At 40.3% G+C, this 66,431-nt stretch overlaps 4 protein-coding genes across 7 annotated transcripts; all 4 read right to left on the bottom strand.

Annotated features, from left to right (window-relative positions):
- Nucleotides 1–34,072: 34,072 nt before the first annotated feature.
- LOC145975497 (uncharacterized) lies at nucleotides 34,073–37,905 on the bottom strand. The gene is made up of 5 exons (XM_083106006.1): nucleotides 37,224–37,905; nucleotides 36,959–37,158; nucleotides 35,433–35,646; nucleotides 35,142–35,255; nucleotides 34,073–35,044 (listed from the first exon to the last, which is right to left on the bottom strand). Exons 2-5 carry the CDS (start codon nucleotides 37,151–37,153, stop codon nucleotides 34,659–34,661), a joined length of 909 nt encoding a protein of 302 aa, XP_082962132.1. The 5' UTR covers nucleotides 37,154–37,158; nucleotides 37,224–37,905; the 3' UTR covers nucleotides 34,073–34,658.
- A 2,076-nt stretch (nucleotides 37,906–39,981) lies between these two features.
- LOC145975767 (uncharacterized) lies at nucleotides 39,982–45,868 on the bottom strand. Of its 3 annotated transcripts, none has more exons than XM_083106463.1 (3): nucleotides 41,981–45,868; nucleotides 40,287–41,906; nucleotides 39,982–40,195 (listed from the first exon to the last, which is right to left on the bottom strand). In XM_083106463.1, exon 1 carries the CDS (start codon nucleotides 45,260–45,262, stop codon nucleotides 44,060–44,062), a length of 1,203 nt encoding a protein of 400 aa, XP_082962589.1. In that variant the 5' UTR covers nucleotides 45,263–45,868; the 3' UTR covers nucleotides 39,982–40,195; nucleotides 40,287–41,906; nucleotides 41,981–44,059. The 3 variants fall into 3 exon arrangements, with proteins under 3 accessions (XP_082962589.1, XP_082962590.1, XP_082962588.1); XM_083106464.1 differs by having other exon boundaries at nucleotides 40,306–41,906; XM_083106462.1 differs by having other exon boundaries at nucleotides 39,982–41,906.
- Nucleotides 45,869–52,469: 6,601 nt separating this feature from the next.
- On the bottom strand, nucleotides 52,470–53,735 carry LOC145975435 (uncharacterized). 2 transcript variants are annotated; one of them, XM_083105925.1, is made up of 3 exons: nucleotides 53,060–53,735; nucleotides 52,721–52,982; nucleotides 52,470–52,645 (listed from the first exon to the last, which is right to left on the bottom strand). In XM_083105925.1, the coding sequence occupies exons 1-2, from the start codon at nucleotides 53,150–53,152 to the stop codon at nucleotides 52,722–52,724; spliced, it is 354 nt and encodes a 117-aa protein (XP_082962051.1). In that variant the 5' UTR covers nucleotides 53,153–53,735; the 3' UTR covers nucleotides 52,470–52,645; nucleotide 52,721. The 2 variants fall into 2 exon arrangements, with proteins under 2 accessions (XP_082962051.1, XP_082962049.1); XM_083105923.1 differs by having other exon boundaries at nucleotides 52,470–52,982.
- An 8,676-nt stretch (nucleotides 53,736–62,411) lies between these two features.
- On the bottom strand, nucleotides 62,412–66,140 carry LOC145976311 (uncharacterized). Its single transcript, XM_083107376.1, has 3 exons — nucleotides 64,408–66,140; nucleotides 62,484–64,333; nucleotides 62,412–62,437 (listed from the first exon to the last, which is right to left on the bottom strand). The coding sequence occupies exons 1-3, from the start codon at nucleotides 65,484–65,486 to the stop codon at nucleotides 62,412–62,414; spliced, it is 2,955 nt and encodes a 984-aa protein (XP_082963502.1). The 5' UTR covers nucleotides 65,487–66,140.
- Between the last annotated feature and the right edge of the window lie 291 nt (nucleotides 66,141–66,431).

Genomic DNA, 66,431 nt, shown 5'->3' with positions numbered 1-66,431 from the left:
CTCGGAGAAAAGTTGATAAGATTTATTATATGTTATACGGGGTGATCAATATACACTAGTGAAAAATATTTCACAGATAAATTCTTTGAACATTTTTTTCAAATATTAATTTTTAATCGAATCACTTTCTCAATAAAATAAAATAAATATCTAATATAAAGTGTATTATTAGATAATAATATTATATTAAAATTGCATATGTAAGTATATAATTATACAAATTACATTTTAAATGTGTTATAAAATATTAAAATGTTTGCTGGGGAAAATCAACTTGAGGGATTCAAAGGACCTATAGTAAGTGACGGTCCCGAGGCCTTTGGATTCTCCCGGCTACCCCACATCCCGTGCCGCTCCCGGCACAACAGAGGTTAAAGGTCGGTGTTTATTGGCGCAACTTTACTCAATAATTACCGCTTTATTAAACATTATAGAAAAAAATGGTTCGGGACTTATCGATTCGATTTTTAATCAGGAATAACGCTATTTGCTCCCTGGGCGCTTTTTCAGTTACACCCTGTAGATTTGACCGATGCCGATTACGAGCTCGGTTTAACTAGGGTTACCATATGATAGGCATTTGCCGCATTTGCTAGGCATTTTACTCTTTTATCAGGCGGTGCGGCTGGCATTGCACGGTATCAGGCATTTTAAATCTTGCATCAGTTGTACGTCCTGCGTATCGGAATTTTTATCGAACGCGAATGGAACACACGTGCGAGCGAGCGCGGTGTCGCCGCGCTGCCTGCCACCAGCCCCGCCCCCCACCTATAATAAGTCGCGTTCGCGCTTGTTTCAGTTCTTTCCGAAGTCAGTTTCTCAGTATTTCTGCTTCGCAGTCGGTAATCGATAGTTTAATATGAACGATAGAACAATTAAATCGTTGTTGCTTGCGTTTTATTTTAGTGAATATTCAAATTATACTTATATTGACATTGTTATAATATTAAATTTTATAACATGGAAATTAAAAAGAGAAAATTGTGCAAGTTTTTCGAAACAATTTCAAGCAAGTTTCCTTGTCTTGTTGAAGGCCGGAATGAGTCAGAAGCGCATTGTAAGATTTGTGATTCATATTTTAGTTTTGGATCAAGAGGTATTAAAGATGTGGAAAGACACATAGAATCCGAAAAACACTAAAATATGGCTGTAGTATCAGCATCGAATAATAAAATATCGACATTTTTCAAACCTACTGTGACTATAATCACAGAAAAAAAAGCCGCTACAGAAGCAACCCTTGCTTACCACACAGTAAAACACCATCAATCATATACAGGGTTTACCAAAAGTGTGGAAACCCCTTAATATTTCGAAAAATACGCATTTTTAAAAAAAATGTTTCATACAAAAGTTATAGGGTTTTATGTGGCGCATTACACAGCAACATTATTATGACCTCAAATAGTTGTCAAGGTTGTAACGGCTCTACCGTTACTAGAGCCAGGTTTACGAACACACGCTCGCGCCAAGTTGGCGCTGAGCGCCGCCGATTGAGCACCTCGGCCGAGCCGCGGATTAAGAGCCGCCGATTGAGAATCGCGGCCTACCCCACTTCAACACGCATGACCGTGTGGGGGTAGCGCGTGGGGGTATCCAACCGGGTATATAAGGCGGCCGCTCCGGCAGACCGGCACCTATTCCTGTCCCGACTCTCGGGACGCTCGAAGCCACAGGGCGTACTCTGGGCATTCGAAGCCTACCGAGTTCCTATCCTTGCCTCTGGTCTAGAGCACGGTCGTTACCATGCCCGGTCGGTTGTAACCGACGTCCAATGGTATCCCGTCGAGCCACGGAAGACCCGGTCCAGTGTACGGGCGTTCTCGTACTCGGTCGGTTGTAACCGACGTCCGGAACTATTCGGCTCATCTTCAAAGACCGAATAGCCGTTCTCACGGCTCCCGATCGAATAGCCGTTTTCACGGCTCCCGACCGAATAGCCGTTTTCACGGCTCCTGGACGATAGTCGTTTCCACGGCTCCTGGACGACAGCCGTTGCCACGGCTCTTGGACGACAACCGTTTCCACGACTCCCGGACGACAACCGTTGCTACGACTTCTGGGATAACAGCCGTTTTCACGGCTCGAAAGAACAACAGCCGTTTTCACGGCTCCTGGAACGAATAAAGTACAACCTTCGCGGCCTCACTTCTTAGCCGTACTCCTTCCCCATCGGCAACACCTGCGTTCTCCGACCGAACTAGCCGTTTCTTCGGCCCCGCGTCACGCTAGTTCGTACTCGTTAATTGTACTTCGGTGACCTGTTTTAACTCCCCTGGTCTAGAGCCCGGTTGTTACCGGGCCCGGTCGGTTGTAACCGTCCAGTATCCCGGTGTACTACGGGCGTTCTCGTGTACACCACCCGGAGGACGGGTGTTCCCGTCCTCAGCCGACCACGGTTGGCAGACCCTGTTAGACCCGTGTCCGTGCCTCGTTGCACGCGACCACCCTGTAGGTCTTTCGCGCCCGCGTCCGCAATTAGGTTCACGCGACCACCCTGTAAATATCTTCCTCTCACGTCCGCGCCTAGCCTTTACGTAATAATTCTGTAAATATCCCGCGTCACTAGATTAAGGTTTGTGTTCGTAAGTTGCGTCCGATTCACGAACACTCTGTACATACCCCGCGTCACTAGATTAAGGTTTGTGTTCGTAAGTTGCGTCCGATTCACGATCACTCTGTATATACCCTGCGTCACTAGATTAAGGTTTGTGTTCGTAAGTAAGTCGCGTCCGATTCACGATCACTCTGTACACATCCCGCGTCACTAGATTCAAGTTTGTGTTCGTAGATTCGTCGCGCCCGAGCCGCGGCATGCTGTACGCGACCACCCTGCGCACATCTTACGTTCGTTGCGAGAAATTCGTGTCCGTCACGAACTGTACGCGACCAGCATGTAAAGATCTTGCGTCCGCAATCTCTAGTTGTACGCGTCCGCTTAGAAATACACCTGTTTGTGAAACTTAGTTTTAAGGATTACAGAATAAAGGGTTTGTTCTCAATTAACACGTGTAGTTCTGCGAGCCTGAGCCTCCCCTTCTCCCGAGCCCTGACTCCGGCGAGTCGATCCGCGGCATCGGGAAAGGTGCTCCGTTACAAGGTTATGTGAAGGTCACTTCCAACTTTTTAAATGGGACACCCTATATGCTTTTGCATATTCTTGTAGCTTATTTCGAGAGCTTTCCAAAACACTATAATTAAGTTAGTTTTCATTAAGTACTTTCCCAGTTATGAGGCTTGAAATCATTTCTTAATTTTACATAAACCATAAAATATCTAGTAAAATATTCAATTTTCGATTATCTTACCTTAATACTTTTACGTACAAAATAATGAGAGGAATCAACTGGTGTAAAGAAAACACATAGTTGTTTTGAAGAAAAAATATATAATTTGCAATTAACAATTGATTTTAATTGTGACAACATTCTTTGTACTGTAGACGACAAAGAAATATTAATACAATTAAATGATGATATATTTAATAACACGACACACAATAATGTCAATCAATCAACAATCAACCAACAAAATCAAATAAACAATGAAGTTGTCGAAGCAAATAGACAGGAAGCTTTTTCGTGGACTGATGCGAGTACAAAGTTATTTTTATCCTTGTATAAAGAAAACGTAGATCTTGTTACACAAAGAAAAATTAAAACAAAAAGGATTTTGTGGCTAAAAATAACCGAATTAATGAAATTACAAAACTATAATGTTTCTGCTGCACAAATGGAAAACAAATATAAATCATTGGAACGATCTTTTAAAAATGTAAAAACACATAATAAAAAAACAGGAAGGAATAAGATAGCCTGTCCTTACGAGACGTAATAATTCATTTTTATATAACAATGATTAATAATTAATACTAGTAGTAAGACTAAGCCGGTTCTAACGCAGGGGCTCTGAGGGGGGGTGAGGGGCGAGGGGGAACCGCGGCGGGGGGTGACGTCACGCGGGGGCGAGGGGGATCCGCGGCGCGAGCGATGGACGAGGGGGTCCGCGCGGTTAGGGGGGATCCGCGGCGCGAGCGATGGACGAGGGGGTCCGCGCGGGTAGGGGGGATCCGCGGCGCGAGCGATGGACGAGGGGGTCCGCGCGGATAGGGGGGATCCGCGGCGCGAGCGATGGATGAGGGGGTCCGCGCGGGTAGGGGGGATCCGCGGAAAGAAGACGGTGGTGTGAGAAGAATAGCGCTACGTGTGGGAAAAGGATAGCGCTAAGTGTGTGTGAAGAGGACAGTGCGACAAGGATGGCATCAACGTGCGACAAGGATGGCGTCAACGTAGGACGAGGATGATGCATTGTAAGATGCCACATAGGTGGGAGCAGGACGACGCAAAGGTAAGTGAGTGAGTGATAGCGGCGAGCTTGTGAATGAGAGAGAACGATAATAGCGCGAAGAGAACGCATACGAAAGAGAACTATAATATCGCGAGAACAACGTGTGCGAGAGAGAACGATAATAGCTAAGATAACGCGTGCGAGCGAGAACGAAGATATCGCGAGACTTACAACTAACGCGAGACTTATTGTTGGAACGATAGCGCGTACGAAAGAGAGAGAGAGAACGATATCGCTATATTTACAACTAGCGCAAGAGAGACGCAAGGGATGGGAACGCAAGGAGAGGCGCGTAAATAAATACATTTCTTTTCAATACTAAATATAACATTTATTTTAAAATGTGTGCGTGTATTATACAATTTGTGTGTGTGTGTGTGTGTGTGTGTGTGTGTGTGTCTAATAAAATAATAATATAATAATATAAAATATAAAATATAAAATTTAAAAAATATAATAAAAATATATAATATAAAATAAAGAAATATATATAAGGGGAAGGGGGCGATGCGCCGGGCTAAGGGGGAGGCCGCTTCTGGAACAGAAAAAGAGACATTTCATCAGTTTTTAATAATTTATTGTAAGATACTTTCGTGATGTAATATAAATTGAAAGTTACTTACAAATTATGTTTCTTGAAAGAAGAGTTCGTTACGCGTCGCCGAATTTTCGCTCTGAATAGGCAACATATAATAAGGTTCCAGCAACTCCTCTCGTTGCTCTTCTGTACTAGGAGGTTCAGATGGTAAAAAATGTATCTTCCATATTTCCATTCGGTCAGTATTATATACTATGATGGACATATTATCTACATCATATCCTTGCTTCTTGAGGGTACGGAACGTATGACAATATTCCTGGTAACAATCCTTGCAGTCTAGGACAAATCTTATCACCGTTACCTCCGTGCCGCAGTGACAGCACCTAAACGGTGTAAACGGTCCCTCGAAGAACCCGTGGAAATAATTATGTTTTAATGCATAATTTCGATAAAATCCGTACCGACAATCCTTGCAGTAGTGTCGGTTTCGACGTCGGTAGGATTCGGTCCAGAAACATTTTGCAATGTGTATTCTCGGGAGATCAGAGTAAAAGCGAGGATCAGACCTCGGTTTGTATGGTTTAGGAATACACATAATTTTGTTCACTTTTCTTCCTCACACACTCTCCACAACTTTGTGACAAGCACAGAACAACGAAAGAAATAATATTCTAATGTCGCAGACTCCTCTTCATTATATATCTTTTAATATCTTTTGTCTCATTCCAACTATAGCATCACGTCTCATCTACCTCAGCATTTCTCTACATCTTTAGCGGAGCGTGTTGAGAAAAGTATAACTATTCTTATTCATATGGAAGGAAAGAATTAAAATCATAGATGGAATAAAAATAATTATTTATTGCACGCATCGTAAAGAATATCATTTACAGCACATGTTAATAATTCGCAATCGATTATTGATTCGCTGTTAAAGACATCACTATCGCGTATCGTTTTTACAACATCGCATACAGTAGTAATATTGTTACGTCGTAAAACAGTTTCAAATTGTTTAAATTTTTCATTTACGAGATACGTATTCTCGCATAGCCAATTGTGCATATGATCGATACAATTTTCAAAATTAAATAAATGTAATAATGTCGGTGGTTTCATGTACAAAGAATTGTCACATAATGTGAGTTTTACAATTTTCGATTGATACATTTCGATCGATAAATCTCCAATCCTTAATGGGAGAGCAGTCGATTGTAGAAATTGTTCAATGTCTGCTTGCTTCTGCATCAACAAATTCCATGTTGAAAAAGGCAACACTATTTGATTGCCTCGATTATCACCGAGAATCAGTTCCACGTACGACACAGCTCCAACGCTTATTCCAATGTCCAAATACTTGTACGACGTTGGGGTTAGAGCGTATCTTCTTCCAAGTATGCGAGTCGCACGACGAGGCTGAATGCTATAAAAATATATAAATTAGATCAATATTTAAAAAAATTAATAAATAAAATTTTTAAACGATCGAACCTTACGTGTCACATTTTTGCTTCTTACACAGTGGAGTTTCACCGTTTCGAATCGGAACGTAAAAATTCATATCGATTTCTTCAGCGAACCTTTCACACGCGCGATTGATGCAATACTGATCGTATTAGAATTAATATCAATTCAAATAGTATCGCAAATTGCGATGTAGAGGGGATTATTGCTGACACGACATTTTAATTTCCTCTAAAATTTTGTCGCGCCGATGTACGGCTGCGATGACATCATCATCCCCAGAACAAAGATTTAGCTGAATTCGCTAAAATCGAGCGCCGATGTACGGCTGCTCCTGATGCAATCACGTCAGATTTTTCAAATGTACGTGACAAAACGTGAAATTTTCAAGGTTAAGATGCACATCGGAACAAAGATTAACCATCAAGGTTAAAACGCACATCACCCCTAGACAAAGATTTAGCTGAATGTGTTAAAATCGAGCGCCGATGTACGGCTGCTCTTGATGCAATCACGTCAGATTTTTCAAATGTACGTGACAAAACGCGAAATTATCAAGGTTAAATTGCAGACGCTACTCCGGGGAATTTTTTAAGATGAAATCATTCTAGAATGTTCGATGTCAGCTGAATGCGCTAAAATGGAGCGCCGATGTACGGCTGCTCCTGATGCAATCACGTTAGATTTTTCAAATGTACGTGACAAAACGCGAAATTTTCAAGGTTAACATGCACATCGGAACAAAGATTAACCGTCAAGGTTAAAACGCACATCACCCCTAGACAAAGATTTAGCTGAATGCGTTAAAATCAAGCGCCGATGTACGGCTGCTCCCGTTGCAACCACGTTAGATTTTTCAAATGTACGTGACAAAACGTGAAATTATCAAGGTTAAATTGCAGACGCTACTCCAGGGAATTTTTAAGATGAAATCATTCTAGAATGTTCGATGATATGCACGAGACGATATATAAATCATGATCAAGAGGCACACTCCGCCAGTATTTTTGCTAAAGTACATCCGGAACTATCATTGGGAAGCGCATTTCGCAAGTGTGTTACAATATGGAGGAACAAAATTTGCGAGAGCAATCCACATTGATTGATTCGCTGGAAGATTACATTGTGTGGGAACAACGATGCGACCAATACATCGAGTCGTTGGAAGAGCAAAGTCGCATCAAGCGACCGCGATTATCAATCGGAAATCGACAATCGCTGATTGCTCGGATCGCGCGCCTCGAAGGGTTGAAAAATTCGGTACGTGGACGTTTCGTACACGCGGGTGCCGGATGTAGCGCGCGTCAAAATAGACTTGTGGCGCGAGATTGATACGGCGTTCGAGAGTCGCGTATCGACTGGTGCGGTGATAAACTATAATCACATTGAACCTCGCCAATTTCTCGATGACGCCAAAGACATAGTGATAGAACATGTGCAGGACGTTATGAAAAAACACTGTAATGTGAAAGTGAACACTATATTTAACGGTGAATTCGTGGCTGGGGATAAACACGCCAACAAAAGTATCAATACGCGAAACTATGAACTCTTTCACACATCCGATTTACGCCAGTGGTACGAACGGCGTGTTATCGAACCCACCCTAGCGTCTCTGGAAGAGTTTCAGGAACGCGATAGCGGGTGGGCTTTGTCGCGAATACTAAATTTAACTGTAAATATAAATAAGTATAATCCTATGCGTGCGGGGTGTCACATCAAATTACCGCGGGAGATTATGTTGAAAAGAGCGGTGATTAATGTACAATCTAAAGACAATGCGTGTTTCGCGTGGGCAGTGGTCGCCGCCCTATACCCCGCCGAAAGAGACACGAATCGGGAATCATCGTACCCGCATTACACGACAGTGCTGAATCTCCAGAACATTGAGTTTCCAGTGACTGTGAACCAAATAAAAAATTTTGAACTTGCCAATAACATTTCGATCAACGTCTACAACATCGAAGACAAGAACAGCATTGTCCCGATGCGTCTTTCGCAGCAGAAGCAGGACAAGCATATCAACTTGCTTTACATTGAAGACGACAACAGCGTCGGACATTTCGCTTGGATTAAGAATTTTTCCCGGCTCGTGAGCTCACAACTGAGCAAACAGGATCATAAGAAATATATATGCGACCGGTAAGTTTAATTTATATTGAATAATTATAGGTTATATACACTTTGTTATATAAATCTTTAAAAAAATTTTCTTTTACAGATGCCTATTTTAATTCGGACGCCAAGTTGCAGTCGCATACGGTCGACTGCGGAAAGATGAACGATTGCGCTGTCCGATTGCCGAGCGATAAGGACAAGTGGTTATCGTTCAACAACTTTAATCGGAAGGAGCGGCTCCCATTCGTCGTGTACGCCGATCTGGAATGCGTTCTGGCCAAGATGGATGAAGAACAGCGAAATTTGCGTCAACATCACCAAGTATTTAGTATAGCTTATTATGTACATTGTTCATACGACGAATCTTTATCGGCGTACCATTCGCGTCGTAGCGCCGACTGTATAGCATGGTTCGCCGCAGACCTCAAAAATTTAGCGTTACGTGCAAAAAATATTTTAAAAACAAATGTCCCCATGGTAAATTTGACGTCCGAGGAGTGGGAGAAATTCCATAGCGCCACTCAATGTCATATATGCGAAAAACCGTTCGTGCAAGACGATACACGCGTTCGCGATCATTGCCATCTGACCGGGCGGTACAGAGGTCCAGCACACTCAAATTGCAATTTAAATTATAAAGAATCTTTTTGTATTCCCATAGTTTTTCACAATTTATCCGGTTATGATTCACATTTCATTATCGAGGAAATAGCCACATCGTTCGAAGGGAAAATCGAGTTACTTCCGATAACAAAAGAGAAATATATTTCGTTTACAAAAGATGTTTGTATGGATGAAGAATCAAAAAATCATGTAAAATTACGTTTCATCGATTCATTCAAATTTCTCGCATCGAGTCTCGACAAATTGGCATCGTTTTTGGACAAAGATAAACTCAAAATTTTAAAATCAGAATTTCAAAATTTATCAACAGAAAATTTCAATTTGTTAACGCGAAAAGGTGTATTTCCGTACGAATACATCGACTCTGTAGAGAGGTTGCAAGATACGTGTTTACCACCGCGCGAATCGTTTTACAGTTCCTTGACCGGTGACACTGTATCCGAGAGCGATTACGCGCACGCCGAGAACATCTGGACGCGATTCTCCATTCGAACGCTAGGCGAATATAGCGATTTATACCTTAAAATTGATGTCTTGTTATTAGCCGACATTTTCGAAAACTTTCGAGATAAATGTATCGAAAGTTACGGACTCGACCCTGCGTATTACTATACTCTCCCCGGATACACGTTGGACGCCATGTTGAAACATACCAAGATCACGTTCGAGCTGCTTACTGACATCGACATGGTTATGTTCATCGAACGTGGTATACGCGGCGGTCTGAGTCAATGTTCGGGTAGATACGCTCGCGCTAATAACAAGTACATGGAGTCGTACGATCCATCGAAACCATCATCGTACTTGATGTACTTTGATGTAAATAATTTGTACGGATGGGCAATGTGTCAACCGTTGCCTTACGCCAATTTTCAATGGGTCGACGATGTAGCCAATTTTGATGTATCATCCATCACGCTAGATTCGCCTACAGGCTATGTCCTCGAAGTGGACCTCGAGTACCCGCAACATCTTCACAATGCGCACACTGACCTGCCGTTTTGCCCGACACGCGACAAACCACCTGGCAAGCGGGAATTCAAACTGCTTGCAACGCTATACGATAAGAAGCGTTACGTGATACACTATCGCAACCTGCAGCAGTGTACACGTCACGGTCTTCGCGTAACAAAAATACATCGAATTTTACAGTTTTCACAATCTCCGTGGCTTCGAAATTACATAGAATTAAATACACATTTTAGAACATTGGCTAAAAATGATTTCGAAAAAAATTTATACAAATTAATGAACAATGCGGTGTTTGGTAAAACGATGGAAAATGTGCGCAATCGTGTCGATGTTAAATTATTAACAAAGTGGGATGGTCGGTATGGCGCAGAGGCAATGATCGCGAAACCAAATTTCCACAGCAGAAGCTGTTTTTTCAGAAAACTTAATCGCTGTGGAATTGCGCAAACACGAGGTGAAATTCTACAAACCGATTTACGTGGGTATGTGCATACTCGACATATCCAAGACATGTTTGTACGAGTTTCATCACGAGTATATGACGCCAATTTATCGCGACAAATGCCAGGTAATGTACACCGATACGGATAGTCTCATATATCACATTGAGTGCGCGGATGTGTATGAGAATATGAAGCGCGATATCATCAGATTCGACACGAGCGATTATGCGGTGGATAATGCGTACGGTATACCGCTTGTAAGTAAAAAGGTACCGGGCCTGATGAAGGACGAAAACAACGGTACCATAATAACCGAATTCGTCGGGCTCAGAGCAAAGATGTACGCGTTACGAGTGAATGGAAAAAAGGACACGAAGAAAGTTAAAGGTGTCAAGAGTAACGTTGTTGCGAGAACGATAACGTTTGACGACTACACGCGGTGTTTGAAAGAAGAAATTGAAATGACGCGTCAGCAATCGTGTATACGATCTAAACTGCACCAAGTATACACGATCTGCGAGACGAAAATTGCTCTGAGTCCGTACGACGATAAGCGGTATATCGTACCCGAAACCACTGATACGTTACCGTGTGGACATTATAGAATACCATTGTAAATAAATGTATATTTTATTTATTATTAATTGTATATTTTGTACATAACCATGTATATATTTTTATATTTAATACATTTTATATATTCTTATATTATTAAATATTTATATATTAAATTATTATATAGTTTATATGTATATTATTTTAATAAATATTTATAATACACTATTTTTATGTATCCAAGAGTTGTATGATTTATCCATTCCCAACCATTTCACGTATACGTCATCACCCTTTTCCCGCAAAATTTTTTCCACGAGATATACGTCGGGATTAGCGACGCGTTGTAATTCGTATTCGTAGAATCCTCCAGCGACGGGATCTCCACGCGAATCTTCGAGTATGAATGTCGCGGGATTAGTTTTCTGCACCTTGACAATCTTAAAAACTTCGGTCGTCCAATTAGGTGTGAAACCTTTTTCAAAGATGGTCTTGTATTTGCTTACGCGTACCGAATCGCCTACTTTAAATTTTGTCGGAGCCGCAATTTTTACGTTGCTATACACCGTATTTAAAAGTTTTTCAGCGATCGCTGGAGTGACGTCGGCAGGTCTCATACCGATGGTGTGATGTTTTCGCGTATTGTACTCTGCAACGAGTCGAGATAGCTCGTCGATCCATTTGTAATTTCCGTTGAGCGTAAACATTTTCCACATATTGTTTTTCAAAGTACGGTTGAATCGTTCCACGACCGAGGCTTTCATAATGGAATACGTCGAGTAATGATTAATGTTGTGTTTCTTCATGAGTTTCTGCACACTCGCGTTGTAAAATTCTTTTCCTCTGTCGGTTTGAAAATTTTTCGGACACCTTTTATCGTCTCCAATAATCATTGCAATCGTTTCGGACATTTCGTTTCCGCTCTTACTCTTGAGCGGTACGGCCCACGCATACTTGCTCAACACATCGATAACTGAGTATGTATTTATGACCCTTGTTGAGTCGAGAATACGAACGCATGTCGACCACGTCCGCCTGCCACAGATCGTCGTATCCGCGTACAATGACGCGTCTTCGTGGAAAATTTCTTCTCGCCGGAGCATGTAGTTCCTCGACAAGTTGTCGCTTTTCGGAGGTGTTTATCTTCTTTCGCACGTTTGATCGAGGCATAATTAATATTGCGATATTAGTATGTCTCGTTTACTGTGTCGAGTCAGATGTTGCATATCTCAGCACATTCTTTATCTCGTCCATCATTATTCGTAGCGCCTGCACGTGTGTTTCAAGCGTGAAAATTTTTTGCTCAATTTCTCCCTGTCGATCTCTCAAAAGTTTATCCACGTATCGTTTGTTGACGGCGTCAGTATCAGTTTCCGGTTGCGCTACACGTTGAATCTTGCGCGACCTTGCGTCAAAGCCGGTAGTAGTCTGGCAGAGAGCGTTATCGCGAACGTAATTTCTCAATAATCCATTCCATTGATAGTACAAATTATTCGACGTTCCGAGCGATAATCCAAATTTATTAATCGACATTTCGGTACCGAGAACTTTGACCGAATGACATATATCGTTGACGCATAGTTTAATTTATAATAATGCCAGCCTCGCGAAGTTCTTCGATAATTGACAAGATTTCATTGTCGTGAGCATTGTTGCCGGCTCGACGCGAGGCGTCCAGCAATCGCAAACGATCTACCAATTCGTTGGGATCGTTCCAATGCACGTAATCGATCATGTTGTCGCTTAGCGTCATGGTGTGCGGCGCGTCTATACCTCTTCCCACCTTTCTATCGGGGAATAATGGTGCAATTATATATTTGTACTTGTATCCTTTGTTACTTTTAATAGGATTATTAACTTTGTTGTCACGTTTATGCGCATTTGTTGCTTTTAATATACTTTGATATTTATACAAATCGTCTTGAGTGTATTTTTTATGATTGGGAAATTTTCTAAAAATCAAATTGTAGATGCCTTCGGATCCCGTATATTTTATTCCATCGATAATTATATTATCTTCCATGTCCACATCGAAACGTTTATCACCGAGCATCATTCCTTCGCTGGTAAATTTAACACCGTAGACGTAATCCATACTCTTATTTTTATCAACACTCATGATAGCTCCTATATATTTTTGCGCTAGTGGACCAAAATGATCTCGGAACGTTTTCTGACCTTCGGACGTTTCTAATTCATGTCGGACCGATGTTACAAACGAATCGGGCGTGGTCTCATAAATTTCTTCGACGGACGGGGATGGTATTGTTTGACGCGGTTGTACTTTTATCGGAGTAGAAACAGTAGCCATATTAGAAAATTGTTTCCTTCGTTTCGATCGATTCGGTGTCGAATATATCGGCGAATCGTTTATCGGCATATTTATCCGTGCTTGCTTTATTCCTTGCTTCGACTCTTTTATTTTTTCCTCGTGCTTCTCTCCAAACGTTAAACTCAATGGTTCAATTTTCGGCGCATCAGATTCCACAGTATTTTCGATAAGCTGTTTTAAAGGTTCGGTAATTGGCTTAAATTGTCTTTCCAATGCAACGTCTTCCTCCATTTTACCAGTTTTCAAAGCGCGATATTTTTTGCGAATTGATTCGCTCGTTTTTGCAATCTATCTCGCAATCTTTTCGCGATCGCCGTTCATGATGCTCGATCGATGTGTCGATGACGACTGATCGCTTTACGGTATCGCGAAATCGTTAAATCCTCTTCTATATCGTCCATTGATCAACGTTCTGTCTTTATCAATGACTACGAAGCCATATTTGCGTTGCCAACATTTCTGACACAATGCGCGGAAATCGTCGTAAGACATGTCGGTATTTACATGATCGTTGTACACGTGTTTCAAGTTTGTGCCGTCTTGTTTAAATAGAATCAAAAGATTCGCATTGTCGCGTATAAGATGCTTAGGTATCTTGGCGTACGTTTGACAAAGATAGAAACAGTCGACGCTCGAGTGTCGACCCATTGCAAAGTACTCTCTTATCGTATCTTGCTTGTCACATGCCACGTCATCAAAGATAAAGATGGAATTCGGAAGCGCCTCGCTCGGTGGAATGACATCGCTGTTATTAGAGAATGTAAAATAACCAATTTCGTCTATAGATGCTAGTAAATTTTCCAAATATCTATATTTCGGTTGTTGAAGCGATTTCGAGTATACGTACATGTTCTCGAAACGTACACCGTACGGACTTTCTATCAAACTAATCAACACGTTTGTCTTACCGCAGTTTGAAGGGCCACAAACGATACCGCGTATAGTAGTCGGTAGCATGTTTCCATGCTTGCGTACTTTTTTCTCCGATATTAGTCTATCGTCGAAATTTGATACTTTGATTATCCGCGTTTGTCGCACGAACCGCATGTTTTCTCTTTCGAATCAATTTTGCGAATGATCACGTGGGGGAAGACCTATTTATAGAGGTGTCTCAACTCGAAACCATTCAGTATCAAAAATGTTTCTCCTTCTGTCGGATGACAGAGACATTTTCCGGCTTACCGCCGAACAACTGCAGTATATCCCAAAGATTGTTTTACTGCAAAATTTTGGTGATTACGTGGAACGATTGTGGGACAAGCTTCCAGAATATATAAAGGCTGATTCGGAGGTTTGACAATATCGTTCGTGCATGCGACATTACAATCAGCCGTGGATGCGAACACACATCGACGGTCCACCACCGTTAATAAAAGATTGCTACGAATGTCAGCGAGAATCTTACGAGGTAGCGGTCTCTTAAATCGTGCGATAAACGCGCTTCCCATCGAATTACATATTCCCGGTTATCAGTTTTGCGGCCCGGGAACTCGATTAGAGAAACGATTGGCTAGAGGCGATCGAAGCATCAATCCATTGGACGCCGCTTGTCGCGAGCACGACATTGCTTACTCGCGAAGCAACCACCTCGGTCAACGACACGTCGCGGATCGCATACTAGCTGCAAGAGCGCGAGAACGCATTACCGCGAGGGATTCGACTCTTAGCGAAAGAGCAGCCGCTACGACTGTTTGGGCGGCAATGAAGGCAAAGACAAAACTCGGCATAGGGATGAAAAAGCCATCAACGACAAAGAGGAGGAAAAAACGAATACTTCCAGTAGCGAAACGCGGTGGTATTTTACCACTTCTACCGTTGTCGGTTCTTTGGCCGGCGGTGCGGCGGGAATCGCAAAGGCGGTAAACGATAGCAAGGCGGCGCAACATCAGCTGGAAGAGTTGCAGCGTCACAATCGTGCTATGGAAGGTCGCGGACTTTATCTCGCTCCGTACAAGCGTGGACAGGGATTCTCAACAAAGTCTAAGAGAAAAAAAAAACGTCGAAAAAACATTAAAAATGCCTACGGGTGCGACAACTAACGTGCAATTGGAACAATTGGCGAAACATATGCACATACCGTTCTTTAGAGGTGTTTTCATGCGCAATAATTTACCAATAAGCGGTGTACGACGAAACGAGAGCGGTATCAATTTGGATGACGTTGATGGTCCCGGTACTCATTGGGTAGCGTACGCAAAGAGGGGAGATCGTGTCGTATATTTCGACAGTTTTGGAAACCTTCGACCACCCAAGGAACTTGTGCGATATTTCGGACGAGTGAAAATTGAATACAATTATGCATCTTATCAAAGTTACAATCAGAGCATCTGTGGACAGTTGTGTTTAAAATTTCTTCAAACAGTCGACGATCAATTTAAAGCCTGACAATCCATCGTCACGACTCAGTATTCGTTCGACATGTCACTGACACTTACGTTGACTGGCAGAAGCAGCGTTCTCGCTGTAAGCTATTTTCCCGCTATAGATTTGACTGATGCCGATTACGAGCTTGGATTAACGGATTTTGAAACTTATACGATTCCAAACGTAAATTTTTCGAATAATAAATTTTACTTTGGCAACGACGACAAAGAAATTACGATTCCCGAAGGATTGTACGAATTGCACGCTATAAATGACTATCTCAAACGCGCAATTTTGCAAGATGAACACCTTTCCAGAGATGTTGAAAACGATTATGATGAGGAATATCCAATAGCGCTCCGCGCCAATCATAGCACGCTAAAGAGCGAAATCAAATGTGCCTACAGAATAAACTTTACCAAACCCGACAATGTAGGATCCTTGCTTGGATTCTCATCGAATCGTATATTGCAACCTCGCGAGTGGTACGAATCGGACGAACCGGTTAATATTATAAACGTAAATATTATTCGTATAGAATGTAACGTGACTACTGGTGCGTACAGCAATGGCATGCGCGTACACACAATACATGAATTTTCACCGAGCGTACCACCAGGATATAAGATATCGGAAACGCCGGCACAGATCATTTATCTGCCGATCATCGTACGGAGCATTACGGATTTAACGATACGTATTGTGGATCAAAGAGGTCGATTGCTCGATTTTCGAGGAGAGGAAATTACCGTAAAATTGCATATATGGTGGCGACAAACATAGTATGCTCGTGCTGAACGAAACGGAGCACGCGAGAGACAATACTTTTACGAGGGACAATACTATTGCGGTATCGGGTGACAATAATAAGATAGCCGTTGAGAAGAAGCTGAGCGCATTGAATCGTGAATTTTTAAAATCATTGGGATTCATCGTACGAAAAGAATGATTTATATTTTGAATATCGGAGGTGAGCCAATCTTTGACGATCGCATCGTCAAGATTGAGACTCATACGTACAATCCGTACGCCAATACGACGCTTGGATACAGCGATGAGATACGAATACCTATACAACATCAGGATTTGTACACGTTACCGTGCGAAAGCTTTCTTTACATCGAGGGAAGGTTTAATGTGCGTAAAACGAATGACGAAATGAAGGTTGTATTGGGAAACAATTGCGCCGCATTCATGTTTGATGAGCTTCGATACGAACTCGATGGAGTAGAGATTGATCGCAACAGAAATGTTGGAATAACTTCGACGCTCAAAAATTATGTCTCTCTAACGCACCAGAAAAGTATAAACTTGAAGAACGCTGCGTGGGATTTGACGTACAACGGTGACAAAAATTATTTCAACTATTGCGTACCGCTCAACATGTTGCTGGGATTTTGCGAAGATTATAAACGCGTTGTGATTAATGCTCGTCACGAATTAATTTTGATACTTTCGCGCAACGATAATAATTGTCTATTCGGACACCCATCGTCGGAAGCTGAGATTGAATTACTCAAGATACAGTGGCGTATGCCTCATGTAATATTGAACGAGATTAATAAATTGTCGATGTTGCGAATGTTGGAAAGCGGACGATACTTGAACATGAGTTTCAGATCTTGGGATCTATATGAATTTCCTCTGCTGCATAGCACGACTAAGCATTCATGGACCGTGAAAGCCGCCTCCCAGCTAGAGAAACCACGATATGTGATCTTTGCACTGCAAACTGGTAAAAAGAATTCAGTGTCACAAGATGTTACATTATTCGATGACTGCAAATTGACCAACGTTAAACTCTATTTAAACTCGGAATTTTATCCCTATGATGATTTAAATTTAGATTTTGAAAAAAATAGATTCGCCGTCCTATTCAACATGTACTCTCGTTTTCGCAAATCTTATTATGGATGCGATGATAATGCAACGCTATTAACTGTTTCAAAGTTTCTACATTGCGGTCCTCTCGCGGTCATTGATTGCTCGCGACAAAACGAGTCTGTCAAAACTGCTACCGTGGACGTGAGAATAGAGTTTGAATGCAGGGAAAATATACCGGCGAATACTACCGCCTACTGTCTCATCTTGCACGATCGGGTTGTCGAATATAATCCATTGACCAATGTAGTCTGCAAAATTATATAAGTCAGCAAATATCCCCTCCATTGCATATGAAAAAATATAAAAGATTGAGATGTTTGACGATCGACATCAGTCTGCGATCGGATCTTGTCATCAAGGCTGTGCCAACGTTTGTGGATCTACAAGGATTTATCGTTGGGAAAAATTTTGTCGTGAAGGAAGCTGCTGTTCTGAGAAAGGGATCCATACTTTCTCATTACATTTTTACATGTCCCGAACCATGGCACATGCTCATAAAATCTGAGAGATGTCAGGTTTTATGGTTGATGAAAAATCACCATGGATTATCGTGGAATGATGGACACGTTTCATATTGGAAATCGAAACGTTTAATTACGACAGCGGTGATGGGTGCAACGGGGGAGGATGATGATGCGTCACCTCTCGTGTACGTTAAAGGGCATGAAAAACGGCAATGGTTAGCCGATATACTGGACAATGATGCGAGAAACGATGTGATTATCGAAACTTTGAATGCAGACTATGAGGATGTAGCTTCTTTAAATAAGTTAGATGTTAAGAATACTGTACGTTGTGAAAATCATGTAAAAAATTGCGCTTTACAAAATGTATTTAAGATTTATAATTGGTGGTTGAAACATCATGATTCATCGAATCCATATTTATAATAAATTGATGATGCAATATATTTTTATCGTCTTTCTTATTCTCTCCTTTCTTTCCTCATCTCTATCTATGTACGTGTGCAGTATCGTGTTTCCGTACGTGACACAGCTGCCACAGATATTGTATTTCGATACTACATTGTGGTACATGATAAAACATTTAAATATTTGATAATTGAATATAGTTTTACGTTCGATGACCGTTCGACGAGCGTTCATTCCCGTTCGATAGCCGTTCATTTCCGTTCGACGGGCGTTCGTTTCCGTTCGATTACCGTTCAACGGGCGTTCGTTTCCGTTCGACGGGCGTTCAATTACCGTTCAATTCCGTTCGATTACCGTTCAATTCCGTTCGATGACCGTTCATTTCCGTTTGATGACCGTTCAATTCCGTTCGACGAGCGTTCGTTTGCGTTCGATGACCGTTCAATTACCGTTCGACGACTGTTCATTTCCGTTCGATGACCGTTCATTTCCGTTCGATGACCGTTCAATTACCGTTCGACGACCGTTCATTTCCGTTCGATGATCGTTCAATTACCGTTCGACGACCGTTCAACGAGCGTTCGTTTCCGTTCGACGGGCGTTCGTTTCCGTTCGACGGGCGTTCAATTACCGTTCAATTCCGTTCGATAACCGTTCAATTACCGTTCGATGACCGTTCATTTCCGTTCGATGACCGTTCAATTACCGTTCGACGACCGTTCAACGAGCGTTCGTTTCTGTCCGACGGGCGTTCGATGACCGTTCATTTCCGTTCGATGGGCGTTCATTTCCGTTCGATGACCGTTCGATGAGTGTTCGTTTGCGTTCGACAGTCGTTCGTTTCCGTTCGATGATCGTTCGACAGGCGTTCGTTTCCGTTCGACGAGCGTTCGATAGTCGTTCGTTTCCGTTCGATGACCTTTCGAGCAGGGTTGACGCATTATATTATAGCGTTATATTATATCATGCATACTTTTGTCTTACGGCGCGTTTTTGGTAAAGCGATAATGATATGTCCCTATTCTAAAGTTTCGTGTCGAGACCTCGTTGTTTCCTCACAAAGTCGCGATATGATAATATTAATATTATATTATATACCATGCTGAGTTTCATGGGACCGTACTTTTGTCTTACGACGCGTTTTTGATATGGTGATAATGCCACATCTCTACTATAAAACCTCGTGCCGGGACCTCGTTCTCTCATCAGAAAGAGTTTAGAAGTGCGCGAGTAAGAAGTACGTGTTGAATTTAAAAAAAAAAAAATGGATTGCGTTCTTCAGTTTTATAAAAACTGGAAGGCAAAATTGTTGAACATCCTGTTCATCGTCGTGTTAAACATGACTTTCACGTGGAACGTAAGTATCATTTTCATGATAAATTGTTAAAAATTTGTGAAAAAAAAATTGTGTAATAATATTTTTGATATAGTTCCAGGATGAAGTGGTGATTCCGGGATTTGTAAATATTGAGCACCGTCAGTGGGTGCGGGCGGTGCGTCGGCAGGCGCGGGAGGACTTCTCCTATATGTGGGGCGACACCCCGAGAGTCTCCAGGTCGTAGATATTTTCGACCTGCGGCGGCTCTTCGGGGAAGAGCCCTACGAAGAAATAGAAGAAGAGGAAAATTGGATCCAGGAAAAGGTGCAGGAGCAGGAGCAGGAGGAGGAAAGAGGAGTGGAGGAACAGGAATGGATCGATAGATGTAAGTGTTTTTTTTATAAATCTTATTGTAATATATTTCTATTAACACATCATTTTTTTTTCTGTTTCAGGAGCGGCCTGCCTTTAGCCCGGCGCATCGCCCCTTCCCCCTTATATATCTTTTTTTATATTTTATATTTTTTATATATATATTATATATTTTTTATTATATTTTTTAAATTTTATATTTTTATTATATATTTTAAATTTTAAATTTTATATTATTATATTATTATTTTATTAGACACACACACACACACACACACAAATTGTATAATACACACACATTTTAAAATAAATGTTATATTTAGTATTGAAAAGAAATGTATTTATTTACGCGCCTCTCCTTGCGTTCCCATCCCTTGCGTCTCTCTTGCGCTAGTTGTAAGTATAGCGATATCGTTCTCTCTCTCTCTCTTTCGTACGCGCTATCGTTCCAACAATAAGTCTCGCGTTAGTTGTAAGTCTCGCGATATCTTCGTTCTCGCTCGCACGCGTTATCTTAGCTATTATCGTTCTCTCTCGCACACGTTGTTCTCGCGATATTATAGTTCTCTTTCGTATGCGTTCTCTTCGCGCTATTATCGTTCTCTCTCATTCACAAGCTCGCCGCTATCACTCACTTACCTTTGCGTCGTCCTGCTCCCACCTATGTGGCATCTTACAATGCATCATCCTTGTCCTACGTTGACGCCATCCTTGTCGCACGTTGATGCCATCCTTGTCGCACTGTCCTCTTCACACACACTTAGCGCTATCCTTTTCCCACACGTAGCGCTATTCTTCTCACACCACCGTCTTCTTTCCGCGGATCCCCCCTACCCGCGCGGACCCCCTCATCCATCGCTCGCGCCGCGGATCCCCCCTACCCGCGCGGACCCCCTCGTCCATCGCTCGCGCCGCGGTTCCCCCTCGCCCCTCCCCCCCCTCGGAGCCCCTGCGTTAGAACCGGCTTAGTCTTACTACTAATACTAATTAATAACAGTTTTAATTTCATTACAGAGAGTTAACAGAGCTATTAGGCGGAAAACATAGCATTGAACCTTTACTACTGTCAGGAAATAAAGGCATAATTTCAAACAATAATGAGAGAGCATCTACATCTACATCTTTGTAAGTGTTATATTACATTTTAAATAAACAAATAGAATCTTTAAAAGAAAATATTTGTATATAATTGATTATATATATATATGTGTGTGTGTGTGTGTGTGTGTGTGTGTGTGTGTGTGTGTGTGTGTGTGTGTGCATACATATCTGTTTGCAGTATAAATGAAGATAATAATAACATTATTGCATCGCATCAGGCAGCATTTGAGTCTAATGCAAATACGACTCACAATAAATCAACATTGCAACAGGAAACATATGAGTCCACATATGATAGTGAAAATACTTATGACACAAGCGATAAAGAAGTAAGTAGAAAATTATATACAAGAACAAGAAGAATGATAATTTTCCTATCTTATATTTCCTTTCAATAAAAAAATAATGACAATATTTAATTTAGAATATTAAGACATCCAAAATGAAAAGCCGTACTAAGAAAAGTGGCACTACGGCACGAGTTTTAGAAGTGTGTCAACAACATCTTGAGAATGTAACGGATGACATACGCCAAAAAAATAAAAATCAGGATGAGATTCAAAAAACAATATTAGAAGAATATAAAGCAATGAGAAAAATACACGAGGAAGGAATGATAAAGATGCAGGAGCAATCGATCATTGCAAATACATTACGAGAAGAAAAAAACAAATTATTACGGCACTTTTTAGAAATGCAAAAAAAGTGATATGATATATGGCGATAGAACAAAGATATGTGATATAAGTCCAAAGATATTTTAAATAAGTCTATATTTGTTGTTCAGAGGATATATCACTATTTTATTTATTTCTTATTGTTAGTATGATCTAATGTGATAGTACTGTTGGTTCTTATGTGATATTAATGTTTGCTTTTTTTGTGATATTAATGTAAGTTTAGTTATGGTATATATTTAAATGTATTTAGAGTATATTATAGTACAGAATATATATTTTTGTTTTGAGATTCAGATATTATGAAGATTATATCACTAACAATAAGATAATATCAGTAAGGATTTTCAGTTTGTTTTTATTTTTGTTTAAAAATATATTTATTTTGAAGAAATACAAAAATATTTATAATAAAAAAATAAATTATGTCTAATTGTGTAATTTTTCTAGAATAATTATATAAATTAATATATTATGAATAAGATGTTATATACATAACATGTTTTTCAATTGACAGTTATTTGATGACATATCTCATCCCGTTTATGTATACCCGTTTCATATTCTCTTGGTGCTTCGTTGTTTGGTATGCATCTATTTTGTGCATCTATATCTGGTTGTTGGTCGTCTAACGCTGCTTCAAAAAGTTGTAAGTCTTCGATGTTGGCCAGGTTGTGTAAAACACAGCACGCATGTATAACACGTACCATGCGTAGGATATTTCGTAGTTTCAAATGGTACAATTGGCGAAATCTCTGCTTTAAACACCCAAACGTGTTTTCGATTATTACTCTACACAAACTTAGTTTTTGATTAAAAATTCTTTGGTTTCTTGTCAAATGTCCATTATCTCTATACGGAACTATTAGTTGTCGTAGACAAGCGTATGCGCTATCTCCTAACAAGAAATTATCTGGAAAAATATTCATAACATTTAAAATAGATTTTAATATTTAATTTGTAGCTTTTCATTTTATAATATTCTATTTTCAACTAACCTCCACAAAGTTCATGTAAATCATTATACAGGGCGATCCTGAAAAACGATCCGTCTATAAAATGACATATTCCTGACACCATTCTAAGACAATTTTTCCTTTACCAAAATTTGATTTGAAGCGTAGTTTTTGAATTATGAGCAAAAATAGTTAGTAAATCACGCGTCGAGTACAGAAGGCAGGCAGGAGCGGCGCGGCGTGCCGCGAGCGCGGGCGCAGCTGACCGCCCGACGGGTGATTATCACCGCATGAGTCGCTAACTATTTTATCTTATAACATAAAATTATGCTTTAAATAAAATTTTGGTAAAGAAGAAAATGTCTTAGAATTACGTCAGAAATACGTGTTGCTTAAAATAACGTTATTTTAATAATGAAAAGTTGTTCCGGATCGCCGGCCGTCCGACGTTGCAATCAGCTGATTGCTACACGCGATGTGTGTATGGCGGAGTGTGTGCGTAAGAGAGAGAGAGAAAGAGAGAGAAAGAGGGAGAGAGGGAGGGTAGGAGGGACAGACATTCATACACACGCACGCACTTTTTTTCTCGCTCTCTTTCTCTCTTTTACGCAACACTCATACACTCTCTCATTCAGTCTCACTCACACTCTCTCGGTCACTCACTCACTCACTCACCTGCTTACTCACTTGCTCATTCACCTTGTAGCAGCGTAGCGAATCTTCATGCTATGTATTGTTGTATCTGCTGCACGGTTATGATTGCTAGAGATGCGCGACACATTGAAATTTTTTCGATTATTAGTCTCACACTCGATTGACACAATACAGATTACGCGATAACGAGTTTACTGTTTATTCACTCACTATTGATTTATCGATACCAAAAATTACTTTCAAAGAAACGCGAATGCAAACAGCACATGACTCGACGCGAAGCGACGGACCGCGGAGACTGCGCGACCACAAGAGTTATGTTGCCAGAAACGCGACACGCGACATCTAACAAACGACTTGCGCGTGGCGCGTGATTGACGCGAGATAAGACGAACGATCGGCTAAAACCTTCGCATTGCGAATGCGGTAGAAAACATGAAACGTATAATGACATACTTACAAAATTAATTATTTATTATAAATAATAACTATTAATAATTTCAAATTATAATAAATAATTATTATTTTAAAAAGCATGTGTTATACGTTATTACGTTTTCGAAATTATTGCATTCACGATGCGAAGATTTAAGTCAATCGCAAGAATAATGTAATTAAAATTACATTTGGAAAAATTTATTTTTATTCTGCTCACAATGAAATGTTCCAACGTGAAAATGTATTGGTCGCTCTGAAAAGAGCGGATTGACTAAAAAAAATTTTAAAGCAGATGCTCAAAATGCCCGCCATCCATCCTAATGCAAGCTCTCATGCGTTTTAATAAGTTTCTTTCGACGTTTTCCATTATTTCTTCGTCAATATTCCAAATAGCGAATCGTAATCTTGTCTCCAGATCTTCAATATCTTCGGGAAGCGTTTTATAAATTACTTCCTTGCAGTATCCCCATAAGAAAAAATCTAGAGGATTGAGATCCGGAGATCTTGCGGGCCAACGTATCGGGCCGTACCGACCCATCCAGCGTCCGGGAAAATTCTCGTTTAAGTAATTCGTAACGATCCTGGCGTTGTGTGGCCCAGCACCGTCTTGTTGGAAGATAATATCGTTTCTTTCAAATAATGGCACATCTTCTAAGAAATGTGGTAGATTTTCTGTTAATAAATCGACGTAGATTCTTCCAGTTAAAATATCTGGAAGAATAACTGGACCAAGTATTTCAGTGCCCATTATTCCAGCCCATACATTAATCTTCCAACGAGTTTGAAAATTTCGAAATCGCGTGACTCTGGGATTTTCTTCGCTCCAAAAGTGCATATTATGCACATTAAAAATTCCTTCTTGTGTGAATAGCGATTCATCGCTGAATATCACACGAGAGGAATATCTGGGATCTCGATCGACGTTTCGCAGAAAATTTTCGCAAAACGTTCGTCTTGCAGGGTAATCTGCTGGTCGTAAATGCTGCACGCGTGTATAATGAAACGCGTGCAACTTTTCTTCTTTTAATATTCTTTGTACGGTTGTATAGGATAAATCGTGTTCTCGAGCAACTACCCGAATACTTGTTTCGGGATTATCCTCAAAAGTACGTATAACTCTCTCCGTGTTCCGTACATTTCTAACATCGCGATTTCTCCCAGCGTCGTGTTTGTTCGGCAGGACACTGCCAGTATCATACAGTCTTTGAGCTGCTCTAAGTATGACGCGACCCGATGGATGTCTTCGGTTTGGATATAATTCGGCGTATCTTCTTGCAGCAGGGTTTTGCTGCCCGTGACACTCGCCAAGTGCCATCAGCATGTCATAATATTCTTGACTTGTGTACGCTGCCATATCTTCTTCGCGCTTATTGATAATCGCTGATAATCGCAGGCTTATTGATTGCATCATCGATCGTGCGTCTAATTTATACGATCTTCGCTGGGGGTCTATGCCCCTCCTCGCCTCCCGCGACCAATCGCGAATGTAGCGGACGCTAATTAGTGATTGGTCGCGGGAGGCGAGGAGGGGCATAGACCCCCAGCGAAGATCGTATAAATTAGACGCACGATCGATGATGCAATCAATAAGCCTGCGATTATCAAGACGAACGTTTTGCGAAAATTTTCTGCGAAACGTCGATCGAGATCCCAGATATTCCTCTCGTGTGATATTCAGCGATGAATCGCTATTCACACAAGAAGGAATTTTTAATGTGCATAATATGCACTTTTGGAGCGAAGAAAATCCCAGAGTCACGCGATTTCGAAATTTTCAAACTCGTTGGAAGATTAATGTATGGGCTGGAATAATGGGCACTGAAATACTTGGTCCAGTTATTCTTCCAGATATTTTAACTGGAAGAATCTACGTCGATTTATTAACAGAAAATCTACCACATTTCTTAGAAGATGTGCCATTATTTGAAAGAAACGATATTATCTTCCAACAAGACGGTGCTGGGCCACACAACGCCAGGATCGTTACGAATTACTTAAACGAGAATTTTCCCGGACGCTGGATGGGTCGGTACGGCCCGATACGTTGGCCCGCAAGATCTCCGGATCTCAATCCTCTAGATTTTTTCTTATGGGGATACTGCAAGGAAGTAATTTATAAAACGCTTCCCGAAGATATTGAAGATCTGGAGACAAGATTACGATTCGCTATTTGGAATATTGACGAAGAAATAATGGAAAACGTCGAAAGAAACTTATTAAAACGCATGAGAGCTTGCATTAGGATGGATGGCGGGCATTTTGAGCATCTGCTTTAAAATTTTTTTTAGTCAATCCGCTCTTTTCAGAGCGACCAATACATTTTCACGTTGGAACATTTCATTGTGAGCAGAATAAAAATAAATTTTTCCAAATGTAATTTTAATTACATTATTCTTGCGATTGACTTAAATCTTCGCATCGTGAATGCAATAATTTCGAAAACGTAATAACGTATAACACATGCTTTTTAAAATAATAATTATTTATTATAATTTGAAATTATTAATAGTTATTATTTATAATAAATAATTAATTTTGTAAGTATGTCATTATACGTTTCATGTTTTCTACCGCATTCGCAATGCGAAGGTTTTAGCCGATCGTTCGTCTTATCTCGCGTCAATCACGCGCCACGCGCAAGTCGTTTGTTAGATGTCGCGTGTCGCGTTTCTGGCAACATAACTCTTGTGGTCGCGCAGTCTCCGCGGTCCGTCGCTTCGCGTCGAGTCATGTGCTGTTTGCATTCGCGTTTCTTTGAAAGTAATTTTTGGTATCGATAAATCAATAGTGAGTGAATAAACAGTAAACTCGTTATCGCGTAATCTGTATTGTGTCAATCGAGTGTGAGACTAATAATCGAAAAAATTTCAATGTGTCGCGCATCTCTAGCAATCATAACCGTGCAGCAGATACAACAATACATAGCATGAAGATTCGCTACGCTGCTACAAGGTGAATGAGCAAGTGAGTAAGCAGGTGAGTGAGTGAGTGAGTGACCGAGAGAGTGTGAGTGAGACTGAATGAGAGAGTGTATGAGTGTTGCGTAAAAGAGAGAAAGAGAGCGAGAAAAAAAGTGCGTGCGTGTGTATGAATGTCTGTCCCTCCTACCCTCCCTCTCTCCCTCTTTCTCTCTCTTTCTCTCTCTCTCTTACGCACACACTCCGCCATACACACATCGCGTGTAGCAATCAGCTGATTGCAACGTCGGACGGCCGGCGATCCGGAACAACTTTTCATTATTAAAATAACGTTATTTTAAGCAACACGTATTTCTGACGTAATTCTAAGACATTTTCTTCTTTACCAAAATTTTATTTAAAGCATAATTTTATGTTATAAGATAAAATAGTTAGCGACTCATGCGGTGATAATCACCCGTCGGGCGGTCAGCTGCGCCCGCGCTCGCGGCACGCCGCGCCGCTCCTGCCTGCCTTCTGTACTCGACGCGTGATTTACTAACTATTTTTGCTCATAATTCAAAAACTACGCTTCAAATCAAATTTTGGTAAAGGAAAAATTGTCTTAGAATGGTGTCAGGAATATGTCATTTTATAGACGGATCGTTTTTCAGGATCGCCCTGTATACAGGGTGACCCATTTTAACTTAGACAGCCAAATAACTCGAAAAATAAGCAAGATAGAGAAAAATGTTTTAGACAAAAGTTGTATGGTTTCGAGGGGGCCATAAGATGGTATCATTGGTTTGACCTTGAAGAGTCATTTGAAGGTCACGTGAAGGTCACTTCAATTTTTTTAAATGGAACATCCTATATATTTTTGTACATTCTTGTAGCTCATCTCGAGAGCTTTCCAAAACACTATAATTAAGTACATTTTCGTTAAGTACTTTTTGAGTTATGAGGCTTGAAATAATTTCTTAATTTTACATAAACCGTAAAATATCTTGTAAAATATTCATTTTTCGATTACCTTACCTTAATAGTTTTATGTACAAAATAATGAGAGGAATCAATTGGTGTAAAGAAAACACATAGTTGTTTCGAAGAAAAAATATGTAATTTGCAATTAACAATTCCATATTTTTTCTTAAAAACAACTATGTGTTTTCTTTACACCAATTGATTCCTCTCATTATTTTGTACATAAAACTATTAAGGTAAGGTAATCGAAAAATGAATATTTTACAAGATATTTTACGGTTTATGTAAAATTAAGAAATTATTTCAAGCCTCATAACTCAAAAAGTACTTAACGAAAATGTACTTAATTATAGTGTTTTGGAAAGCTCTCGAGATGAGCTACAAGAATGTACAAAAATATATAGGATGTTCCATTTAAAAAAATTGAAGTGACCTTCACGTGACCTTCAAATGACTCTTCAAGGTCAAACCAATGATACCATCTTATGGCCCCCTCGAAACCATACAACTTTTGTCTAAAACATTTTTCTCTATCTTGCTTATTTTTCGAGTTATTTGGCTGCCTAAGTTAAAATGGGTCACCCTGTATAGTAGAATTCTTTAAAACTCTGGCATCGTGGGCAGATCCTGGGTACCCAATAAAGACATCCATAAATTTTAGTTTGTGATTAGTTGTGTTTCTTGTACGTGTATTGAGAAATACTGCTTTCGATTTATATAAGAGTCAGCATCTTCCACTGGTTTATCAATTCTTACATGAGAACCATCTATAGCACCTAAAAAAAAACAATATATAATAAGTAAAACATGTTAAACAAAAAACAAAACATTGAAATATAAATACATTACCAATTACACCAGGAAATCCTTTTTCTTCAAGAAAATAAGTCATGGTTTCTTCTCTTTCCACTTGTGTTGGATATCGTATAATGTTAGGTGCCAATGACATAATAAAGTCCGTCACTCTCGTTATTATATGGTACAACGTACTTATTGCAATACCAAATCGATCAGCTATATCCCGATAAGATCCACTTTCGTGTCCAACGAACCATAAATAACATAAAATATGTTTCTCACCAGTGACTTTCTCTTCTTCCGCATGGTCTGAAAAAATTACATATAATACATACCTTTTTGTAAAACTATTTTTTAAATTAATTTTTTCATAATATTAACTATTAGTTAATTTTATTATCATTTCCTCTTAAAAATATATTCTTACTTTGTATAAAAGTAAATATATCTGATGCATTAAATCGATTTATTAATTCGTATGCTATTTCTCTCGACAATCTAAAATGCATTATAAAATCCTTGTCAATATAATTATGGACAATATTTTCGATATAATTTTGTATTTTTATGTTGGACCCTTCTAACTAATCCAAACAGTGGATGTAACATCTCCAATTCATTATGCTCTGAAAAGTTTATTAATAGGTTAGAATTTGCGCATTTATATTATTAATATATTATATTATACTAATTCAGCATACAATAATATTTCTTACCATCATTTTCTTCAATTAAAATTGGTTCTAATGGTGGAATTGGATTTATATTTTCATCTTCATCGGATGAATCTATCAACTCTATAGGCAAAATGTGGCACGCCATATTTTTGCACTGCTTTACACTAGTTTACACTGTATCGTTTTCTACTCCCGTTTGCACTCTTAGTTCTCGCTTGCACTGGCTCAGTTCTAGTGCAGAACTAGTTCAGTTCAGTGCAGGAATAAAAAACAAACCTAATGCCAACGTTAATTTCGGTGGCATAAATAGACGAGAGGGACAAAACGTTTATTCCTTATTGCAACGAGCATTCGATAGACCAATAATTGGAGTTGGTTGTCCAGCACATATACTCCATAACTGTATTAGACATGGTGCCGATACATTGGAACATCGATACATTGGAACAACATATATTGACATCGAATCAGTTGTCATGATTTACAATTTTTTCGCAGTTTATACAGTACGAACAGAAAAACTAAAATCACTTTGTAAAGTTGCTCAAATCGAGTATCAGCAACTGTTTTATCATAGTATAGTATTAGACATGGTGCCGATACATTGGAACAACATATATTGACATCGAATCAGTTGTCATAATTTACAATTTTTTCGCAGTTTATACAGTACGAACAGGGGTGGTGACGAAGAGCTCGGGAGTGTCGGCGGAAAAGGAAAAGCAAAAGACGGGCAGTAGGATGGAGGGCGGAGAGTTGGTGGAAGAGGTCAGGGAACTGAAGAAGGTGATGGTGGAGTTGGTTCTGGTGCTGAGGAGATTGGTAAGGGGAATAGAGAAGAGAGGGGAGGTCGATAGGGAAAGTGAAGGAGCCGAGGTTAGGACGGAGAGGGAAGGCGCAGGAGAGGAGGGCAAAGAAGAGGTTGAAAGGAGAGAAAAGGAGGATGGGGGTGGAAGAGAAGAAGGTTGGAAGGTGGAGGAGTTAAAGTCAAGGAAGGGGAATGCAATAGTGGGGAGGAAGGAGACGAGAGAGAGGAAGGCGGAAGGAGAAAGGGCGGAGGGCGGAGAGAGGAAGAGCAAGTGGAGTAAGGGGGAGGAAGGCAGAAGAGGAGTAAATGAGGAGGAAGAAAAGGAGAAGGCAGGGGATGGAGAAGGGAAAGAAAGGAAGCGGGGGGAGAAGAAGTGGATGAAGGAGATAGACGGAAAAATGAAGAGACGGGGGGAGGATAGGAAGGCGGAGGAGTTAAAGGTAGGAAAGGGAAATACAACAGAAGGGAGGAAGGGGACAAATAGGAGAGAAGGCTGAAGGGAAAGGGTGGAAGGGGAGGGTGTAGAGAGGAGGAGTTGATATCCGCTGTTTTTCGGACTAATTTTGTTCTGTCTAGTTTGTACAGGCATGTCCGGTGCAGGAAGGAAAAGGAAAGGAGAGGAGAATGGAAAGGAAGGATTAGAGCAGAAGGAAACGGAGACAGGAAAGGAAGAAAGGCAGGATAGGAAAAGCAAAACGCAGGAGAAAAGGAGAGGAGGAAGAGGAAGATGGAAAGCGGTGCTGGCATGAGAGGAAGCATAGATTGGGAGGAGAATGGTCAGAAGAGTGGAAAGGGGGGTGAGGGATGGAAAGAAAGGAAGGGGAGGGTACGCAGGGAGGGTGTGGGAAATTATAATGTAGTGGTCGCACAAGGGCCAGGTCGGGGGAATGTAAATTTTTTGGATTGTGAAAGGTTCGGGAACGCTCCTTGTAAAAGCGCCTTGTAATCCCTGAGGGGCAGCAATAAACAATCAATCAGTACGAACAGAAAAATTAAAATCATTTTGTAAAGTTGCTCAAATCGAGTATCAGCAACTGTTTTATCATAGTAAAACCCGATGGCTGAGTTTATTCCCTGCGATTGAAAGAATTCTTAAGTTATTTCCAGCTTTAAAAGAATATTTTTCCTCAGAAATTGGAATTTCAATAACGATAAAAAATTTTGTCCGAAATCAATTTTCCGAAATTTATCTTTGGCATATCCATTCACTGATGCCTTTATTCCAAACCAAAATTGAACAATTGGAGAAAGAAGATGTAACAATTGTTGAAGTAACTCAAAAATTTTATACTCGACTTTGAGAGCATTAAAATCTCGGCAAGATGAAAATTTTATTTCACTGACAGTCACTAAACTTTTAAATAGCCTCGAAAATAATGATAACAGTACGACTGATTTTAGAACAGAAATCAAAATGGTGTATGCAAGCTGCATCGAGTACTTACAAAAATGGATTAAAGATTTTGAAGATTTTTCTTGTTTTCAATGAATGTCTTTAGAAAAGAACATGAAAAGTTTCTTTAATGTAACTCTATCTTCGGAATATCTTTCAAAAATGGGCGTTGTTATTGATGAAGCTTTTTGACGAATATGAAATTCTCAAGGAGTATTGCAAAAATCTATATGATGACTGCTTCTCTAATAGTTTAACAACTCAATGGTGCAATTTTTTTATAAGTAGGAGCATGATAGGTGATAGTACAGACAGAGAGAAGACTGAGAGGTGTCATGGGCCGGTATTCATAGTCCGTTCTTATATTTAAGTTCGCCTTAAGTACAGTCTTAAGACGCCCTGTAGATTCATAGTCGAAAAATAAGCAAGAACTTGACCAAAATCTTGAGTTTGAACTTATGGAAGACAATCTTATTTCTGAATGTTTCATAAACATATCTTATTTGATATAAGCACAGACTTAAGATAATCTTATAAGTTATGTATTCATAGTCATTCAAGTTCGTCTTATTTTACATATATATTGCCAAATAAGATGATCTTCATCAAGTCGTGTCCGTAGGTGACTTAAGCAAACTGTGGCAAACTTTTATAAAAATAAATAACACAACAGATGGATGATATTATGATAAATATTAATGAAATTGAGGACATTAATTTATTAAATGAAGATGAAGAAGAGGTGCAAATTCGTATGCCTAAACGGTATATCCGCGACCATCAAAATCCTTTCGAATTTTATAATGAATGGGAATTCAAAAGAAGATTTCGTTTTGCAAAGGACTCAGTTATGTTCGGTATTTTACCTTTAATAGAGGAAGGACTTTCAAAAATTAACAATCGCGGTTTGCCAATACCAACAGTTTTTCAATTATTAATTTCTTTACGTTTTTATGCAACAGCAAGTTTTCAAGTAAGTAATAAAATTATATATTTTAATTATAAATTCAATATATAAATATTCAAAATAGTTTGTTTTATATAATGTAAAAATATATAAATAATACAAGAATATATATATAAGTTTATTTTTATAGCTTGTTGTAGGAGATGTAGCACAAATATCCCAACCTACTATCTCAAGGATTATTTTGCGAGTATCTACTTTGTTAGCCAGTTATATTAATACATACATCAAGATACCAGTATCAGCTGCAATACGTTCTGAAAATAAACGCTTATTTAAAGAACTTGGTCGTGGTCCTGGAGCTATAGGACTTCCTGCTATTGATGGAGCAATTGATTGTACACATATACGACTAACACATACCAGATTTCAGGGCATTGATGAAATCTTTAGGAATCGAAAAGGCTATTTTTCGTTGAATGTTCAAGTAAATATTTTTCTTTAAATAATTTTAATTTCATCATATATATGTATAACTAAATCCCCATATACTTTAATATATATCAAATTTTTTTATTAATATAAAATTATTAAAATTCAATTAATATGTATAATTGCAGGCTGTTGTTGGACCACATACAGAATTTTTAGATCTAGTTCCAGAATGGCCAGGAAGTGAACATGATAGCCGTATATTCCAGAATTCACGAATTTATATGCGATACAGACAACGTGAATTAGACGGGATGCTAGTTGGAGATGGTGATTACCCTTCTTTACCATTTTTATTGACACCAATTGGTAATCCCATCAGAGATGAAGAAATAAGGTTTGATACATATATAATTTAAATTTTTAATTCTAGCAATTATAATACTAGTGCAAATATATGTAATTATATTTTTAATTATATTTTTATTACAGTTATAACATGATTCATGGGAGAACACGAAGAATTGTCGAAAGGACTTTCGGAATTTGGAAACGTAGATTTCCTTGTTTATCAAAAGGCCTTCAAACAAAATTAATAACATCAACAACAATTGTTACAGCATGCGCTGTTCTTCATAATCTTGCGTTAACATTCAATGATAATATGGAAATAGAAGAAGAAGAAGCAGCAGGAGAAGCAGAAAATGAAGATGACGAAGTTCCGGTACCTCCACCTCATTACCAAGCTGGAGATGGATTCCTTGTACGAAATGCCATTATTGAACAATTGTTTCGATAATTTTGTTTTTTATGTTTAAATATACAATAATTGATGATACAAAATATATTTATTTATAGCCCTCAACAAAATTGATTTGTAGTAGCTTTTTATATACTAAAGAGGTTAACTAAATGTGCTATTGTTATGTGTTAAATGTGAAATTAAAGAAGAATAAATGCAATTTATTTTATCATTTGAAACATTTATTTTATATCTATTATATTATAAACTTTTTCCATATGTGATTTAGAATACATAAAATTAAATTGTCTCTTTCTCTCTCTTTCATATATACATATAAATTATATATATATATATATATATATATATATATATATATATATATGTATCATTTAACAAAATTAAATATATTTAGAACAAAAAAACTTAAAATATAATAATAACATATAAATCACAAATGAAATGTACATAGAAGTTATACATTATTATCCCTGGCAAAAATGAGACGTTTGTTTGGCGTTTACATGAACGTTTGTGGAAGTTCGTCGAGAGTTTAAAAACGATTAGTAAAGAGTTTGTAGAACAAAAATTGCAACACTGCAGCGTTTAAAAGACGTTTGTACGTTATAGCGTAAACGTAAACGTTTGAAAAGTCTGAGTAAACTCTGTACACGAAGATGTATCAACGTTTACTGAACGTACTCTGAAAAATGTTACCTCAGCATTGCAAAACTTTCATGTAACATTATATAAAGAGTTTGTAGAACAAAAATTGCAACACTGCAGCGTTTGATAAGCATTCAAAACCCAACAGCGTTATGTAAGTGCTCTTACAAAGTTTGAAAAGCATATAAACTCTCAGAAAACCCTCACTCAACGGTTGTTAACGCTTTATAAAGTTTCTTATTTTCGCCAGGGATGCAGAATATTACTAACATTAACAGGATATTATTAACATTAATATGTGGCATTTTTATAGCACTACCATCTATTTCTTTACAGGTGAGTCTATATTTTCTTTATCTGTGAATTGATATTCTGAATTGATAGCTCTGAGTTTTGATTCATTTATTTTTATCTCTAGTTTTTGTACTTCTTCTAAATGTTTTAATTGCATTAAGTTACATACTTTTAAATGCGTTTCTTTCATAATTGCTATATTTTTTTCGTGGTTTAATTTAATATTTATCAATTGTTCTTCTTGTGTCATTAATTGCTTTATCCTTTGAATTCGTAATTCCTCTTCTATATTAGATATTTCCACCAAATCTTTTCTTTTTCGTTTGAAAATATTTAGTTTTTTGTCGTCATTGTTTGATTGTACTTGTGGCGTATCTGTATTGTGTGAAGTCATCAGTTTTTTGTTACAGCCGTCTACAATAATAAATATGTTTGCAAAACATAAGAAAATAGTATTACAATTGTATTTGATAATATTATATAGAAAAATTATAATAAAGATAATAAATACTTTGCGAAGCAGTAGTACTATCATCCTCTATGCATATCGAATGTGTATTTTCAAGATTCGAAAATATTTCTGCACTTTCATCAGGCGATATTTCAAATACATAATCACGTTTATCTGAAATGCATAAAATAATAAAATTAAATTTATATCTAATATATGAAATCTATCTATATCTAATATATATATGTGCTACTGCATTGTAATAGCTAACGTGTGTGTCTGTGTGTGTGTGTTCTATTAAACAGTTCTTTATTTAACAGTTAATTTAGTTATATACATATACATATATACCATTAATTTCTTTGTCTGTCATATTGGATGTGAATAATACCGGTGCGGTCTTCATCAAATTAGGTGCTATAATAGCAATGTCAGGATCGATATCTACCGTTGCCTCTTGTGGTCCTCCACCAGTTGCCATGATCGATTGTCTCTCTTTTGTTAATGCTTCTCTTTGACATTGTTTTAAATTTGTCCACAATTTTTTTAATTGCTGAACAGTTCTCTGTATTACCAAAATGATTATATCAAATACATTTTTTATGGGATATTAAACATAGGATTATAAAATGCATTTTTTATAGGATATTAAACTAGAAATATCAAAAGAAATAGCCAACATAAAAGAAGATTAAGTAGCACCCTGATTTAGAATATATAAATATACAGGGTGAGCCATTTTAATTAACGCACGCAATTATTTCGGAAACAAAGCATTTTAAAGAAAAATGTTTCAGACAAAAGTTTTATAGTTTCGAGGGGGCCATAAGATGGTATCATTGGTTTGACCTTGAAGAGTTATTTGAAGGTCACATGAAGGTCACCTTCAATTTCTTAAATGGAACCTACTATTTGTCATTGCATATTCTTGTAGCTTATCTCGAGAGCTTTCCAAAACACTATAATTAAGTACCTTTTCGTTAAGTACTTTTTGAGTTATGAGGCTTGAAATAATTTCTTAATTTTACATAAACCGTAAAATATCTTGTAAAATATTCATTTTTCGATTATCTTATCTTAATACTTTTATGTACAAAATAATGAGAGGAATCAATTGGTGTAAAGAAAACACATAGTTGTTTTTAAGAAAAAATATGGAATTGTTAATTGCAAATTATATATTTTTTCTTCAAAACAACTATGTATTTTCTTTACACCAGTTGATTCCTCTCATTATTTTGTACGTAAAAGTATTAAGGTAAGATAATCGAAAAATGAATATTTTACAAGATATTTTACAGTTTATGTAAAATTAAGAAATTATTTCAAGCCTCATAACTCAAAAAGTACTTAACGAAAAGGTACTTAATTATAGTGTTTTGGAAAGCTCTCGAGATAAGCTACAAGAATATACAATGACAAATAGTAGGTTCCATTTAAGAAATTGAAGGTGACCTTCATGTGACCTTCAAATAACTCTTCAAGGTCAAACCAATGATACCATCTTATGGCCCCCTCGAAACCATAAAACTTTTGTCTGAAACATTTTTCTCTAAAATGCTTTGTTTCCGAAATAATTGCGTGCGTTAATTAAAATGGCTCACCCTGTATATAATTATATAAATAAAATCAAAAACTATGAATGAAAAGCTATTAATTTATGTATATAATATATTATATAGATGCACATCACTCGCATAGTGGCTGCATATCTACATTATATATTACACGCATAAATCAATAATTTTTCATCTTGTTTATACAAGATTACAGTTATTAAAATTAAATAAACTCGAGCTTATATGTTAAGTATCATCAGCTTAAGGAGAGGTTAATTTATCATTTGTATCACCACTTTTCTCTTTAGCTATACTCACCTCGCAGCAAATTAATGCTGACTGATTATATTCATTGCATATTTCGCTCCATGCAACATCTTTATCTTTTAAAGTAGTGCCATCATTTTTTTTCAATTCAATTACATGTTTATATTTGTCAAGTATCTGTAGAAATACATTTTTTTCCATCGATGTGTAATGTTTGTTCTTATTAGCTTTTTCTTTACACGACATTATTTCTAGAAACAAAATTATATTTTAATTTAAAAAATCTTAAATAAATAATTATCACAAATAAATTTACCTTGAATTCTTCTTCTTTATACTATAGGAATTATATTAAGAATTAATAATAGATTAAGAATATTATTATTAATTTATTAAAAATTACGAAACAAGGCTATGGTTAGTTATAACAGAAGATGGGTAATCATACTGCGCCTTGAATGCAATGTTCCTATTGGAGGAACTGGAAGGAACTAGCAGAAATATTACGGAAATAACCGAGTCGAGATTTAAGTATGCTCTTAAGTATGTCTTCATCAAGTAGATCTCAAATCAAATAAGATTTACTTGAGCGAAAATTTCTTCGTGAAGATTATCTTATTTCACAACTATGAAATCTATCAATCTTAAGACGATCTCGACTGAATAAGACAGACTTGGTCAAGATCATCTTAAATGTTAACTTGAGACTCGACTATGAATACGGGCCATGGCCCGCTTTTAGGTGATCCCTGAAAGCGATGCGCCCTCTGTGGACCTTAAAAACGTGCACCTAAACTGCGAAGCCAAGGTGCACGAATGTTCTCAGAGGGTAACATATAAGGTGCACAATTTCTGGTTCTATTCCGTGCTATGTGCACAAAATGTCGGTAGCACCAGTGCTGTATAGCAAGGTGCTTACGTATATCAAATAAATTTTAATATAAATGAGAAATGACGAATTTGATATCCTCTCTCTCTCTCTCTCTCTCTCTCTCTCTCTCTCTCTCTCTATATATATATATATATATATATATATATATATATATATATATATATATATATATATTTTTTTTTTTTTCTTATATATAAATTTGCAATGAGCAGCGACATATTTTTTATTAAGAACAATCATATGTTTTTTTTACATTAACTGATTCCTCTTATTATTCTATGTATAAAATTATTAAAGTAAAATAATCGAAAAATGAACATTTTATCAGATATATTATAAGTTATATAAAATTATGTCAACTTAAAGAATCAAATATCTCGTTAACCATTCAATTTTTGACTATCCTATCTTTATAACTTTTTACACGGAATATTGCGAGGAATCGATTTATATTAAAAAATTAGGATGGTTCCATTAAAAAATATAATTATCAAACTAATTAAAAATTATCCGATTTACGTCGTGTTTGATATCATTTTAATCGCAAAAATCTCTTTAATTCATTAAAATTACTTTCAAACCGATGAAATTAAAAATAAGTTTCAATTTTTATTTTATAAGATGTTTATATTTTCGTGAATTGCGAATGGATAGAGGAAGCGAAGAAACTGATTGTAAGAGACGTCGGAACTCTTTGATGATAGGTCATCTCGCTCGCTCTCCACTCATGGTCTTACTTTCTCTGTCACACTTGACAATCGTGATAGACAGCTCGGAAAGATTAGAGACCCTGTACTAGAGACTGGCCATTCGAGGATTCGGCGTGATTGGTGCACATAACTTATGCCCAGATAATGGCGGCACCAATAAGAAAAGCTGTTCACCGAGCGCAAACTGACATTTGAAATACGCTTGCACTAAAGTTGTATCGTTAAATTAATGATATATAAATGTATCTTTTAAAAAATGTAAAAATAATTGTAAATGTAATGAGAAATAATATTAGTAGTAAGACAGGGCCGGTTCTAACCCAGGTCCTTTCAGGGGGGGTGAGGCGCGAGGGGAACCGCGGTGCGGTGAGAGTGACGTCACGCGCGGGGAAGAGGGAACCGCGGTGCGGGGCGAGTGACGTCACGCGCGGTGAAGGGGGAACTGCGGTGCGGGGGGGGAGTGACGTCACGCGCGGGAAAGGAGGAACTGCGGTGCGGGGGGAGTGACGTCACGCGCGGGGAAGGGGGAACCACGGTGCGGGGGAGTGACGTCACGCGCGGGGAAGAGGGAACCGCGGTGCGGGGCGAGTGACGTCACGCGTGGGGAAGGAGGAACTGCGGTGCGGGGGGGGTGACGTCACGCGCGGGGAAGGAGGAACTGCGGTGCGGGGGGGTGACGTCACGCGCGGGAAGGGGGGATCCGCGGCGCGAGCGATGAACGAGGGGGTCTGCGAGGAGAAGGGGGATCCGCGGAAAGAAGACGGTGGTGTGAGAAGGATAGCGCTACGTGTGGGAAAAGGACAGCGCTACATGTGGGAAAAGGATAGCGCTAAGTAAGTGTGTGAAGAGGACAGTGCGACAAGGATGACATCAACGTGCGACAAGGATGGCGCAATGTAAGATGGCGTGAGAAGGACGACGCAAAGGTAAGTGAGCGACGAGCATATGAAAGAGAGAAAACGACAATAGCGCGAGAACAACGCGTGCGAGAGAGAACGATATTGCAAGAACAACGCGAGTGAGAGAGAGAACGATAGCGCGTACGAAAGAGAGAACAATATCGCGAGAACAACGCGTGCGAGAGACAACGATAAATTTTTATAACTAGCGCGAGAGAGATAGCGCAAGGGATGGGAGCGCAAGAAGAGTCGCGTAAATAAATACATTTTTTTTTTCAATACTAAATATAAAATTTATTAAAAATCTGTTATACATTTTTGTGTCATAGCGCGAGAGAGATTACTTATTCTAAGCGCGATAGAAAGAGATAGCGCGAAAGAATGACGCATGCCGAAGATAGTGAGACTCATGAGTAACGCGTGTGAGAGAGAACGATATTGCTATACTTATAACTAACGCGCGAAAGAACGCAACGAAGATATCGCGAGACTTAGAACTAACGCGCGAGAGAGAGATAGCGCAAGGGATGGGAACGCAAGGAGAGGCGCGTAAATAATCACATTCTTTTTTAAAATTACAAATATATAATTTATTTAAATGTGTGTGTGTACTATACAATTTGTGTATGTGTGTATGTGTGTATGTGTACTTAAAATTAAGAATAATAATAGTAATATAATAATAATAATAATATAAAATATAAAAGTAATAATAATAAAAATATAAAAATAATTAAAATTTAATATAGGGGGAAGGGGCGATGCGCCGGACTGAGGGATGCCGCCACTAAAACAGAAATACATTTTATTATTTTTAAATTATTTAATAATTTATTTTAAGATACTTTTTGATATATTACAAATTGAAAGATACTTACAATATTATCCATGGCTCACCTTTATATTGAGCAATACGCTCAATTTATAATTTTACGCAGGTTTGGATTCACATATCTGTTTATCCTCTCGTCGACCATTCATATACTCTCGTAAACTCTGAAATTAAACATAACTGTGAATGTTTTAAATTTATTACACATCAGTAGTAAGACAGGGCCGGTTCTAACGCAGGTCCTCCGAGGGGGGGTGAGGTGCGAGGGGGAAACCGCAGCGCGGGGGAGTGACGTCACGCGCGGGGGGAGTGACGTCATGCGGGGGAGTGACGTCACGCGCGGGGGTGGAGTGACGTCACGCGCGGAGAAGGGAGATCCACGGCGCGAGCGATGGACGAGGGGGTCCGCACGGGTAGGGGGGAATCCGCGGCGCGAGCGATGGACGAGAGGGTCCGCGCGGCGAAGGGGGATCCGCGGCGCGAGCGATAGACGAGGGGGTTCGCGCGGGTAGGGGGGGATCCGCGGCGCGAGCGATGGACGAGGGGGTCCGCGCGGGGAAGAAGGATCCGTGGCGCGAGTGATGTACGAGGGGGTCCGCGCGGGTAGGGGGGGATCCGCGGCGCGAGCGATGGACGAGGGGTTCCGCGCGGGGAAGGGGGATCCACGGCGCGACCGATGAACGAGAGGATCCGCGCGGGGAAGGGGGATCCGCGGAAAGAAGACGGTGGTGTGAGAAGGATAGCGCTACGTGTGGGAAAAGTATAGCGCTACGTGTGTGAAGAGGACAGTGCCACAAGGATGCCATCAACGTACGACAAGGATGACGTCAACGTGGGACAAGGACGACGCATTGTAAGATGACGCATAGATGGGAGAAGGACGACGCGAAGGTAAGTGAGTGAGTGAGTGATAGCGACGGGCATATGAAAGAAAGAGAACGATAATATCGCGAGACAACGTGTACGAAAGAGAACGATATTGCAAGAGCAACGTGTGCGAGAGAGAACAATAGCGCGAAGAAAACGCATACGAAAGAGAACTATAATATCGCGAGACTTAGAACGATAATAGCGCGAGACAACGCGTGCGAGACAGAACGATATCGCTATACTTACAACTAGCGCAAGAGAGAGAGAGACGCAATGGATGGGAGCGCAAAGAGAGGCGCGTAAATAAATACATTTTTTTTTCAATACTAAATATAAAATTTATTAAAAATCTGTTATACATTTTTGTGTCATAGCGCGAGAGAGATTATTTATTCTAAGCGCGTATGAAAGAGAGAACGATAATAGCGCGAGAACAACGCGTGCGAGAGAGAACGATATCGCTATACTTATAACTAACGCGCGAGAGAGAACGCAACGAAGATATCGCGAGACTTACAACTAACGCGTGAGAGAGAGATAGCGCAAGGGATGGGAACGCAAGGAGAGGCGCGTAAATAATCACATTCTTTTCACAATTAAAATATAAAATTTATTTAAATGTGTGTGTAAATACATTTATGTGTGTGTGTGTGTGTCTAATAAAATAATATTTAATAATAATAATATAATAATAATATAATAAAAATATAATAATAATATAAAATATAAAAAAAAATATATATATATATATATATATAGGGAGGGGGCGATGCGCCGGGCTAAAGGGAGGCCGCTTCTGGAACAGAAAAAAGATATTGGATTAATACAAGCGTAATCACAGTAAGATTTATAAAAAGAAAAAACACTTACATCTGTCAATCCATTCCTCATTCTCCTGTTCTTTATCTTCCTCCTGCTCCTCCTCTTCTTTTTTAATATTCCAATTTTCTTCTTCTTCTATGTTATCATAGGCTCTTCCCCGAAGAGCCACCGCAGGTCGAAAATATCTTCGACCTGGTGATGGTGACTTTCCGGGGTGTCGCCCCACATATACGAGAAGTCCTCCCGCTCCTGCCGGCGCACCGCCCGCACCCATTGGCGGTGCTCTATGTTGACGATCCCCGGTATCCGGACTTCATCCTGGAACTACATAAAAGTATAATTAATATAAATACACAATTTTTTTTTCACAAATTTTTAACAATTTATCATGAAAATGATACTTACGTTCCACAGGAACGTCATGTTTAACACCACGATACAAAATAGATCTAACAATTTTGTCTTCCAGTCCTTGTATACGCAATTGCCGTCCATTTTTTTTTAATTTAACTTCTCTTACTTAATATACCTAATACTTCTTCAACACTTTACTCGCGCACTGTTCAGAATTTTATGACGAAGCAACGAGGTCTCGGTACGAGATTTTATAGTAGAGATGTGGCATTATCACCATATCAAAAACGCGTCGTAAGACGAAAGTATGCATGTTCCCATGCAACTCAGCGTGGTATATAATATAATATTAATATTATCATATCGCGACTTTGTGAGGAGACAGTCGTCTTGGTACGAAACTTTAGAATAGGGACATATCATTATCGCTTTACCAAAAACGCGTCGTAAGACAAAAGTATGCATGTTCCCATGCAAATTAGCATGATATAATATAACATTATAATATAATGCATCAACCCTGATCGACCCTGATCGACCGTCGAACGGTCATCGAACGGAAACGAACGACCATCGAACGGTCATTGAACGGTAATTGAACGGCTATCGAACGGAAATGAATGGCTATCGAACGGTAATTGAACGGTCATCGAACGGAAATGAATGACCGTCGAACGGAAACGAACGCTCGTCGAACGGAAATGAACGGTCATCGAACGGAAATGAACGGAAACGAACGACTGTCGAACGGCTATCGAACGGTAATTGAACGGTCATCGAACGGAAACGAATGATCGTCGAACGGAAACGAACGGCTATCAAACACCCGTCGAACGAAAACGAACGGTCATCGAACGGAAATGAACGGTCATCGAATGGCAATTGAACGGAAACGAACGCCCGTTGAACGGTCATCGAACGGCTATTGAACGGAAATCAACGGCTATCAAACGTAAAACTATATTCAAATATCAAACAAATATTTAAATGTATTACAATGTATCACCATGTATCGAAATATAATATCTGTGGCAGCTGTGTCACGTACGGAAACACGATACTGCGCACGTACATAGATAGAGATGAGGAAAGAATGGAGAGAATAAGAAAGACGATAAAAGTATATTGCATCATCAATTTATTATAAATATGGATTCGATGAATCATTATCATGATGTTTCAACCACCAATTATAAATCTTAAATACATTTTGTAAAGCGCAATTTTTTACATGATTTTCACAACACACAGTATTCTTAACATCTAACTTATTTAAAGAAGCTACATCCTCATAGTCTGCATCCAAAGTTTCGATAATCACATCGTTTCTCGCATCATTGTCCAGTATATCGGCTAGCCATTGCCGTTTTTCATGCCCTTTAACGTACACGAGAGGTGACGCATCATCATCCTCCCCCGTTGCACCCATCACCGCCGTCGTAATTAAACGTTTCTACTTCCAATATGAAACGTGTCCATCATTCCACGATAATCCATGGTGATTTTTCATCAACCATAAAACCTGACATCTCTCAGATTTTGTGAGCATGTGCCATGGTTCGGGATATGTAAAAATGTAATGAGAAAGTATGGATCCCTTTCTCAGAACAGCAGCTTCCTTCACGACAAAATTTTTCCCAACGATAAATCCTTGTAGATCCACAAACGTTGGCACAGCCATGATGACAAGATCCGATCGCAGACTGATGTCGATCGTCAAACATCTCAATCTTTTATATTTTTTCATATGCAATGGAGGGGATATTTGTTGACTTATGTAATTTTGCGGACTACATTGGTCAATGGATTATATTCGACAACCCGATCGTGCAAGATGAGACAATAGGCGGTAGTATTCGCCGGTATATTTTCCCTGCATTCAAACTCTATTCTCACGTCCACGGTAGCAGTTTTGACAGACTCGTTTTGTCGCGAGCAATCAATGACCGCGAGAGGACCGCAATGTAGAAACTTTGAAATGGTTAATAGCGTTGCGTCATCATCGCATCCGTAAAAAGATTTGCGAAAACGAGAGTACATGTCGAATAGGACGGCGAATCTATTTTTTTCAAAATCTAAATTTAAATAATCGTAGGGATAAAATTCCGAGTTTAAATAGAGTTTAACGTTGGTCAATTTGCAGTCGTCGAATAATGTAACATCTTGTGACACTGAATTCTTTTTACCAGTTTGCAGTGCAAAAATCACGTATCGTGGTTTCTCTAGCTGGGAGGCAGCTTTCACGGTCCACGAATGTTTAGTCGTGCTATGTAGCAAAGGAAATTCGTATAGATCCCAAGATCGGAAACTCATGTTCAAGTATCGTCCGCTTTCCAACATTCGCAACATCGACAATTTATTAATCTCATTCAATATTACATGAGGCATACGCCACTGTATCTTGAGTAATTCAATCTTAGCTTCCGACGATGGATGTCCGAATAGACAATTATTATCGTTGCGCGAACGTATCAAAATCAATTCGTGACGAGCGTTAATTACAACGCGTTTATAATCTTCGCAAAATCCCAGCAACATGTTAAGCGGTACGCAATAGTTGAAATAATTTTTGTCACCGTTGTACGTCAAATCCCACGCAGCGTTCTTCAAGTTTATACTTTTCTGGTGCGTTAGAGAGACATAATTTTTGAGCGTCAAAGTTATTCCAACATTTCTGTTGCGATCAATCTCTACTCCATCGAGTTCGTATCGAAGCTCATCAAACATGAATGCGGCGCAATTGTTTCCCAATACAACCTTCATTTCGTCATTCGCTTTACGCACATTAAACCTTCCCTCGATGTAAAGAAAGCTTTCGCACGGTAACGTGTATAAATCCTGATGTTGTATAGGTATTCGTATCTCATCGCTGTATCCAAGCGTCGTATTGGCGTACGGATTGTACGTGTGAGTCTCAATCTTGACGATGCGATCGTCAAAGACTGGTTCACCTCCGATATTCAAAATATCAATCATTCTTTTCGTACGATGAATCCCAATGATTTTAAAAATTCACGATTCAACGCGCTTAGCTTCTTTTTAACGGCTATGTTATTATTGTCACCCGATACCGCAGTAGTATTGTCCCTCGTAAAAGTATTGTCTCTCGCGTGCTCCGTTTCGTTCAGCACGAGCATACTATGTTTGTCGCCGTCGTATATGCAATCTTACGATAATTTCCTCTCCTCGAAAATCGAGCAATCAACCTCTTTGATCCACAATGCGTATCGTTAAATCCGTAATGCTCCGAACGATGATCGGCAGATAAATGATCTGTGCCGGTGTTTCCGATATCTTATATCCTGGCGGTACGCTCGGTGAAAACTCAATATCAAAGTATATTAAAAGCAACAAATGCGCATAAACGTGACACCAAAGTTAATAATCCTATTAAAAGTAACAAAGGATACAAGTACAAATATAAAATTGCGCCATTATTCCCCGATAGAAAGGTGGGAAGAGGTATAGACGTGCCGCGCACCATGACGCTAAGCGACAACATGATCGATTACGTGCATTGGAACGATCCCAACGAATTGGTAGATCGTTTGCGATTGCTGGACGCCTCGCGTCGAGCCGACAACAATGCTCACGACAATGAAATCTTGTCAATTATCGAAGAACTTCGCGAGGCCGGCATTATTATAAATTAAACTATGCGTCGACGATACGTGTCATTCGGTCAAAGTTCTCGGTACCGAAATGTCGATTAATAAATTTGGATTATCGCTCGGAACGTCGAATAATTTGTACTATCAATGGAATGGATTATTGAGAAATTACGTTCGCGATAACGCTCTCTGCCAGACTACTACCGGCTTTGACGCAAGGTCGCACAAGATTCAACGCGTAGCGCAACCGGAAGCTGATTCTGACGCCGTCAACAAACGATACGTGGATAAACTTTTAAGAGATCGACAGGGAGAAATTGAGCAAAAAATTATTGCGCTCGAAACAAACGTGCAGGCGCTACGAATAATGATGGACGAGATAAAGAATGTGCTGAGATATGCAACATCTGACTTGGCACAGTAAACGAGACATACTAATATCGCAATATTAATTATGCCTCGATCAAACGTGCGAAAGAAGAAAAACACCTCCGAAAAGCGACAACCAGTCGAGGAATTACATGCTCCGGCGAGAAGAAATTTTCCACGAAGACGCGTCATTGTACGCGGATACGACGATCTGTGGCAGGCGGACGTGGTCGACATGCGTTCATACTCGCGACTCAACAAGGGTCATAAATACATACTCACAGTTATCGATGTGTTGAGCAAGTACGCGTTGGCCGTACCGCTCAAGAGTAAGAGCGGAAACGAAATGTCCGAAACGATCGCAAAGATTATTAGAGATGATAAAAGGTGTCCGAAAAATTTTCAAACCGACAGAGGAAAAGAATTTTACAACACGAGTGTGCAGAAACGCATGAAGAAACACAACATTAATCATTACTCAACATATTCCGTTATGAATGCCTCGGTCGTGGAACGATTCAACCGTACTTTGAAAAACAATATGTGGAAAATGTTTACGCTCAACGGAAATTACAAATGGCTCGACGAGCTATCTCGACTCGTTGCAGAGTACAATACGCGAAAACATCGCACCATCGGTATGAGACCTGCCGACGTCACTCCAGCGATCGCCGAAAAACTTTTAAATACGGTGTATAGCAACGTAAAAATTGCATCTCCGGCAAAATTTAAAGTAGGCGATTCGGTACGCGTGAGCAAATACAAGACCATATTTGAAAAAGGTTTCACACCTAATTGGACGACCGAAGTTTTTAAGATTGTCGAGGTGCAGAAAACTAATCCCGCGACATTCATACTCGAAGATTCGCGTGGAAATCCCATAGCTGGAGGATTCTACGAATACGAGTTACAACGCGTCGCTAATCCCGACGTATATCTCGTGGAAAAAATTTTGCGGGAAAAGGGTGATGACGTATACGTGAAATGGTTGGGAATGGATAAATCATACAACTCTTGGATACATAAAAATGATGTATTGTAAATATTTATTAAAATATATAAAATATGTGTATAAAAAATATAAAATTTATTAAAATATAAAAATATATAAAATGTATAAAATATAAAAATATATACATGGTTATGTACAAAATATACAATTAATAATAAACAAAATATACATTTATTTACAAAGGTATCCTATAATGTCCCCACGGTAGCGTATCGGTGGTTTCAGGTACGATATACCGCTTATCGTCGTACGGACTCAGAGCAATTTTCGTCTCGCAGATCGTGTATACTTGGTGCAGTTTAGATCGTATACACGACTGCTGACGCGTCATTTCAATCTCTTCGCTTAAACACCGCGTGCAATCGTCAAACGTTATCGTTCTCGCGACAACGTTACTCTTGACACCTTTAACTTTCTTCGTCCTTTTTTCCATTCACTCGTAACGCGTACATCTTTGCTCTGAGCCCGACGAATTCGGTCATTATGGCACCGTTGTTTTCGTCCTTCTTCAGGCCCGGTACCTTTTTATTTACAAGCGGTATATCGTACGCATTATCCACCGCATAATCGCTCGTGTCGAATCTAACGATATCACACTTCATATTCTCATACATATCCGCGCACTCAATGTGATATATGAGACTATCCGTATCGGTGTACATTACCCGGCATTTGTCGCGATACATTGGCGTCATATACTCGTAATGAAATTCGTACAAACATGTCTTGGATATGTCGAGTATACACATACCCACGTAAATCGGTTTGTAGAATTTCACTTCGAGTTTGCGCAATTCCACAGCAATAAGATTCTCCGAAAAAACGCTTCTGCTGTGGAAATTTGGCTTTGCGATCATTGCCTCTGCGCCGTATCATCCGTCCCAGTGAGTTATAAGTTTAACGTTTACACGATTCCGCACATTTTCCATCGTTTTACCAAACACCGCATTATTCATTAATTTATATAAATTTTTTTTCGAAATCATTTTTAGCCAATGTTCTGAAATGTGTATTTAGTTCTATGTAATTTCGAAGCCATGGAGATTGAGAAAACTGTAAAATTCGATGTATTTTTGTTACGCGAAGACCGTGACGCGTACACTGCTGCAGGTTGCGGTAGTGTATCACGTAACGCTTCTTATCGTATAATGTTGCGAGCAGTTTGAATTCCCGCTTGCCAGGTGGTTTGTCGCGTGTCGGGCAAAACGGTAGGTCAGTGTGCGCATCGTGAAGATGTTGCGGATACTCTAAATCTACTTCGAGGATGTAACCCGTAGGGGAATCTAGCGCGATCGATGATACGTTAAAATTCGACACATCGTCGACCCATCGAAAATCGGCGTAAGGCAACGGTTGATACATTGCCCATCCGTACAAATTATTTACATCAAAGTACATCAAGTACGATGATGGTTTCGATGGATCGTACGACTCCATGTATTTGTTATTAGCGCGAGCGTATCTACCCGAACATTGGCTCAGACCGCCGCGTATACCACGTTCAATGAACATAACCATGTCGATGTCAGTAAGCAGCTCGAACGTAATTTTCGTATGCTTCAACATGGCATCCCACGTGTATCCGGGGAGAGTATAGTAATACGCGGGGTCGAGTCCGTAATTTTCGAGATAAATGTATCGAATAAATATTAGTATGTCTCGTTTACTGTGCCAAGTCAGATGTTGCATATCTCAGCACATTCTTTATCTCGTCCATCATTATTCGTAGCGCCTGCACGTTTGTTTCGAGCGCAATAATTTTTTGCTTAATTTCTCCCTGTCGATCTCTCAAAAGTTTATCCACGTATCGTTTGTTGACGGCGTCAGAATCAGCTTCCGGTTGCGCTACGCGTTGAATCTTGTGCGACCTTGCGTCAAAGCCGGTAGTAATCTGGCAGAGAGCGTTATCGCGAACGTAATTTCTCAATAATCCATTCCATTGATAGTACAAATTATTCGACGTTCCGAGCGATAATCCAAATTTATTAATCGACATTTCGGTACCGAGAACTTTGACCGAATGACACGTATCGTCGACGCATAGTTTAATTTATAATAATGCCGGCCTCGCGAAGTTCTTCGATAATTGACAAGATTTCATTGTCGGGAGCATTGTTGCCGGCTCGACGCGAGGCGTCCAGCAATCGCAAACGATCTACCAATTCGTTGGGATCGTTCCAATGCACGTAATCGATCATGTTGTCGCTTAGCGTCATGGTGCGCGGCGCGTCTATACCTCTTCCCACCTTTCTATCGAGGAATAATGGCGCAATTATACAGGGTGCGGCGCCAAAATCCGGACAAAATTCAATTTGAATTTCCCGCCGTTCTGTACCACTTGTAGAGATCGCGATTGGCGTCCAAATAGCTTGACGCATGTACTAAACAGTCATAACCTCGAAACAGTCGCAATGTTGAAACCAAGTGCGGAGTATAACCGAAGAGCTGCGATTATCGAAAGTGTTCGCGCTGGGCGCTCAGCGACAGTAATCATTCGGTTCTTCGGGTACCCGAGATCGACTGTGTATGATGTCGTCGCGAAGTATGAGTCGGAGAAGTCCAACGAAGGTTTTGCAACACCGGCGAGGAAAACTCACTCGAAGGAGCGCGTTGTAAGGACGCCCGACATCATTCAACGGGCTCAGGAACTGATTTTGGAGGATCCAGGGCAGTCGATCCGATAATTGTCATCGGTTGTCGGTGTGAGTGAAAAAGCTATGCGTCGAATCGTCGAGGAGGATCTCCGCTACAAGTCTTACGCAATTAAAGTGAGACAGATGCTTTCCGAAGCTGCCAGGACAAAGCGAGTTGAAGGCTGCAACCTGCTTTTATGTTCCTTAAGAAACAATGCTGCCGGATGCCTCAGGTTTTTTTCTGACGAAAAAATTTTTACTGTCTGTAGCGGTTAAAGTCGCCGGCAGAGCGATCGCCGCTTATCGCCGATACTGTTTATGTTTATGACTGGCCGATAATTCGACCACCGTGCGGCCAACGCCGAAGCGTACGCGATAGATCTTTTAACGGTCCTTTTAACGTGTCCTTTGTCTAATTGCGGTTGCCAAGACAACGACCCACGGATATAAAGTCGAGGACGTGCGCCAACGGGCAGTCTCCCGACGATTACAGAAGCGACCACTGTACCTTCGATGAATAATAAATCTTTGTCTTAGTAAATTGTGAAGTAAGACCTGTCCGTTCCATATCAAGATTCCGGCATCCTAACAAGTCAGAAGTGGGATACGAAGGCGGGATACGGATACGAAGACGGGATACGAAGAATCATACGAAGAATCATCGAAGGGTCGTGAATGAAAAGGGAGACCACTTATGTTTATGAACTTCGCCGATGAAGTTAGTTATGTGTTCGGTGAAGTTAGTTATGTGTTGAAAGATTACGGCTCGTGTGAGTTTATGAATTTTATGCGAAGCGATCGTGTTTACGAGTGCCACGACACGCTTAATACGAACTACTCATTACGAATTGACGTTGTGTGATTCTGCCACGAGACAAGATTGCATTTTACGATGAGCACGTTGACGGTCGTCGAACTCAAAGAGAGGCTGAAGAGCCGAAACTTATCACTAGCAGGTACGAAGAGCGAATTAATAAAGCGGTTGCTTGACGCGGGAGTCTCGTCTGAGGAATTGTATGCGACGGAACCAGCATCGAATGCGACGCACGAGGTGCAGGATGATGAGCCTCGGCAGGCGATGAGCGCCGAGAACACCGTTCCCTCCGCCCGTGAAGTCGAGCTTTTGAGGAAAGAACGAGATCTAGCGGAGCGGGAGGCCGAACTGTTAAGAAAAGAGCTTGAAGTGTTGAGGATGACGCAACAGCTAGCAAGAAACGTGTCGGCTCGAATCAGTGTGCGGAAGTGGCAGGATCTTAAAGATCTAATCGGTGAATTTGACGGGAGCGATTTAGACTACGACCGATGGGAGAAGCAGGTGAGAAAATTGCAGTAGTAAGACTATGAGGTTTCTAACGCAGGGGCTCCGAGGGGGGGTGAGGGGCGAGGGGGAACCGCGGGCGGGGGGGGTGGGGGGGTGACGTCACGGGGGGGGGTGACGTCACGCGGGGTGACGTCACGCGGGGGGGGGGTGACGTCACGTGCGGGGGATGATGACGTCACGCGGGGGATGATGACGTCACGTGCGGGGGATGATGACGTCACGCGGGGGATGATGACGTCACGCGGAGATGATGACGTCACGCGGGGGATGATGACGTCACGCGGAGATGATGACATCACGCGGGGGATGATGACGTCACGCGATGGATGAGGGGGTCCGCGCGGGTAGGGGGGATCCGCGGCGCGAGCGATGGACGAGGGGGTCCGCGCGGGTAGGGGGGATCCGCGGCGCGAGCGATGGACGAGGGGGTCCGCGCGGGTAGGGGGGATCCGCGGCGCGAGCGATGGACGAGGGGGTCCGCGCGGGTAGGGGGGATCCGCGGCGCGAGCGATGGACGAGGGGGTCCGCGCGGGTAGGGGGGATCCGCGGCGCGAGCGATGGACGAGGGGGTCCGCGCGGGTAGGGGGGATCCGCGGCGCGAGCGATGGACGAGGGGGTCCGCGCGGGTGGGGGGGGACGGGTGTGAGAAGAATAGCGCTACGTGTGGGAAAAGGATAGCGTAAAGTGTGTGAAGAGGACAGTGCGACAAGGATGACACGTGACATCATCAACATGTGACAAGGATGGCGTCAACGTGGGACAAGGACGACGCATTATAAGATGCCACATAGGTGGGAGCAGGACGACGCAAAGGTAAGTGAGTGATAGCGACGAGCTTGTGAATGAGAGAGAACGATAATAGCGCGAAGAGAACGCATACGAAAGAGAACTATAATATCGCGAGAACAACGTGTGCGAGAGAGAACGATAATAGCTAAGATAACGCGTGCGAGCGAGAACGAAGATATCGCGAGACTTACAACTAACGCGAGACTTATTGTTAGAACGATAGCGCGTACGAAAGAGAGAGAGAGAGAACGATATTGCTATACTTACAACTAGCGCAAGAGAGACGCAAGGGATGGGAACGCAAGGAGAGGCGCGTAAATAAATACATTTCTTTTCAATACTAAATATAACATTTATTTTAAAATGTGTGTGTGTGTATTATACAATTTGTGTGTGTGTGTGTGTGTGTGTGTGTGTGTGTGTGTGTGTGTGTGTGTGTGTGTGTGTGTCTAATAAAATAATAATATAATAATATAAAATTTAAAATTTAAAAAATATAATAATAATAAGAATAGTAATATAATAATATAAAATTTAAAATTTAAAAAATATAATAATAATAAGAATAGTAATATAATAATAAAATAAAAATATAAAAATATAAAATACATGGGGAGGCCGCTCCTGCAACAGAAAAAGAGACATTTCATTAGCTTTATTTTAATAATTAATAATAAAAATTATAAAAAATAGATATACCTTAGCCCCCTGGGGCTACTAAGTCCTCCCACTCCTCCTCTTCTTCCCAATCTTCCTCTTCTTGGACCCATATCTCTTCTTCTATTTCTTCGTAGGGCTCTTCCCCGAAGAGCCGCCGCAGATCAAATATATCTCCATCTAGGCCCTCCGGGGTGTCGCCCCACACGTCTCCAAAATTCTCCCTCTCGGCCCGGCGCACCGCCCGCACCCACTGGCGGTGCTCTATGTTCATGAAGCCCGGTATGCGGACTTCATCCTGGAACTACATAAAAAGTATAATTAATATAAATACAAAATTTTTTACACTTTTTCACAAAATAATCACAAAACACTACTTACGTTCCACGTGAAAGTCATGTTGAGTGCTACGATACATAATATGTCCATCAATTTCGTCTTCCAGTCCTTGTACAATGATGCAAGATGATCCATTGTTTTTTAAACTTTTACACACTTCTTACTCGCGCACTTCTAAACTCTTTCTGATGAGAGAACGAGGTCTCGGCACGAGATTTTATAGCAGAGATGCGACATTATCACCATATCAAAAACGCGTCGTAAGACAAAAGTATACGCGGTCCCATGCAACTCTCAGCGTGGTATATAATATAATATTAATATTATCATATCGCTACTTTGTGAGGAGACAACGAGGTCTCGACACGAAACTTTAGAATAGGGACATATCATTATCGCTTTACCAAAAACGCGTCGTAAGACAAAAGTATGCATGATATAATATAACATTATAATGTGTCAACCCTGCTCGAACGGTCATCGAACGCAAACGAACGCTCGTCGAACGGTCATCGAACGGAAACGAACGCTCGTTGAACGGTAATTGAACGATCATCGAACGGAAATGAACAGTCATCGAACGGAATTGAACGGTAATTGAACACCCGTCGAACGGAAACGAACGCCCGTCGAACGGTAATCGAACGGAAACGAACGGTAATCGAACGGAATTGAACGGTAATTGAACGCCCGTCGAACGGAAACGAATGCCCGTTGAACGGTAATCGAACGGAAACGAACGCTCGTCGAACGGTCATCGAACGGAAACGAACGCTCGTTGAACGGTAATTGAACGATCATCGAACGGAAATGAACAGTCATCGAATGGAATTGAACGGTAATTGAACACCCGTCGAACGGAAACGAACGCCCGTCGAACGGTAATCGAACGGAAACGAACGGTAATCGAACGGAATTGAACGGTAATTGAACGCCCGTCGAACGGAAACGAATGCCCGTTGAACGGTAATCGAACGGAAACGAACACCCGTTGAACGGTCATCGAACGGTAATTGAACAGTAATCGAACGGAAACAAACGCTCGTCGAACGGTAATTGAACGGTAATCGAACGGAAACGAACGCCCGTCGAACGGAAACAAACGCTCGTTGAACGGGAATGAACGCTCGTCGAACGGTCATCGAACGTAAAACTATATTCAATTATCAAATATTTAAATGTTTTATCATGTACCACAATGTAGTATCGAAATACAATATCTGTGGCAGCTGTGTCGCGTACGGAAACACGATACTGCACACGTACATAGATAGAGATGAGGAAAGAAAGGAGAGAATAAGAAAGACGATAAAAATATATTGCATCATCAATTTATTATAAATATGGATTCGATGAATCATGATGTTTCAACCACCAATTATAAATCTTAAATACATTTTCTAAAGCACAATTTTTTACATGATTTTCACAACGTACAGTATTCTTAACATCTAACTTATTTAAAGAAGCTACATCCTCATAATCTGCATCCAAAGTTTCGATAATCACATCGTTTCTTGCATCATTGTCCAGTATATCGGCTAGCCATTGCCGTTTTTCATGCCCTTTAACGTACACGAGAGGTGACGCATCATCATCCTCCCCCGTTGCACCCATCACCGCTGTCGTAATTAAACGTTTCGATTTCCAATATGAAACGTGTCCATCATTCCACGATAATCCATGGTGATTTTTCATCAACCATAAAACCTGACATCTCTCAGATTTTGTGAGCATGTGCCATGGTTCGGGACATGTAAAAATATAATGAGAAAGTACGGATCCCTTTCTCAGAACAGCAGCTTCCTTCACGACAAAATTTTTCCCAACGATAAATCCTTGTAGATCCACAAACGTTGGCACAGCCATGATGACAAGATCCGATCGCAGACTGATGTCGATCGTCAAACATCTCAATCTTTTATATTTTTTCATATGCAATGGAGGGGATATTTGCTGACTTATGTAATTTTGCGGACTACATTGGTCAATGGATTATATTCGACAACCCGATCGTGCAAGATGAGGCAGTAGGCGGTAGTATTCGCCGGTATATTTTCCCTGCATTCAAACTCTATTCTCACGTCCACGGTAGCAGTTTTGACAGACTCGTTTTGTCGCGAGCAATCAATGACCGCGAGAGGACCGCAATGTAGAAACTTTGAAATGGTTAATAGCGTTGCATTATCATCGCATCCATAATAAGATTTGCGAAAACGAGAGTACATGTTGAATAGAACGGCGAATCTATTTTTTTCAAAATCTAAATTTAAATCATCATAGGGATAAAATTCCGAGTTTAAATAGAGTTTAACGTTGGTTAATTTGCAGTCATCGAATAATGTAACATCTTGTGACACTGAATTCTTTTTACCAGTTTGCAATGCAAAGATCACGTATCGTGGTTTCTCTAGCTGGGAGGCGGCTTTCACGGTCCATGAATGCTTAGTCGTGCTATGCAGCAGAGGAAATTCGTATAGATCCCAAGATCTGAAACTCATATTCAAGTATCGTCCGCTTTCCAACATTCGCAACATCGACAATTTATTAATCTCGTTCAATATTACATGAGGCATACGCCACTGTATCTTGAGTAATTCAATCTCTGCCTCCGACGATGGGTGTCCGAATAGACAATTATTATCGTTGCGCGAACGTATCAAAATCAATTCGTGACGAGCGTTAATCACAACGCGTTTATAATCTTCGCAAAATCCCAGCAGCATGTTGAGCGGTACACAATAGTTGAAATAATTTTTGTCACCATTGTACGTCAAATCCCACGCAGCGTTCTTCAAGTTTATACTTTTCTGGTGCGTTAGAGAGACATAATTTTTGAGCGTCGAAGTTATTCCAACATTTCTGTTGCGATCAATCTCTACTCCGTCGAGTTCGTATCGAAGCTCATCAAACATGAATGCGACGCAATTGTTTCCCAATACAACCTTCATTTCGTCATTCGCTTTACGCACATTAAACCTTCCCTCGATGTAAAGAAAGCTTTCGCACGGTAACGTGTACAAATCCTGATGTTGTATAGGTATTCGTATCTCGTCGCTGTATCCAAGCATCGTATTGGCGTACGGATTGTATGTATGAGTCTCAATCTTGACGATGCGATCGTCAAAGACTGGTTCACCTCCGATATTCAAAATATCAATCATTCTTTTCGTACGATGAATCCCAATGATTTTAAAAATTCACGATTCAACGCGCTCAGCTTCTTCTTAATGGCTATCTTATTATTGTCACCCGATACCGCAATAGTATTGTCCCTCGTAAAAGTATTGTCTCTCGCGTGCTCCGTTTCGTTCAGCACGAGCATACTATGTTTGTCGCCGCCGTATATGCAATCTTACGGTAATTTCCTCTCCTCGAAAATCGAGCAATCGACCTCTTTGATCCACAATACGTATTGTTAAATCCGTAATGCTCCGTACGATGATCGGCAGGTAAATGATCTGTGCCGGCGTTTCCGATATCTTATATCCTGGTGGTACGCTCGGTGAAAATTCATGTATTGTGTGTACGCGCATGCCATTGCTGTACGCACCAGTAGTCATGTTACATTCTATACGAATAATATTTACGTTTATAATATTAACTGGTTCGTCCGATTCGTACCACTCGCGAGGTTGCAATATACGATTCGATGAGAATCCAAGCAAGGATCCTACATTGTTGGGTTTGGTAAAGTTTATTCTGTAGGCACATTTGATTTCGCTCTTTAGCGTGCTATGATTGGCGCGGAGCGCTATTGGATATTCCTCATCATAATCGTTTTCAACATCTCTGGAAAGGTGTTCATCTTGCAAAATTGCACGTTTGAGATAGTCATTTATAGCGTGCAATTCGTACGATCCTTCGGGAATCGTAATTTCCTTGTCGTCGTTGCCAAAGTAAAATTTATTATTCAAAAAATTTACGTTTGGAATCGTATGATAAGTTTCAAAATCCGTTAATCCAAGCTCGTAATCGGCATCAGTCAAATCTATAGCGGGAAAATAGCTTACAGCGAGAACGCTGCTTCTGCCAGTCAACGTAAGTGTCAGTGACATGTCGAACGAATACTGAGTCATGACGATGGATTGTCAGGCTTTAAATTGATCGTCGACTGTTTGAAGAAATTTTAAACACAACTGTCCACAGATGCTCTGATTGTAACTTTGATAAGATGCATAATTGTATTCAATTTTCACTCGTCCGAAATATCGCACAAGTTCCTTGGGTGGTCGAAGGTTTCCAAAACTGTCGAAATATACGATACGATCTCCCCTCTTTGCGTACGCTACCCAATGAGTACCGGGACCATCAACGTCATCCAAATTGACGATACCGCTCTCGTTTCGTCGTACACTGCTTATTGGTAAATTATTGCGCATGAAAACACCTCTAAAGAACGGTATGTGCATACGTTTCGCCAATTGTTCCAATTGCACGTTAGTTGTCGCACCCGTAGGCATTTTTAATGTTTTTTCGACGTTTTTTTTTTTCTCTTAGACTTTGTTGAGAATCCCTGTCCACGCTTGTACGGAGCAAGATAAAGTCCGCGACCTTCCATAGCGCGATTGTGACGCTGCAACTCTTCCAGCTGACGTTGCGCCGCCTTGCTATCGTTTACCGCCTTTGCGATTCCCGCCGCACCGCCGGCCAAAGAACCGACAACTCCCAACAACGGTAAAAGTGGTAAAATACCACCGCGTTTCGCTACTGGAAGTATTCGTTTTTTCCTCCTCTTTGTCGTCGATGACTTTTTCATCCCCATGCCGAGTTTTGTCTTTGCCTTCATTGTCGCCCAAACAGTCGTAGCGGCTGCTCTTTCACCAAGAGTCGAATCCCTCGCGGTAATGCGTTCTCGCGCTCTTGCAGCTAGTATGCGATCCGCGACGTGTCGTTGACCGAGGTCGTTGCTTCGCGAGTAAGCAATGTCGTGCTCGCGACAAGCGGTGTCCAATGGATTGATGCCTCGATCGCCTCTAGCCAATCGTTTCTCTAATCGAGTTCCCGGGCCGCAAAACTGATAACCGGGAATATGTAATTCGATGGGAAGAGCGTTTATCGCACGATTTAAGAGACCGCTACCTCTTACGATTCTCGCTGACATTCGTAGCAATTTTTTATTAATGGTGGTGGACCGTCGATGTGTGTTCGCATCCACGGCTGATTGTAATGTCGCATGCACGAACGATATTGTCGAACCTCCGAATCAGCCTTTATATATTCTGGAAGCTTGTCCCACAATCGTTCCACGTAATCACCAAAATTTTGTAGTAAAACAATCTTTGGGATATACTGCAGTTGTTCGGCGGTAAGCCGGAAAATGTCTCTTTCATCCGACAGAAGGAGAAACATTTTGATACTGAACGGTTTCGAGTTGAGACACCTCTATAAATAGGTCTCCCCCCTCGTGATCATTCGCAAAATTGATTCGAAAGAGAAAACATGCGGTTCGTGCGACAAGCGCGGATAATCAAAGTATCAAATTTCGACGATAGACTAATATCGGAGAAAAAAGTACGCAAGCATGGAAACATGCTACCGACTACTATACGCGGTATCGTTTGCGGCCCTTCAAACTGCGGTAAGACAAACGTGTTGATTAGTTTGATAGAAAGTCCGTACGGTGTACGTTTCGAGAACGCGTACGTATACTCGAAATCGCTTCAACAACCGAAATATAGATACTTGGAAAATTTATTAGCACCTATAGACGAAATTGGCTATTTCACATTCTCTAATAACAGCGATGTCATTCCACCGAGCGAGGCGCTTCCGAATTCCATCTTTATCTTTGATGACGTGGCATGTGACAAGCAAGATACGATAAGAGAATACTTTGCAATGGGTCGACACTCGAGCGTCGACTGTTTCTATCTTTGTCAAACGTATGCCAAGATACCTAAGCATCTTATACGCGATAATGCGAATCTTTTGATTTTATTTAAACAAGACGGCACAAACTTGAAACATGTATACAACGATCATGTAAATACCGACATGTCTTACGACGATTTCCGCGCATTGTGTCAGAAATGTTGGCAACGCAAATATGGCTTCGTAGTCATTGATAAAGACAGCACGTTGATCAATGGACGATATAGAAGAGGATTTAATGATTTCGCGATACCGTAAAGCGATCAGTCGTCATCGACACATTGATCAAGCATCATGAACGACGATCGTGAAAAGATTGCGATAGAGATTGCAAAAATGAGCGAATCAATTCGCAAAAAATATCGCGCTTTGAAAACTGGTAAAATGGAGGAAGACGTTGCATTGGAAAGACAATTTAAGCCAATTACCGAACCTTTAAAACAGCTTATCGAAAATACTGTGGAATCTGATGCGCCGAAAATTGAACCATTGAGTTTAACGTTTGGAGAGAAGCACGAGGAAAAAATAAAAGAGTCGAAGCAAGGAATAAAGCGAGCACGGATAAATATGCCGATAAACGATTCGCCGATATATTCGACACCGAATCGATCGAAACGAAGGAAACAATTTTCTAATATGGCTACTGTTTCTACTCCGATAAAAGTACAACCGCGTCAAACAATACCATCCCCGTCCGTCGAAGAAATTTATGAGACCACGCCCGATTCGTTTGTAACATCGGTCCGACATGAATTAGAAACGTCCGAAGGTCAGAAAACGTTCCGAGATCATTTTGGTCCACTAGCGCAAAAATATATAGGAGCTATCATGAGTGTTGATAAAAATAAGAGTATGGATTACGTCTACGGTGTTAAATTTACCAGCGAAGGAATGATGCTCGGTGATAAACGTTTCGATGTGGACATGGAAGATAATATAATTATCGATGGAATAAAATATACGGGATCCGAAGGTATCTACGATTTGATTTTTAGAAAATTTCCCAATCATAAAAAATACACTCAAGACGATTTGTATAAATATCAAAGTATATTAAAAGCAACAAATGCGCATAAACGTGACAACAAAGTTAATAATCCTATTAAAAGTAACAAAGGATACAAGTACAAATATATAATTGCACCATTATTCCCCGATAGAAAGGTGGGAAGAGGTATAGACGCGCCGCACACCATGACGCTAAGCGACAACATGATCGATTACGTGCATTGGAACGATCCCAACGAATTGGTAGATCGTTTGCGATTGCTGGACGCCTCGCGTCGAGCCGGCAACAATGCTCACGACAATGAAATCTTGTCAATTATCGAAGAACTTCGCGAGGCTGGCATTATTATAAATTAAACTATGCGTCAACGATACATGTCATTCCGTCAAAGTTCTCGGTACCGAAATGTCGATTAATAAATTTGGATTATCGCTCGGAACGTCGAATAATTTGTACTATCAATGGAATGGATTATTGAGAAATTACGTTCGCGATAATGCTCTCTGCCAGACTACTACCGGCTTTGACGCAAGGTCGCGCAAGATTCAACGTGTAGCGCAACCGGAAACTGATACTGACGCCGTCAACAAACGATATGTGGATAAACTTTTGAGAGATCGACAGGGAGAAATTGAGCAAAAAATTATCACGCTTGAAACACACGTGCAGGCGCTACGAATAATGATGGATGAGATAAAGAATGTGCTGAGATATGCAACATCTGACTCGACACAGTAAACGAGACATACTAATATCGCAATATTAATTATGCCTCGATCAAACGTGCGAAAGAAGATAAACACCTCCGAAAAGCGACAACTTGTCGAGGAACTACATGCTCCGGCGAGAAGAAATTTTCCACGAAGACGCGTCATTGTATGCGGATACGACGATCTGTGGCAGGCGGACGTGGTCGACATGCGTTCGTATTCTCGACTCAACAAGGGTCATAAATACATACTCACAGTTATCGATGTGTTGAGCAAGTATGCGTGGGCCGTACCGCTCAAGAGCAAGAGCGGAAACGAAATGTCCGAAACGATCGCAAAGATTATTGGAGACGATAAAAGGTGTCCGAAAAATTTTCAAACCGACAGAGGAAAAGAATTTTACAACGCGAGTGTGCAGAAACTCATGAAGAAACACAACATTAATCATTACTCGACGTATTCCATTATGAAAGCCTCGGTCGTGGAACGATTCAATCGTACTTTGAAAAACAATATGTGGAAAATGTTTACGCTCAACGGAAATTACAAATGGATCGACGAGCTATCTCGACTCGTTGCAGAGTACAATACGCGAAAACATCGCACCATCGGTATGAGACCTGCCGACGTCACTCCAGCGATCGCCGAAAAACTTTTAAATACGGTGTATAGCAACGTAAAAATTGCGGCTCCGACAAAATTTAAAGTAGGCGATTCGGTACGCGTAAGCAAATACAAGACCATCTTTGAAAAAGGTTTCACACCTAATTGGACGACCGAAGTTTTTAAGATTGTCGAGGTGCAGAAAACTAATCCCGCGACATTCATACTCCAAGATTCGCGTGGAGATCCCGTCGCTGGAGGATTCTACGAATACGAATTACAACGCGTCGCTAATCCCGACGTATATCTCGTGGAAAAAATTTTGCGGGAAAAGGGTGATGACGTATACGTGAAATGGTTGGGAATGGATAAATCATACAACTCTTGGATACATAAAAATAGTGTATTATAAATATTTATTAAAATAATATACATATAAACTATATAAATAATTTAATATATAAATATTTAATAATATAAAAATATATAAAGTGTATTAAATATAAAAATATATACATGGTTATGTACAAAATATACAATTAATAATAAATAAAATATACATTTATTTACAATGGTATTCTATAATGTCCCCACGGTAACGTATCGGTGGTTTCGGGTACGATATACCGCTTATCGTCGTACGGACTCAGAGCAATTTTCGTCTCGCAGATCGTGTATACTTGGTGCAGTTTAGATCGTATACACGACTGCTGACGCGTCATTTCAATTTCTTCTTTCAAACACCGCATGTAGTCGTCAAACGTTATCGTTCTCGCAACAACGTTACTCTTGACACCTTTAACTTTCTTCGTGTCCTTTTTTCCATTCACTCGTAACGCGTACATCTTTGCTCTGAGCCCGACGAATTCGGTCATTATGGTACCGTTGTTTTCGTCCTTCATCAGGCCCGGTACCTTTTTATTTACAAGCGGTATACCATACGCATTATCCACTGCATAATCGCTCGTGTCGAATCTGATGATATCGCGCTTCATATTCTCATACACATCCGCACACTCAATGTGATATATGAGACTATCCGTATCGGTGTACATTACCTGGCATTTGTCGCGATACATTGGCGTCATATACTCGTGATGAAACTCGTACAAACATGTCTTGGATATGTCGAGTATGCACATACCCACGTAAATCGGTTTGTAGAATTTCACCTCGAGTTTGCGCAATTCCACAGCGATTAAGTTTTCTGAAAAAACGCTTCTGCTGTGGAAATTTGGTTTCGCGATCATTGCCTCTGCACCGTACCGACCATCCCACTTTGTTAACAATTTAACATCGACACGATTGCGCACATTTTCCATCGTTTTACCAAACACTGCATTGTTCATTAATTTATATAAATTTTTTTCGAAATCATTTTTAGCCAATGTTCTAAAATGTGTATTTAATTCTATGTAATTTCGAAGCCACGGAGATTGTGAAAACTGTAAAATTCGATGTATTTTTGTTACGCGAAGACCGTGACGCGTACACTGCTGCAGGTTGCGATAGTGTATCACGTAACGCTTCTTATCGTATAGCGTTGCAAGCAGTTTAAATTCCCGCTTGCCAGGTGGTTTGTCGCGTGTCGGGCAAAACGGCAGGTCAGTGTGCGCATCGTGAAGATGTTGCGGGTACTCGAGGTCCACTTCGAGGACATAGCCTGTAGGCGAATCTAGCGTGATGGATGATACATCAAAATTGGTCACATCGTCGACCCATTGAAAATTGGCGTAAGGCAACGGTTGACACATTGCCCATCCGTACAAATTATTTACATCAAAGTACATCAAGTACGATGATGGTTTCGATGGATCGTACGACTCCATGTACTTGTTATTAGCGCGAGCGTATCTACCCGAACATTGACTCAGACCGCCGCGTATACCACGTTCGATGAACATAACCATGTCGATGTCAGTAAGCAGCTCGAACGTGATCTTGGTATGTTTCAACATGGCGTCCCACGTGTATCCGGGGAGAGTATAGTAATACGCGGGGTCGAGTCCGTAACTTTCGATACATTTATCTCGAAAGTTTTCGAAAATGTCGGCTAATAACAAGACATCAATTTTAAGATATAAATCGCTATATTCTCCTAGCGTTCGAATGGAGAATCGCGTCCAGATGTTCTCGGCGTGCGCGTAATCGCTCTCGGATACAGTGTCACCGGTCAAGGAACTGTAAAACGATTCGCGCGGTGGTAAACACGTATCTTGCAACCTCTCTACAGAGTCGATGTATTCGTACGGAAATACACCTTTTCGCGTTAACAAATTGAAATTTTCTGTTGATAAATTTTGAAATTCTGATTTTAAAATTTTGAGTTTATCTTTGTCCAAAAACGATGCCAATTTGTCGAGACTCGATGCGAGAAATTTGAATGAATCGATGAAACGTAATTTTACATGATTTTTTGATTCTTCATCCATACAAACATCTTTTGTAAACGAAATATATTTCTCTTTTGTTATCGGAAGTAACTCGATTTTCCCTTCGAACGATGTGGCTATTTCCTCGATAATGAAATGTGAATCATAACCGGATAAATTGTGAAAAACTATGGGAATACAAAAAGATTCTTTATAATTTAAATTGCAATTTGAGTGTGCTGGACCTCTGTACCGCCCGGTCAGATGGCAATGATCGCGAACGCGTGTATCGTCTTGCACGAACGGTTTTTCGCATATATGACATTGAGTGGCGCTATGGAATTTCTCCCACTCTTCGGACGTCAAATTTACCATGGGGACATTTGTTTTTAAAATATTTTTTACACGTAACGCTAAATTTTTGAGGTCTGCGGCGAACCATGCTATACAATCGGCGCTACGACGCGAATGATATGCCGATAAAGATTCGTCGTATGAACAATGTACATAATAAGCTAAACTAAATACTTGGTGATGTTGATATGCGTTTTTCTCTTCTTCCGTCTTGGCCAGAACGCATTCCAGGTCGGCGTAGACCACAAATGGAAGCCGCTCCTTCCGATTAAAGTTGTTGAACGATAACCACTTGTCCTTATCGCTCGGCAATCGGACAGCGCAATCATTCATCTTTCCACAGTCGACCGTATGCGACTGCAACTTGGTGTCCGAATTAAAATAATGCAGGCATCTGTAAAAGAAAAATTTTTTTTAGATTTATATACAATTTGCTACATAACTTATAATTATTCAAATTAAACTTACCGATCGCAGATATATTTTGGATTCTTGTGTTTGCTCAATTGTGAGCTCACGAGCCGGGATAAATTCTTAATCCAAGTGAAATGTCCGACGCTGTTGTCGTCTTCAATGTACAGCAAGTTGATATGCTTATCCCGCTTCTGCTCCGTAAGACGCATCGGGACAATGCTGTTCTTGTCTTCGATGCTGTACACATTTATAGAAATGTCATTGGCAAGTTCAAAATTTTTTATTTGGTTCACAGTCACTGGAAACTCAATGTTCTGGAGATTCAGCACTGTCGTGTAATGCGGGTACGATGATTCCCGATTCGTGTCTCTTTCGGCGGGGTATAGGGCGGCGACCACTGTCCACGCGAAACACGCATTGTCTTTAGATTGTACATTAATCACCGCTCTTTTCAACATAATCTCCCGCGATAATTTGATGTGACACCCCGCACGCATAGGATTATACTTATTTATATTTACAGTTAAATTTAGTATTCGCGACAAAGCCCACCCGCTATCGCGTTCCTGAAACTCTTCCAGAGACGCTAGGGTGGGTTCGATAACACGCCGTTCGTACCACTCGCGTAAATCGGATGTGCGAAAGAGTTCATAGTTTCGCGTATTGATACTTTTGTTGGCGTGTTTATCCCCAGCCACGAATTCACCGTTAAATATAGTGTTCACTTTCACATTACAGTGTTTTTTCATAACGTCCTGCACATGTTCTATCACTATGTCTTTGGCGTCATCGAGAAATTGGCGAGGTTCAATGTGATTATAGTTTATCACCGCACCAGTCGATACGCGACTCTCGAACGCCGTATCAATCTCGCGCCACACAAGTCTATTTTGACGCGCGCTACATCCGGCACCCGCGTGTACGAAACGTCCACGTACCGAATTTTTCAACCCTTCGAGGCGCGCGATCCGAGCAATCAGCGATTGTCGATTTCCGATCGATAATCGCGGTCGCTTGATGCGACTTTGCTCTTCCAACGACTCGATGTATTGGTCGCATCGTTGTTCCCACACAATGTAATCTTCCAGCGAATCAATCAATGTGGATTGCTCTCGCAAATTTTGTTCCTCCATATTGTAACACACTTGCGAAATGCGCTTCCCAATGATAGTTCCGGATGTACTTTAGCAAAATTACTGGCGGGGCGTGCCTCTTGATCATGATTTATATACTGTCTCGTGCATATCATCGAACATTCTAGAATGATTTCATCTTAAAAAATTCCCCGGAATAGCGTGTGCAATTTAACCTTGATAATTTCATGTTTTGTCACGTACATTTGAAAAATCTGATGTGGTTGCATCGGGAGCAGCCGTAAAACGGCGCTTGATTTTAGCACATTTAGCTAAATCTTTGTCTAGGGGTGATGTGCGTTTTAACCTTGGCGGTTAATCTTTGTTCCGATGCACATCTTAACCTTGAAAATTTCGCGTTTTGTCACGTACATTTGAAAAATCTGACGTGATTGCATCAGGAGCAGCCGTACATCGACGCTCGATTTTAGCGCATTCAGCTAAATCTTTGTTCTGATGCGCAATTTAACCTTGAAAATTTTACGTTTTGTCACGTACATTTGAAAAAATCTGACGTGGTTGCGTCGGGAGCAGCCGTACATCGGCGCACGATTTTAGCACATTCAGCTAAATCTTTGTCTAGGGGTGATGTGTGTTTTAACCTTGACGGCATGATTTATATACTGTCTCATGCATATCATCGAACATTCTAGAATGATTTCATCTTAAAAAATTCCCGGAGTAACGTTTGCAATTTAACCTTGATAATTTCGCGTTTTGTCACATACATTTGAAAAATCTAACGTGGTTGCGTCGGGAGCAGCCGTACACCGGCGCTCGATTTTAGCGAATTCAGCTAAATCTTTGTTCTAGGGATGATGATGTCATCGCAGCCGTATATCGGCGCGACAAAATTTTAGAGGAAATTAAAATGTCGTGTCAGCAATAATCCCCTCTACATTGCAATTTGCGATACTATTTGAATTGATATTAATTCTAATACGA

This window comes from Camponotus vicinus, unplaced genomic scaffold, assembly GCF_025532165.1.
Source record: "Camponotus vicinus isolate PSW18456_S1 unplaced genomic scaffold, iyCamVici1.0 SCAF_8, whole genome shotgun sequence".
Taxonomy (NCBI): Eukaryota; Metazoa; Arthropoda; class Insecta; order Hymenoptera; family Formicidae; genus Camponotus; species Camponotus vicinus.
This window is presented reverse-complemented; position numbering and strand designations above follow the sequence as displayed.

Excerpts from the sequence above, each read along its gene's own strand:
- LOC145975435 (XM_083105923.1), bottom strand. The coding sequence starts at position 53,152 with ATGGATCATCTTGCATCATTGTACAAGGACTGGAAGACGAAATTGATG. Across the intron at positions 52,983-53,059 it reads ACATGACTTTCACGTGGAAC|TTCCAGGATGAAGTCCGCAT; the intron begins GTAAGTAGTGTT and ends CTTTTTATGTAG.
- LOC145976311 (XM_083107376.1), bottom strand. The coding sequence starts at position 65,486 with ATGGAGGAACAAAATTTGCGAGAGCAATCCACATTGATTGATTCGCTG. Across the intron at positions 64,334-64,407 it reads CCAAAATATATCTGCGATCG|ATGCCTGCATTATTTTAATT; the intron begins GTAAGTTTAATT and ends TTTCTTTTACAG. Across the intron at positions 62,438-62,483 it reads ATTGTTAACAAAGTGGGATG|CAGAAGCGTTTTTTCAGAAA; the intron begins GTCGGTACGGTG and ends AAATTTCCACAG.
- LOC145975497 (XM_083106006.1), bottom strand. The coding sequence starts at position 37,153 with ATGTCGTGTAAAGAAAAAGCTAATAAGAACAAACATTACACATCGATG. Across the intron at positions 35,647-36,958 it reads CAGCATTAATTTGCTGCGAG|AGAACTGTTCAGCAATTAAA; the intron begins GTGAGTATAGCT and ends TTGGTAATACAG. Across the intron at positions 35,256-35,432 it reads GACAGACAAAGAAATTAATG|ATAAACGTGATTATGTATTT; the intron begins GTATATATGTAT and ends TATGCATTTCAG.
- LOC145975767 (XM_083106462.1), bottom strand. The coding sequence starts at position 45,262 with ATGATTGATATTTTGAATATCGGAGGTGAACCAGTCTTTGACGATCGC.